The sequence below is a fragment of the Hippopotamus amphibius genome, chromosome 3 (assembly GCF_030028045.1).
Source record: "Hippopotamus amphibius kiboko isolate mHipAmp2 chromosome 3, mHipAmp2.hap2, whole genome shotgun sequence".
NCBI classification, from domain to species: Eukaryota; Metazoa; Chordata; class Mammalia; order Artiodactyla; family Hippopotamidae; genus Hippopotamus; species Hippopotamus amphibius.
In genome coordinates, this window is record NC_080188.1 from 6,186,326 (window position 1) to 6,258,414 (window position 72,089).

General features: G+C 37.9%; 1 protein-coding gene across 3 annotated transcripts; it reads right to left on the minus strand.

The window, feature by feature from the left end:
- Window positions 1–3,314: 3,314 nt before the first annotated feature.
- Window positions 3,315–58,214, minus strand: DHX15 (DEAH-box helicase 15). Of its 3 annotated transcripts, none has more exons than XM_057725997.1 (15): window positions 57,976–58,214; window positions 56,904–57,081; window positions 51,823–52,258; window positions 46,801–46,994; window positions 30,776–30,935; window positions 28,119–28,337; window positions 23,896–24,063; window positions 17,505–17,591; window positions 16,369–16,518; window positions 15,885–15,993; window positions 15,188–15,379; window positions 12,182–12,304; window positions 7,455–7,645; window positions 5,334–5,503; window positions 3,315–3,881 (listed from the first exon to the last, which is right to left on the minus strand). In XM_057725997.1, exons 2-15 carry the CDS (start codon window positions 56,933–56,935, stop codon window positions 3,764–3,766), a joined length of 2,349 nt encoding a protein of 782 aa, XP_057581980.1. In that variant the 5' UTR covers window positions 56,936–57,081; window positions 57,976–58,214; the 3' UTR covers window positions 3,315–3,763. The 3 variants fall into 3 exon arrangements, with proteins under 3 accessions (XP_057581980.1, XP_057581981.1, XP_057581979.1); XM_057725998.1 differs by lacking the exon at window positions 57,976–58,214 and adding an exon at window positions 57,268–57,492; XM_057725996.1 differs by lacking the exon at window positions 56,904–57,081 and having other exon boundaries at window positions 57,976–58,213.
- Window positions 58,215–72,089: the final 13,875 nt, after the last annotated feature.

The following is a 72,089-nucleotide window of genomic DNA, read 5'->3' on the forward strand; positions in this document are numbered from 1 at the left end:
ACTCACACAATGCCTTCCGGAGGTGGTACTTAATAAAATGAACAATGATCAGTATTACTAAGCAATTTATACAGAAACTCTATGAAGGAATACCACTAACAGGAAAACTTCTATCAGGGAGAAATGTTACACACAAGTTATAAGTGTAGTTTTCCCACGGTTATCATGAGTAACTCCCCGGTTTGGGTTAAACTCAGCGTATGACTGATAATAGAAGCTGCTTTTGCTAGGCTAACTTCAAACACCCTAGAAATGAGCACTCAAGTCCAAACTGGAGAATTCACAGTAAGCCAGACAGGAAAGTTCCCAAAATCTAGCCAGTGTGTATCAATAGAAGTACTTGAAAGTCACTACAGCAGTAAGTTCTCCATAAACGTTTTGAGATGGTGAGGGCATCATTTGCCTTGGTGGTGGCAAGATAACTGCTTGACCACTTGTGTGATGGCTACCCACAGGGCCATTTTATCCATAGGTATGGTACTAGGGCACCTCCAAAAATGCTTGGAACCAGACCGTAATCCCCTCCTCTACTTCCACTAATATATAAACAGTAAAATTCAAATCAATGTTTAAAAAAATAGTAATAAACCTGTTAACTTGATTTTTACATTCAATATTAATAAAAACGGCACTTGAAAACAATGTGTAGGTTAGTTTCATACTACAAGAATTCTGGAACTATTAGAAAATATGTACAATTAAGATATTCCTATCTCAATCATTTAAGAAGCAATTTGTTAAATGTCTAATTTTAAAATGTTCTTTAATGGGCTATAAATGCATTTAAACACGTGAGGTGAGGTCTCCAAATATTAACATTGTGAGGGTCTTTTCTCAGCCCTGAGCCACATCCAAAACTACATGTAACAATTAGACGCCTGGAATTTATCGTAGGGTTAATGCAAGCCCAAAGCATGCTTTGGCTGCACCACAGGGCCATGTAATCTGAAGCTGCATTAACACGGCACATCTGGTCCCCTGGGAAACACAAGATGCACTTGCACTCTGCCTGGTTTAGATCATGGTACGGACTACAATCCAGACACCCAGAAACCACATCAGAGAAGGCTGAGGGCAAAACAGGCTATTCAGCCTAAAGAGGAATAAAGATGTCAGAGAACTCAAATAACTAAATGGCATCATGCAGAATGAGAGCCAGGCTTACTTACCTTTACTATAGAAGAATTAAAAACAATTAGTTACAGCGAAAGAGGATTCAGCCCAGCATTTCTAACAGAGCTATTAAGATGTCTTCTAAAGTAATGGTTTTCTCTAAAGTATCTAGCAGAGGGGATGGCCATTAAAATTATCCAGAAGAGAATCCCAACTCTTTGCAGGTGTCTTACAAACTTAAAATTCTAGGACTAAGTCATATTCCATATTAAAAAGTTCAACATAAAACCCTTTTATTTTTGCAAATCTAGCTAAATGGATTGGTTATTACAGGGTATGTATTTTATCCTGTCTTATATCCCCAGGTTGTGTTCATTTCCTTAGCCTTTACAGGCAAAGGTTCTACTTGTTGGTGGTCTTCCTTACTTATGCTACACTGTCTGCACTCTGTATCTAGGGGTTCTGTATCCATGGTTGGTTGAATTCAGGGATGTAGGACCTGCGTTTACAGAGGGCCAACTGTACCATGCCATTTTATATAAGGGACTTAAGCATGCACGGATTCTGGTATCCACAAGCGGTCCTAAAACCAATTCCCCAAAGATCCTGAGAATGACCGAAGTCACACACACAAAAAGCAGTTCCACTTATTTTAAATTGAGAGATAAGGAGACCTCTCCAGAAAATCTTCAAAAAAGATTTTCTGCATATTATGGAGGGAAGTGTAATATTTTGGTAGGCATAATAGGCAACAAAAACTCAGTATGCTCTACTGTTTCCATGTAGCCACTCCCAATGCACACACATCATAAGATACAAAGAATACTAGCCATTCCTCAAAACTGCCAAATGAATACCCAATGTTGTTCTACATATCGCTCTATAACTTGTTTCTCTATAAGAAAACCTAATGGTCGAACTCCAGATTTTAAAAAGTACAAGGTTAAAAATACATACCATACACTGAGACCCATTTAAAACTGGACAGATGGTCAGATTATAAACGTATGCAACTGATTTACCAACTGTATATTGTGGTATAATTTTAACAGACAACGTATTACTTTGGCAAGAGATACCATTTTAGTGAAAACAGCCTGACCAAGTGCCTCAACTTTCTTAACCTAAAAAAAAAGCTAGCATATAATACTGCCAACAATTAACACAGGATAATTTTTAACCAACTTAAATGAAATTGAACCAATTTAAATGCTGAAAAATATTATTTCAGCACATAAATTACTCCATGGGAACGAAATTAGGCACTTTATAGAAGCAGGTTAAACTAGACATCATTTAATAATAACAGCTACCTACACTAAGAAGTATCCCTGTAACCTGAAATACTCTTAACTTGCCCAATTAACTCCCTTAAACTACACACTAGATATATATGCCTCAAAGTATATTTAAATCCCAACTACGCGCATCTATAAATTTACTTTAACATTTAAATATTTTTAAAGAGGGGGAAGGGTAGAAGAGGAAAGTCCAGATATTAATGAGTATAGTATTTACTCCTTAAGTAAAAGGAACTGATTTACTGAGAACCCTCTGATGGGTCACACCCTAAAGATGGGTCACACCTAAAGACCCTTTGATGGGTCATTTGTGGTTAAAAAAAGGGTTTTAACTTGTCTACTGCCTGTCACAGGGAATGGAAAGTCAAATTCACATTTTAACAAACTATACTAATTACTCTATACATTGCATAAAACACCTAACACTGAGAATTTAGTAAAACTGATCAAAATCTACAATATAATTTCATTTCCTATTGTCTATTTAATATAAACATTTGTTTCAGTGACTAGAGTGCCTAGGATGTCTAAGTAAAACAAAAAAGATCTGCTAAAACTGTGGTAACAAAATGAAAATCAGTCTTATGGGAATGAACTTTAAGATGAAAACTATCCTTTCATTATTCTGTCTTTGGAGATCCAATTCTGAGTAAAAACTACATACTTTAACCCATTAGATCACACCCTGACTAATCTAACAAAGTGCTAAGCTATGTTCTTTAAAACACTGCTTTAATGACTACTTTATAGAGCAGCTCTTGTTGAAAGATGCTGAATATGTAATCATAGTACACTTAAAATTTAAGGAGAGGAAAAAAAAAAAAAACCTCCTACACTGGGGAAGAGAAGAAGCCATACTTGAAGAGACTAAACAAAAATATCAAAGTGCTGTGGCCGAAATTAGTATAAATAGACTTTATTGAAGTCAGTGCCTCTGTACTGAGACAGAAGATTGTGTCTACATAAGCACAAGTTGTAACATTTCACAACTTCTAAAAGGAATGTCAACAATTACAACGATCATGCATACCATGGTCGATAATCACATTTTAGAAGCATTTTCAACCATTTCTAAAGAAATGCTTATAACATTGTTATATATAGAACTACTTTCAATAAACTGCAAAACATTGATCGACTTTTCCAGTATGAGCTACAGTGTCAACACAAAAGGGAGGCATAAATGTTTAATTTATGAAATCAGAATGGAATATTTACTGTAAAGAAAAATTAAAAAGCTTTCAAATAAAGGCCATTATTGAACCAACGTGAAGAGCACAACTTGAACTTCTGAGTTCATTCATCTTTTAAAGCTGTCCTCTGAGTAACTGCAGTTCTAAGCACTGAATTCAGTACTGTGAATATTCCTTGGATTGCAGTTTGGCAATGATGCGGTCCAACTGTCTCTTTGCTTCACACTGTGGAAAATTGCTCATGTCGTAATATTGAGGGGCAATTTTCACCAACCTGTCCAGAAGGGGGGAAAAATCAACCAAATTAACAATTAAAGTACTGGAGCTGCTAATAGAATAGGCATTACTCATTAATATACTGATAAACAAAGGCAAACCTACAAATCCAAATCAATGTTAAAATAACAAATGCCTAATCCTTATAAACACCACTTAGACGTGTGCTGCTAAAAAGCCATAAACTTTCTGATGGTGGACTTTCCATAAGCTTAAAAAAAAAGATAAATTCTTATAAAAAATCCTTTCTTTACATTAATACAAAGATATTAACATAAGGTCATTCATTTCTTCACTCTAGAACACTATTTTGACCAACCTCTCTAAGGTTATTATAGTACTGCAGGTTCTATAAGAACATCCTGGTATTCAAATGATTGAATTTTCTCACCTTTGAAGGTTTAATAACCATAAACCTAACTCTACACCCCAAAGAATACATTTGACTGAATCTTTTTTAACGTTTAGCCATACAATTTTTTCTCAACAAAAGATTTAAGATAAAATGGTAATGTCCTACACAATTTAAGTGTCAAAAGTCATAAATCAGTGTAGGAAAGAAACCTCAATATATAGCAAGTGACATCAACTAAAATAAGTGCTTTCAGTCTCAGCACTCTTGGCTGATGTTTCCTATCTTAAGTTATAGAATAGATTCGGGCAAAAAAAAAAAAAAAAAGGACACATGGGGGAGTGAGGTAGTGAGGTGGGTGGGTAATTTTGCTTAAAATAAGTTCCGATTACATTTTTTGACTTTCGCTATTTTTTTTACAGCTCTTTATTGGAATATAATTACTTTACACTGCTGTGCCAGTTTTTGAGGTTCACCAAAGTGAATCAGCTGTATTTATACATATATTCCCATCCTCCCACGCCCCCGTCCTTGCCCTCTAAGTCATCACCCATCATCGAGTTTACCTCCCTATGTTATGCAGCAATTTCCCACTAGCTCTCTATTTTACAGTTGGTCGTGCATCTATGTCAATGCTACTCTCACTTCGTCCCAGCTTCCCCTTTGCACCACCGCCCCCCCCCCCCCCCCCCCCGTGTCCTCAAGTCCGTTCTCTACATCTGCATCTTTATTCTTGCCCTGTCACTGGGTTCATCAGGACCATTTTTTTAGATTCCATATATATGAGTTAGCATACGGTATTTGTTTTTCTCTTTCTGGCTTACTTCGCTCTGTATGACAGACTCTAAAATCAAATATGCAACGACACAAAAAGAGGTGTAGTTTTTAATGCTTGCTTAGCTCCTAAAGCACCAAGATATAAATAATAGTTGAGAGCTAATTATAATGGGACAGATAAAATAAATATAAAAGTATATATACTCTAGCTGATGAGAACACCAAGTTCCCCAGAGTGAAACAAAGAACAAGACTCCTTTCAGATTCCATTCTGAGCAAAACAGTAACAAAAACTTTTAGAATGAAAGGCACTGAGCTTACCATTCAGGCTTGATATCTGTACATGTCCGGATATAATTCTTTGTTGTAAGAACAAACTCATTATAAAGCACCCATTCAGGCTTGTGGTCAAGGACAGTAGAGGGATGCAACTGAACCACCTGGTTATCTTTCACAGTTAAGTAATGCCCTGTTCGTTCTAAATGTGCCACCTGAAACCAAAACCAAGTCAATTAATACAATGCTTCTGATGTGCTAGTTACAAAACAAAAGTGGTATAAAGCTACCTATATAATTAGGGACAAGCAAACCTCACCTTTTGCTTTTTATTTGATGGCTATACTTATTTACCACTGCCCAATAAAAGCAGGAATCAGCAAACTACAGCAGGCCAAATCCAACTCATTGCCTATGTTTGTAAGGCCTGTCAGTCAAGAATAGTTTATATATCTTTAAATGACTGGGAGGAAAAAACAGAAACATCTGGTGACACTGACGTGAAATCACAAAAAGTTCACATTTCAGTGTGGATAAATAAAGTTTTATTGGAACACGGGCATGCCCATTTGTCCAAGGCTGCTTTTGTGCTACAAGGGCAGGCAAAGTTGAATAGTTTCAATAGGGGCCTAAAGGCCCACAAAGCCTAATATACACTACTTGGCCTTCCTGCCTTAGACTAGCCCAGAGTAGGTTCTTTAATGACAGCTGACAACTATGTAGCAGATGAACAATTACTATCAGATTTATATTTAAGACGGAAAAGAGAGCAAAAAGTAACCTACAAGGAAAAGATCTTTAATAAGCAAAGGAACTGGGGGGTGGGGGGGGGCACATGTATTTCTTGCTTATATTTCTCTTATCTATAATCAAACACATCAATTGGTGGCACTCATCTAATGTTTACTTAACAAATACCAAAGCAGATGAAGATGTCCCCTTTCCAATTCTAGAACTCCAGTAACATAAAGAATACGTGTGAACAGAAATGAAAAATACTTAACAGAAAATAAACTCAACTTCATTCAATAAATATTTACTAAGCATCTACTAGGTGCCAGGTACTATACTGTGTGCCCTTATTTCTAATAAATTTTAATCTTGAGAGAATTAGAAATCCATAATGCTTGAGTAATAGAGTAAGGTATGAAAATCCTAACTCTAATAAGATCTTATAATAATAAAATGCCACAATAAACTGTTATTTTGATTTCAAATACAGACAACGCACCAATCTGCTTTCCTTCTGACTCAGTGCATTTAGGTTCATTCTATTTACTGAGCTTATCTGGCCTTAAGGCAGGTCACATCTTGCTTAACAGACACAGCCAAAGGAGAGAATGAGAAAACAAGTGAGATATATAAGAGATAATGAAAATCAATCCCATCCCAAGTCAGGGACTGATCTGTTTTCATTTTTTTTCACCAGGAAAACGATGCATTTTTAAAAACAAAATCTGTTTTAAGTCCCTTAAAATAAATATTCACTAAATTTACTTGACAAGGTTTACTTCAGCCTCCAATATAAAACACTTAAAGGTAAATGAAATGTTTTTTCATCTTTATTATTTAAATCAAGACACGTCTGGCTTTCCCAGCACCCAAATGTCTTATTATAAATACCAAAGATCACTCTACAGGACTGTGCATAAAATGCAGTTGTTTATTTGAATTCTGGGGCGATAAGCTTCGACACAGAGAGGAAAGTGAACTGTACTTCTGGATCTATCCAGAAAACTGCTTCCTTTCAGTACTCTATTGTAACTATACATCTCCAACTAAGATCTAGACTCAAAAAAACTTTTTAATACATTTATCAAGTCAAGGGTTAAAATTTACATTGAAGAAATAGCTAGTAAAACTCACCTAAAAATGGTCAATATATCCATTTGGCATAAAAAAAAGACTCCATTAATAAAAAACTAATTCTAAAATTGATTTCTATACAACTGGATCACTAACTATGCCATTTGGTGAATTAATTTAGACACGTAAAAACTTCTCAATGTATCAGTTCATTCGAGAATCTGGACATAAAATTTAAGATCAATATTTATAGGCATTCTTTAACTGAATTTTGTGTTTAAGTGGATTTCAAGGGGTGCTATAGAAAACAGACATTATTACATAAACATTTAAATACATACTTCTGTATTATCCACATACCTGCATAAAATACCCAGTAACCAAAGCTTTTCTTATATTAATGTAATAGTCCCTGCTTGTAAAGTCAGTACTCCGACGAGGCAAATTAAATCTGTCCATAATTCTCGATAGCTGCTGGCGCACATTGTCTGCTGACATCAGGGACCTGTAGTTAATGAAGTTGTCATAACACCACTGAACCGATTCATGATCTACAAAGTCGGAGGGAGGGAAAATAAGAGGGGACATGAATCATCCAAATAGGCATATTACCTAATTAAAAAAGAAAATCAGTATAAACAGTAAGCTAAATAATCCAAAAGGGGACTAACCAACATCATTTTCATAAATTAATCACAATGTGATCAACTTTCCTAAAAATCTGGAGTAAAGTTCAAAATTAGAAACAGCACTAAGGTTTTTGGCTACTGAATGACAAAACAATGATTTTGGATAAACCATTTTAATTGTACTGAGTTACTGTACCAATGAACATCCACCTGGTTGTTTTCAATAGACAGTCTCACAGACAGGAGTTGAGAGAATCTGGAAAAATGCCATGTCTTTCTCATTTTCAAAGAAAAAACAAGCTTAGATTAAAACCATCAAACACAATTTAAAAGTTATAAAAATGAAACTTCAAGTGACTCCTGTGTACTTATTATTCCAGAGCTAGAGCACCCCAAACCTAGTGTTTAAAAGTTTTATTGTGACCCATGTGCCTCTCAGTGGTTTAAAACACAAGCAACATAGTTTTCAAGGGTGTCCGGAATATTCATTCTTACGTTTAATAAACAAGGCGCATATTAAAGCACTTCGAGTAATTTCACTACATGTATTTTATTTATTATCAAAGTGATATTTCTCCACTGATGAATCCCTGACAAGCTGGCCAACTAACCTAGAGATGCCCATATAAGAACTCAAATTGTAATATCATGTAAAATATTATATTTTGTCTCAGAGACAGTCATAATGGACAACTGCATTATTTACTTCGGAGGCCCTTTGATAAATAAACCTAAGAGGGTTATTGTGAAATGGGGGGGAGGGGGGCTTTAAAAACTTAGATCTGTCTTGATCCCTTTCCAGCTACTGTGATATTCCTTTCTCTTTGGTTCTAGGATTCTATTAATTATAATGTACACTATTTTCTTAATAGCTTTTCAGAGGAACAGCAGATATATTAATGTTTATCCATTACAAAATGCAGCCACGTTTCAGAAAAAGAGTAGGCGGATAGGTGGGGTAGTAATGACCTTTAAATTGAAGAACTGACATGTTAAAATGTCCATTAATTAACCCATCTGGAATGAGAAATAAAAGGTATCCATCTGAACATACTGACATTTAAAGCAAAGCACTGAGTATCTTCTGAGATAAACAGAAAGAAAGTTTGTGCTTAATGAAAGGTAACGTTGAAACAGAGACAATAAAAAGGGAGACTTCTGAAAGGGGTTTTTCATTTGTGGACTGATGATCTGGAGCGTAGTTTTTCTGACGTGCTAAACTTTTCATAGAATTCATACACCAAAGTAACAGAACAGGAACTTTAAGTTGTCAGGATAAACAAATAATATCTGATGGTTTTTATCACATTTCTAAATTTTTGAGGAATACAATAGTTTGATAAGTGGGAGAAACAAAATCTAAACATGGGAACATTTTACTAAAATAATTCTAGCTATATATTCCTCACCAATACAGTAAAACTACTCTTAAGATCTAAAGCCAAATCATTAGAGTGAAATCACACAGATATACACACACAAAGAAATTAAGGCACTGCAAAATAACTTAAATTTAGTTCTGTTTCCCAAGTGTTAAATAAATAGTATTAAGACTAACTTATCTTTACTACATAATCAATCTGTCTCTAATGAAATAGACCCTCTTGACTATCTTAAATATCTGCTAATACTTGTTAATTTTCAAATACACATTCCAAATATAACATAGCATCACTTAAGAATCATTAGTTAAAAATAGGCCAAATTCAATAAACAGATATATGAAAAGTCCAAATATTATATGAAGATCAAAATTTGATGTTATTTTTAAAATGGCTCTCCTCATTTGAAAAGCTGGCAGTGATTAAAGGCTAAACGTCCAGTCATTGTTTCCTTTGACCTTATTAGGGTATAAGCGTATAGACAAAAAGGTCTAAAACTAAGGAATGGCTTACCATCCCTGTGGGCAGTGAGAAGCATTTAGTAGGAAAGACGTATCTAATGAGTAGATGTTCTCATTCTATTTCATTACACTCCCCCTGCTTAGAAGGGGTAGGAAAAAGCTTTTTCTAGGTGTCTACTGTTCAATATTTTCATAGACAGCTCCCAACTACCAAATATGTGTATAAAGCACAAGCATTATTTAGTAATTTTATCATTTATATTTTAAAACCGCTCTAATATACAATACTATAGTTACATTTATATTTAAAAATAAACACAGTTCCACTATCAATCTTAAATTTCATTTTCAGAGCAAATTATGAAATCCAAATACACTGTTGTGCTAGTTTTCATCAAAAGCTTAAATGACAAAATAACACAACCCCCTAATTTCAAAAGAATTAAATGTCCTGTGTGAGATGTTAAAAAACCATGCTGCTCCTATAGAAATCTTTTCATTTCCAATTAAAACAGTACCTTAATAACATCAAAGGATTCTGAGAACCAAGATGGATGTGAACCTGCACCTTCTCAAGGCAGTTATCACAATCTGTTAATAGGTTATGTGTCTAGTGGTCACAGAGTTATCAACTCGTATGTGATACAGTTCGTAACACAAAAGGAATACAGTATATTTCTTGAATTGACCTATCCCATGGGGAATTAAGTCTTTAGGAAGAGGACTCTACCTTTTCCTTACCTGATATTCATCAATTCTATCAACTCAGAGTTCACGTGCAAGACACAGATGTACAGTTTGGCTGCTAAGATTAAGATCTTTGTCCCTCATACTGGTTCTCTAGCACTTTTGGACCCTGAATGAATAAATTCACCCTTATCCCCAAAGGGATGTGCCAAAGTCAACGGACTATTTTAAGAGCGTAAATAGGATTTTTTACGATAATAAAAATGAGGTACAAATAAAGCAAGGAGTGCAAAATTTGAACGTCTGTATTATAAATTAGGAAACTAAATCCTTATTAGCAGAAACCACAAACTTTCAGAGTGATAGAGGACAGCACATTCCTGGAAAGGGGTGATGTAGGGTTATCAGTCTTTGATTACGTATCACGCAGCAAGTTAACCTACTGATATGCAGACATCAAATATTTCAGAAACTACTGCAATTCTTTCGTTTTCTTCCCTTCACATTTTCCTCTCATTTAATTTTTTTTAAATGGTACATTACAATCAAAGAATCTGGCAATAACTTTATCATTATCACTATGTTTGTTTTCATATAACTGGAAAATGTTTTTCATGTTGCTAAATATTCTCTGAAAACATAACAGAAAGCTAGGACAATATTTCATCATGTGGCTATAGCATAAATCACTGAACCAACTTTCTATCAGTGGGCATTCAGGTAGTTTCCAATTTTCTTTATTATCATAAATAACTATGGGATAAAAAACTTGAAACATTTATCTCGGTCCACAGAATACTGATGAACTCAGCGACAAGAATAAGGACGCAGATGCAGAGAATGGACTGGAAAACTCGAGGTTTGGGAGGGGGCGGGGGGTGAAGGGGAAGATGAGACGAAGCGAGAGAGCAGCATATATATACTACCAACTGTAAAATACATAGCCAGTGGGAAGTTGTTGTATATCAAAGGGAGTTCAACTCGAGGATGGAAGAAGCCTTAGAGGACTGGGATGGGGAAGATGGGGGGGGACTCGAGGGAGAGTGGGGGGGGGAGTCTAGGGTGGGGGGGGGAGTCTAGGGTGGGGGGGGGAGTCTAGGGAGGGAGGGAATACGGGGATATGTGTATAAAAACAGATGACTGAACTTGGTGTACTCCCCAAAAAATAATAAATAAATAAATAAAATTAAAGGAAAAAAAAAAAAGAATACTAAAAGAAAATTCCACAGATGATCTCTGGGTCAAAGGGTATGAATTTGTTAAGGTTCCTGGTAACATAAAATCTACTGCTTTTCATAAAGATAACATAAATTTATATTCTCACCTCTGGTATAAGACTGCTCCACTAAACCCACTCCTACACAACTGAAGACTAATTCTTTTTTAACCTTTGCCAATTTCATAGGTGAGGAAAATGGCACCTCAATAACAATGCATTTACTGAAATACAAGTAGAGCTGAATCCCCTCTTATGGGCCATTTAGAGCCTGAGAATGCTCCTTCACATTTGTAGCCTATTTTTCTACTTTGTTAGTTTACTCTCATGTGAGAGCTATTTCTCAGTAAAAATATTAAACAGTAATAATTCTACAATACAAAACTATTCACAAAAATGCAAAATTTAAAAAAAAAGGAAAAAAAATCATATCCAAATCTGTATGTTCATGGTAAATTTTATACAAGTATTTCATTTTTATTGCTCTATATTTTCCAGCTTTCCAGTGTTTTTCCTCTGATTATAGTAAACAACTCTGGAAAAGATGGGCAATTTCTATTTTAAATGCTAGTCAGGAGTTTCTTCTAAACTACCTCTTGGTTTCTAATGTAAAGTTGTCACGGATAATAAATGAAAGTGAGATGAAGAGACACCTTATATGCTACAAGTGACATTTAGACAAAAGAGTGCCTTCAATCTAATTTACACTTACTTTGTTTAAAAGCGTGGTAGACATTCAGCAGTGTCAGATGATCTCCATCTATGTGGGCAAATCTCATCTTGGCCTCATCTGCAGCTTTCTTGGCCTCCGTGGGGCGAACAAAACACTGTGGGACTAAACAAGGTTGGTATGGGCCCAACACAAACGCCCATATCGATGAGTCACGCATTCACAGATAGAGGAACAAGGCCTAGCTAGGTCAGTTCACAGAGCATAGGGCAGGGCAGGATGGCCTCCAACTGCATCTTGGACTGTTTACTACCTTGATTTGGTACATCAACACCTAACCACATCTGTAAGACAAGAGGGTTTCAAAGCTACAGAGTACCTGATTATTTTTAACTAGATCTAAAAGTAGGCATCAAAACAGCTATTCTGAAGGCCATCAAGATACTAGAAAGCTCAACTTATTTCAAAAACCAGTGCCAATAGCTCTACCAATAACCAGAATTATGCTGTCAATAGCCTTTTAGCTAAATATAATTTTTCAAAAGGCCATTCACTGAATCCACTGAATGGCTATGGAAGTGATGAAGCTATACTTGCCCACTGTAGGGCTAAAAACAACTTTTTAGCCAGTCTATTGGCACATTTCTACTGTAATTCTTCCCTAGTGCTGTGGCTATTACCAACTGGTGGGTATCACTATTAGCACTGGTGAGCAGAAGCATATGTAAACATAAAAAAAAATCATGAAATCTTGGGTTTTGATGATAGCAGTAGTGGTGGAAGGTTAAACCGCCTCTGAATTAAGAAAATTCAAAAAGGCTGGGAATATTTAGCCTAGTTTTCCAGCATTTTAAGAAAAAGATTAGCAAATAAAGTCCCAAGTTCTTTTTTTAAACTGTTATTTGAATTGAAGACTTCAATATAAAAGCAGAATCCAATATTTTAAAAGTTGACAATTTGTCTGAAACAGTCATTATTTCAAGGGTCATCAAAGTATATAACTACAGTATTTGTTTAGAGCCTCAATATTAATTCACATAAAACTTTACGTTGTTACAAAGCATGCACTACATTTTTTGAAATACAGCTTTCCTTAATTCACTTTAGCAATTCCATAGTCATAAAGGCAGTATGAAAATTAAAATACTTAACAGCTTGGGACTTTGTCAACACAGTTTTAAAGCTCTTAAAACCTTTTCAATAAAAAAAATTATAAATTATCAGTTCAGATAGAAGATAATGGGAATAATCGACAACGAGATCAAATACAGTATCAAATTACTCTTTGCCATACAGTTTCCCCTTTAAAATGATTCCAAAGAAGCCAAATAGAGACAATGACACATGATCACAGTGAACACTAAGTCTTGCTTAATGTAAGTGAAGCAAGGTAGGAGACAGAAGTACAGAAACCTCTCATAGCTGTGAAAGTTCATGTGAACTAGCTACCAGAGTTAAATATTGGGTATAAGAAGCACTCCATAAAGGCCCCTAATTTGGACTATTTATATCAGGACCCGAAAACTTCAGAAACTCTTTAAATGGAAAACAAAAGCATTACAAGCTCAGCACACTGTTTCAGTTCCATAACTTCTTCCTCACCCTTCAACATTTCCCCCCACAAATGTCATGCTTATAACTGCTGCACATAAATGTTCACTCTCTTGATGTGCTAAAGATGACCAGTAAACCCTATGTTTTGTAGAACTATTTCAAATAAGAGATGTAGTTGGAAGATCTCAACTGCATCATAATGACCAATTTTTTTAAAGGGCTAATTTTCTAAACTAAAACAATAGTAACTGTACAGTATGCCTGATAAGAGAACCTAGAAATATAAAAACTGGGCAGATAACAAATACACACGGTTTGTTAACTCCTGCCCCACACTTTCTCTAAAAACTAAAATATGTTGGGTTAACTACAACTGGGAGAATCTAGCAAAAACAACATACAAGAAAAGGCAGACAACAACCTACCACCACCTCCGCAAGAGACTACAATTTTATTAAAATGATTCGATACTGCCCTGCCCATCTGCTCTGAGTCTGATCAATCATAACTCTGCAAAAAAACATTTTAGCTAGTTCTTAAATTAAAAATTCACACCATTAAAATATACCATACATCTAAACTAAGCCAAAATTTTTATATTTAGAAATTTAAAAAATTTCTTCCTTTAATTTCATGTAAGATTTTGAATTATCTGAGGCATTTAATAAGACCAATAAACCACTCTATGACTGGAAGTCACTTTCCCCCTGAAAGTAGTATTGTAGAGTACTTTCACAGTCAGTAAAAATTTAATACGCTTTCTATTTTCAGCTGTAAGAATCAGTGTACATTTGTATGTTAATGGTATTTCTCTTTCTTGGGAAAATCTAATTTCCAAGTTATTATTTATTTGTGAATTAAGTATTACATGTTAAAAACAATAGTATTTGTTCAGCTTAATGTTCCAATTTTCAAAATAAGCAATTTTATCTATTAGACATATTTCTTTTATCAAGTGTTTTCCTGCCATTGTAAAAGAATTGCCATCAGATTAGATTTTAAACCTAAAATTATATATTACTACTTCTATTTATTTGATACTAAGTTTGACGATTGCCACTGCAGTATGATTTATACATGTAGAAAGAGCTCACTCTTTAAATGACAGTTTGGTTTGTCTCAGGCTCACTTAATAGTGCCAGCTACTAGAACGAAGTTCTTCCTGTACTTCCAGCAATAAACTGCAAAACTGATGGACCTACCAAAGAACTCAGTTATAATGTCTTCAGACTTATTCTTTTCTTATTGAGATTTTTATTTGCACTCAAGAGAGCCAATGTTTTTACTATATGGTGTGCACAATGACAATTTACTTTTGTAAATACTGTCATTATGAAGCTACTTTACAAGATATTTAGGAAACAAAAATGAGTCCCTTAAAACCATCTATAAAATCCACTATCATACTAAGTATTAAAAAAAACAAAACCAAAAGTGAAGTCCACCCAAACTGTGAAGAGCTGGGCTTTTTTAAAGTTCCTTTCCCTCTATTACCTGACAACATAGCAGTAATAGATAGGACCTCATTAGAACAGTTGTAGTCACAACTTGCAATAACCATTTTAGCGAGCTGTGGATCTAGAGGAAACTCAGCCATCATGGATCCCAATTCAGTCAGATCTCCATCATCATTTAAAGCAGCCAGATAATTCAAAAGTTCTAGGGCTCTCATCAGAGTTTCGGGAGCTGGGGGGAAAAGGCAATCTATTAGACAAGCTGCCTTAATAAGCAAAAATGTGACAAAGCACAATTATAAAGACAATCTCATTTTTCATTCTACAGTGGACCACATGCAAAACTCAAACTGTCATGAAATTCAATCACAGAGATCTAGCAAACTACAAATCACATAAAACCGCAAAACTTCCCTGTATGGTAGTAAAATTGTCATCTTCCTAAGTACATTAAATCACTGTTAACAATGTGTCTATCAGACTATTTTTCTTTAAAAAACAATTAGGAAAAATTTTCACATTTTCATGCCCTGTCAATAAACTCCCAGAATAATTTAGTTATTCTGAAGGAAAAAAAAAGAATTTGCTTTTTTGTCACTCTTTTAGTGTCAATGCTAATACACGAAATTTATCTTGATGCGTTGTAAGAGAAAGGAAACATGTACTTAATATATATGCTGAATAGAGTGCAGCAGAAGTTGATGTTGCTTAAAAAGTTGATGAAACTTGCTGCATACCTGGTGGGTCCATAAAATCAAAGTGCACCAAGTCATCGATGCCAAGTTTCTTCAGCTGCAGCACAACTGACCCTAAGTTAGAGCGCAAGATCTCAGGATAGGTGTTATCCTAGAAAAACACAAAACACTCCTTAATCTTCCTGCTCCAGAAGACAGAATGTTATCTGTTCTCTGTGCCCTCAGCTATTTACTTTGGCATTTCTTCCAAATCACTGACTCAGAGAGGAGAAAAGCACTTGTGGACTAAAAAGACTAAAAAGGAACTACTTTCTATCAACTACCTTTATAGGGTTGGAAGTGTTACTGCTACAACTTAGAACTGTAACAAAGAGTGGTATTGGTAGGCTACACCATAAATCTCAGGGAAAAACTAAAGAGCTTATAGTGCCAAAAGAAAAGATAAAGTAAATGAAGTAACTTTCTTCTGGTAATAAATTCAACTGAACCTTCCAAGCACACAGGAAGGACAGAGCAAAACCCTTACCTGCATCTCTGTTTTGTAAGCTTTCTCTGTATAAAGTCTGAAGCATTTCCCAGGTCTGGTGCGTCCAGCTCGACCGGCCCTTTGCTGAGCTGAAGCTTTACTAATGGCTGTCACTAAAAGGGACTCAACTCTGATTCGAGGATTGTACACCTATTGCAATGGAAATAACATTAAGAATGATTCTTCCTTCAGTTTAAACACAAAACTGTGATCTAACAAACAAAAGTATCCAAAGCCCACAGTTAAGCCCAAAATAAACAAAGCAGTATTGATGACCACCATAAATCATGCTGGGACAGAAACGGTATTCACCATCCCTTTTCCTGTCTTTCAGCTATTCTGACAGACTCAAGCTAACATGAAAAGTCTCTTATCTAACACACAGACACAGCTTATATCATCCTTACTTTTCCCATTTTAAAACAATTTCAGTTTTACCTTATTCTTATATAGTAGACAGTGCTGAAGTTTTTTGCCTGAAAAGAATCTGTGAATTTCAACACTTACTGTTCAGCGTGGACATTAAGAAAAATATTTTGACCTTAGTCTAGAAGTCGGCTATATGCTGCCAGTTTAAAGCATAGTTTTCCATTAAAAACATGAATACTATGTACAATGAATTCTCCCAATTGTACTTACAAAATGTAATCAAATGCAATCAAAGATCTCTAAATAACAAAACAGTGTTATTTATTTACTGAGTAGTCACTTCATTTGGTAGAAGTGCCTGGTATTCAGTATTGTTAAACTAGAGATTTTTTTTTTTCCAAGTACTGTGTCTGACCCATAGAAACTCTAACGTAGTTGGGTGAGTGACTGATATGCAGGGTTGACAATCAGTCCTGTATCTATTACTACCACCACACTCCTTACATGAACATGCACTCACATACACAACACTCACCATCTCTACACAGAAACCAACGCAACCACAAACAAGCCTAGGATTAAACACTAAACATGGGCTTACTATGGGAGACCCAGATAGAACACAAAGGGCTCATATCACAAGTCTGAAAATGAAACACAAGCTGGAAAATGATTCTAAAAAGTAAATTTCAGCCATTAAATGAGTAAGCAATAAGTACTGTTAAACTAATACTAATTTATAAAGTACTAAGTACTAAAATACGTACCTTTTGTTTCGCGAATCCAGGATCAATCACAAACACCACACCATCTATTGTCAAAGATGTCTCCGCAATGTTAGTCGACACGACTACCTGTTAAGAAATAAAACAGCATGTAACTGATACTACAAGCCAACTACAATTCAAGTAAGTCGGATTAGCCACTAACTTCCACTAATCAGTTACAATCCAGTAAATAAACTAGAAATAAGGTTTGATCTTCAATGACACATGCTATATAAAGACAAATTCATATTTAACGATTCAAAGTTTCATTTAGCCCATCATAGCACCTACCTTTTTCAACAAAAAAAAATCTTCAGGTTATTACTCAATCATATTATGTTTTGATTATTCACATAGCAGAACAGCATCAAAAGAAAATTATTAATAAAGTAATATAAGCTTACCTGACAGAATGTCTCCCTGAGAGAACACTCCTTGGTTACTATCTAAACTCCACATAGCATGTACATCTTTCAATATTTTCAGGCAACATTTACAAAGGAAAACTTTATATCACCAAAATTCAACTCTATTTTAAACAAAATGGCACATGGAGTGAAAATCTCCAGTTAGAATCTAAGAATTGGCAGATCATCAGAACTGAATGTGGATGTTTTGGAAAGTGTACAACCTCAAAGAGGGTGTCACTGCTTACAAGGAAACTGTTAACCATTTGAACTTTTTATTGACAGGGAATAATGTTTAAAGCATTTACGTACGAATATGATAGTTTGTATTTTCACGTGGGTGTTTTACTGTATTTTAAATATGTTTTAGGAAATTAGGGGCTTTGAGAATGACGTTACATAATTTTTCTTTTTAAACAATGGAAAAATGGGATCTTCATTAGTATTTTCCCCAAAACACCCACTTTGGGAACAGATTACTGCCAGGAGACACTTGTATATGCAAGCAGCTGACACAGAAGATGAATCACAGTCTGCTCTTAAAGCTTTTACAGTTTGTAAAGAAAGATTAGAGGCGGAGAGGAAGTGTAGTGACATCAAAAAGGCACTGTAAGATTTTTAAAAAGTGTTTATTTCCAAAGCGAAGACAAGGAAAACTTACTGAGAAAACGGCATCGAGGGGAGTTGTTGAAGGTAAGGTGGGATCCACCCACAAGAGAGAAGGGAAGAGCGCTAGCAATGGAAGGTTCGGCTTAAACAAGAGCATGTGGAGAAGAATGCCCACAGGCACATGTAAGAAAGGACTTGGGCTGCCAGGAAATCTTGGAGGTTTAAAAGATTACTAGAGCACCACTAACAGGATAATATTTTAGAATTATTTACATGTCTAAGACCAAAAAGCTCCCTTTTTGCGTTGGTCAGTTGAAAAGACTGCTAACTAGCAAACGGACAATAAGCCATAACTGATTTGATGCTAATGAGATATTTTCCAGAACACTTCAAAGACATGCACATTCAATAATTAGAGCTGAAGCAAGCATAAACAAGGTTAACAGGTAAACTTGAATAAATATAACCAGACTTTAATATTCTTCTGCAAAGTCAGTGTGTTGTAGTGCAAGGAGCAATGAATTTAAGGGTAGGTGTCAAAGCTAGAAATCAAACCTAAATAGCTAAGTAAGAGCAGAGAGGTTTCAACACCCCTAAACTTCAATTTCCTTTTATAACTCTTGTATACTAGTCTAGCTGAGACAGAGTTTTAAGATATAAAATTAGATAATGAATGTGGAAGCCCTTGTAAATTGGCTAAAAAGCTTTAAGATAATACATTTTTTTGAGGAGGATCTACCTACCCCATAAGAGGTGGGTTTTTGGACAAAAAAAGGGAAAACTCATGTAACAAACTGTACAACTTTGAGGGAGGTATTTCTACTGACTACCACTAGAACTGGAGAAATAATACTAGCTAACACTAAATAAAACACACACACACACACACACACACACACATCACAAAAGAACAGAGAACTAAATGAGATGAGGTAAGCCATCTAGCTGCCTTGGAACCTTAGCCGAGGGAAGGCAAGCCCCAAGTATGTTCTAGATGTGTTAAGTGGCCCATGATCTAGCAAATAGTCATAACACAGAGGGATCCTGAAGTTGTCAAGGGACTCACATATTACCAACAGGAATATATATATTATAAACTTTCCAGACTGTAGCTTGGCAGTAAGTGTTCAAAGAGCCTTAAAGAGTGTTCAAACCTCACTGACAAAAGGAATTATTTCAGGTAAATAACCCCATATATAGACTAAACCCTAAATAAGACGCTTTACGATCCCAATTCTCATCTGTTTAGATTAACTGTGTTAAGAATAAACTCTCATCTAGATTTATCCCCTTCCCACTCAATGATCTGCCTTCTAATGGAATCCACGTTGATTTACTTCAATAATTTCATTTCAAAGTACTTGAGTTGCTCTACTTGAATTCTACCTGGACACAGTAATGCATTTAGGGTAAACAAGTTTAGACTTTTTGTCCCTAGGGGACCCCATGGGGTCTCCAATTCAGTGAGGACGTTAGCGTGCTTGTCTGTAAACCTCCCAGCAGCACTACACAAAGTTATCTTCAGATAGTGGATCATTAAGCCTCTTTAAAACTATAGCGCCATCTCCACAAGGGCCATTTCTCTTTTTTATTGAACTAAGTATGCTCTGAGCCATGTTAATTAGTAAACTCTAAGATAAGCTACAGAAAAACCAGCCATTTGTATGGACAAAATTAATGAAAATTAAATAAAAACAAAAATAGTTGCTGTATTTTAATAATACCAAATCTATAAAACAGCAGTTATAAGTCTTAGTCAAAAAATGCATACAAGTGATTTATTGATGAGTGAACTTTAATGCATGTACAAAATTAATGTAGCTTTAGTTTAAAGTCAAATATTTGAACAAATGTCAAGCATGATCAAAACAGGTAAAAGTATCCAGCCTTACATAAATTTATGAATTGCATTCACATCCTTTCTTGATTATTAAAAACTTGAAAGTTTACCATTGGTGCTATGTTACAAGTCCACATAAAAAGAACTCTAACTATTTGTAAAAGGAATGCTAGTTAAGTATCCAATGCCTATAAAAGTTTACCTTTAATATTGCCTACATTTTAAAACTTTAGTACTCAAAAGCTATTTTGTTAGTCTTACCACAATCATATTACGAACTCTATTTTGCATAAACTAATACAATGAGGAGTAAGATAACAAATAAGATACTACCTTACAAAATGTGCTGAAATATAGTATTTTGTTTTACACAACTGGGAGCAGACCATAAAGCCCTAAATGTTCCTACATAATTTTATTTATTTATTTTTGTGCTTTTGTCAGTTCTTCTTTTTTTAAATCGGAGTATGGCTGATTCACAATGCTGTTACTTTCTGCTGTACAGTTATACACATACATATATCCATTCTTTTTAAGATTATTTTCCCATATAGATCATTACACAGTATTGAGTTCCTTGGGCTATATACAGCAAGGGTCCTTGTTAGTTATCTATTTTATAGACAGTCGTGTGTATATGTCAATCCCAATTTCCCAGTTTATCCCTCCCTGTAATTTTAAATCAACTGTGAATATCGATCGGTGACAGCACTCTTGAATGAAAGTCCCATTCTAGTAACTGGCACAGTAACGTTTAATTAATGAATTCATGACAAAAGAACCAAGCCTTGGCCTCTAGTCCCTTATTTGTTAAATCTGTTTGTAGATAAAAATCTATTTATAGTTATATTTATATCTATTTATATTTATAAATAGGATATTACCAAAGTTGTAGCATTTAATGAAGAGAGAATAGGAAAACAACTGAATACCAGTTCTTTCTGTTCTAGTATCCACTCACATTCTCTCATATAACCTGTGTGCACCTTAATTCTCACCCTTTCTCCTTCCCCACAATCCCATCAATCCTTTCTCCTACTCTACCTGGACTTGCAAGGCCCTGGGTCTGATAGTCACTTGCTCACCTTGCCTGCTACTCAGTGCTTGGCCTCAGTGCATTTCAATGGTTTCAGGTTTTCAGCTGGCACACTCCTACCTTCCCTGACTAGCTTCAAAATATATGACTAGATCGTCCTCTACGAACTTCTATAAAATTGTTCATTTTCCCTTAAACATGCTGGGCTTCAAAGTGTCTTTCCTCAAAAAGAATGATGCACCAATTGCCAAGGGAAGTCCTCCCTCCCCTCGGGGTCATCCTATGACATCTCAACCTCTAAGACGAAGCCGACTCATGCCAGGAGATAATATGATGTCCCAGCAAGAGAGCCTATAGCTTTAGCTGAATGAAACATCATTGGTGGATGATGAAGTAGCAATGTGTCCCCTAGTTTTGATTCTGAATTAAAAGTCTGAGGTGGGATCTCAAGGGGGGCCCAAGCCTTGGGAACTCCAATGGCATCCTCAACATCTGTGACCATCACACATATATCCAACTGCTGCTGATCACTCTTTTCAGAAAGACAAAATTCTCCTAAATATCCTAGGATTTACAAGAACATGAAAAGCAATAGTTTTAAAAAACCAAACAATTGGTTCTCTTCCATGAGCTGTAGATTCTACAAAATGTACCATGTACTGGACTGGCACCAGACTGAACCCAGATTTCCAATATACTAGTATTAACAGAGCAAAGAAGAGCTCAGATATGAAGTAAGTTTTAATAAATGTGAGCCCCATAATTCTCAAAATAACTCAAAATGGAATGAAGAGAACTACACGAACAAACATGGCAAATCTTGCTGTATGCCAATTTTATTCAAAGATAAATAAAAACACCATTTTAAAATGAAAACAAATGCAGATATACAAAGTGCACATGATTTCAAGAAAAATTAAATCATCTGCCTGGAGGATGCACTGACTCCTCTTCACTATAGAAACGTTCAGGAAACAGCTACTTTTATATACACCCATTGACAAAGAATGAAATTTAAAAACTCCACAGAGAATGAGTGTTTTTCAGTCAACAAATCAACTTCAAAATTATACACTAAAGTTATCACTTAAAACTTTCCCCCAAAGTCCTGAATGCACATAAAGTAACAGAAAATACTTTAACATGTTCTAGAGACAGCACTATCACAAAAATAATTGCGATGCTGAAAATAATGAAGCTATGATCAGACTATTTTTTTAAAAGTCATATTCACTACTCTTGTTAATCTATGAAAAACTGAAAACCTGATTTTTTTCCTATTGATCTCCTGTTAATTTATATACCACTAGGCTGGTGTTGCATATCGTTTCAGTAAGTTCTTCCAATTTGAAAAATGTATCTGGTTCATTTAACTTTCACACAGCCATGTAAAGAGATAATTAACCATGATATATTTAAATATCTTCATAACTTGTAATTTTCCAACAATCATCAAAAATGGGGAAAAGATTAAAAAAAACCCAGCAAAAAAAGTTGTGAATCTGTCAGGCAGAATACAGAAATAAGAAAGCAATAAATTCCAAATCTGACTGACAAGTAAGTCACAAGTGAGTGATATTTCCTAAGACTTCTTTCTGCATGGATAAATGTATAACGGTTGCCACGAGGGCCTAGTTTGTTCTAGATATGTAAGTACCCTGCATACACTAAGTTTAATCCCTGACAATCATCTCCTCAAGGTGATGAAGGTAATCAATTATAACCACTTTAAAACCAGATTAAGAATCGTACCAAAATTTGCATGCATCTTATTATATAACCGAATAAATAGCTGGGCTTTATAGAAGTCAAGTTGACTCTAGTAGTTTTCAAACAATGCAATCTTATTTTCAAAGGATCTATCAGAATCCCTCTCTCTTAAAAAATAAAAGCATAGCTGCCAGTATCAAACTCAGATCTCCTTCCTACACCCCACCCCCACACAAACCACCCAGAAACAAGGCTGCAATACCCCTGACTCCCTTCTTGTGCCAGGCAGACAGCCACACCAGAGGGATCCACAGTTCCTGCCCTCAAGAAACCTACATATTTACACAGTCTATGACTAGCGCTGCTGTTATCAGATCTGTGCAGTCAACATTTCATACCACAGGCACGACAACTGATTAGATCTTGACAAAAATTCTAGGCAGAAGCCAAGGTACGGAAGAAAAAATACTTAGTTTTTGCCAAGAGATTTAATGGGGAGAAAGATATCTGGCCACCTTCCTCACCCTAACCAACCTTCCATTTGCTAAGGAGGGACTTCCTGTGGAGAGAGGGAAGCAGTACCTGCTCTTACTCTAAGGTCTGAAGATATGCAAAACTCTTCTCAAATAAATTTCTTTCTATTTATTTTGGAAATACAGGTAACTTTGTAGCATAACACTCAGATCACAACCACCCATAACACTCCTTTATGATTCAATACAGTTTGCTATCTCACAGGCAAATCTTTTGGTATCAATGCAATGTTTATACACAACATTTCAATGCTACCTTTCTTCCAATTGCTCCGTTCTGTTTTTTTGGAGGCGGAGGCTCAAAAATGCGTTGCTGCTGCTGCGGTGGGAGTGTAGAGTACAATGGAATGATTTTAATGTCACCAACTTCAGGGCCCAAATCATCAACCTCACGCTTTATTCTCTTACAGGCTTCATCAATTTCCTACAAAATAAAAGTGTGAGTTTGAAAACAAAATGAATACACACTGAAACACCTCAAGTATTTATCATAATCCTAGTTCCATGCAGCTTATTTTCATTTTAGTAATCAAAATTAATTTAGCAAATTTTACTGGGATTTCCAAAATAATCCAACAAACTTTGATTTCTGTAGTCAAATAAACACACAATTGCCTTACTGGCATTCCACACCCTTTTTTCTTAGAGTCAATGTCCTAATTAATTCTCAACAAATTGTACTAAAATTGAAATTTCTCACCCAGGAATATTTAACAGCACTCATAACCTTTTCAATTTTCACAATCTAAAAGAAATTGATGTGCTAGATATTTTAAATAAGCCAATTAGGCTTTAATGTCACATATCACTAATGCAATTATATGGAAGATTTGCTTCATCGTGCCTAATGAGAACACACACCTCTACAGTATCCACATAGATATTTCAGAACTAGGTTAACCCAAATATCTTAAAGCCACTTTAAAAATTTCCCTACTACAGAAAACAATTCGAATGCATTTGCATTCAAATCCAGGTTTAAAGAGAGGATACACAATGAATAGTGAAAGTGTGAGTGACAGAGAGGTAGGTGGAGGCTCTAGGGATGGCAAAGGGACTTAAAAATGGGAAGGGAACCAATTTTAAATTTTACAGAAGCTTTAATTCAGTTAAACTCAGAAATATGCTAAATGATTTGTCATTCTGTTCAATGAACTCAATCAGAAGTTACCCTTATTGACAAATTATCTTTTATTCAAAAGAGAATGATTTTAAAAAATTTATCAGGTTAATTTATTGTTTATTATAATCAAGTGATAATAATTTTCCCTGAAGTGATTTTAAATCAAACTGCAACTTTGTCTCCGTGTGAAAGAAAACAAAGATTCTGAATACTTAAGAACAAAAAGGTTTTTTTCCATCAACTTCAAACATACCAGTTTTCTTGAATAACAGATAAGGTCTTGAAAACTGTGACACAGAAAATGACTACTAAGGATTTGATGTAATAGTTTCCTTTGAGATCTAAAGTTTCCAAAAGAAAATGAAAGCCTGCTATTCATTGAAAAAAATACAACAAATGAAACAAATATTTTTACCAAAAACTTGCTTTCAAATGCTGTATCTAGATTAGAATGCCCCCTGCTGGTATACAAATACAAAATTAGATCTCTCCCCGCCCCAAAATGAATATAAACCCCAAACTAGATTTTATATATTATATACCCTATAAGAAAATTGATGCCAATATTTAGAATATTTTCAATTTTGTTAACTGAATTGTATATTTAACTCGAAAATAAATGGTCAGAAGCCATCAAACTCCAGATTTTATGTAGAAAATCAGAAAATTAAGTGCCCTAAATCATGCATTTGCAAACTCCAGAAATTTTAACAAGATTATTCCAATTTTACTTGGAATTATCTGCTAAGCATGTATGGAGCTAAAACAAAATCACTATTGCATGGGATATAAAGACAACTCTAAAGAGCGGAGGAAAAAAACCTCACACCATTTCTTTTTAATACGAAGTTCTAAGCACTATGCTTTTAAACTGGGTAACAAAATTTCCCCTAAATTTAACCAAACTTCCAGAGTCAACACCTTCAGTTCAGAAGACCACACAGCTCACTGACATTCATCAGCACAATGCAATCTTCTGCTTAGTCATGAAATGAGAACTGAAACAAAAGTTCAAGAGTTTCTGAATTGAGGAAAGACTTTCACCTCCAAAAGTAACAATATAAATGTTAGAGAATTAATTTAGACCCTATTAATTTAAAGAATCTCAACTCCTGCATGTAGAAAAGACCCAGCGAAATAAAAGATAAAAGAATGTATTGCTTAAAGAATGATGGGTTTCAACATCTTCAAGTATCTACTTACTAACAACTGATATTTCAATTACAATCATTTTTATCTAATTCAGTAACACAGCTCCTGAGTTCTAGAAACACTTGATTTAATGGATTAACAAAAAGTAATAAACATTCTAGAATTCACATGTTTTCCAACCTTTCGATTAAAACTGGTCTCTAGCCTCCCAAATGAGCTCAAGGGACCACAGAAACACTACTGTTTAAGTGGTCACAACGGTAACAGTCACTATTTAAAATTTCGAGAGTGCTAAATTTCACGGATGCTATTCAAGTTTATGCAGACAGGAGCACTGAACTCCCAGAATCTACCACTGACTAACCAAGTGAAAACAACAGGTTCATAGACATGAGGAACAGTATTATTGCAACCTTCTCCTCAAAGGTTTTCAAATTCTTTAAGACTGGTTAGTCTTCTACAGGAAACTTAAAAATGCAACAGGACACACGTAAACCTAGTTCAGTTACACTAACACTTTATTGAAAGATACACGCTCTAGCACACATTTGAAAACCTTGGGGCTTATTCCCTTCCTTTCCCCAGCTGTGAAACAGTTGCCAAAATAACCTCAGGAATTTAACTCATAGAAAAGCATTTCAGGTCCTCACCATAAGGCCATCTGATATTTCTAATAGAATTCTACTATGCTTGGCTATCTGAACATAATGACTATTTTGAATAGCCGTTAAAAAAAATATACTGTGCACTTTGGAGGAAGTGAGAAACTAAAGAAACCAAACACAAAGGAACAAAGTGAATACAACAGCCTCAACATTGCGTTACAGGATAAATACTGTTTATATGCTAACAAAAAAGCATTTGGTACTCTTGCTTACAAAATATATACAAAAATCCTTCCATTCAAAATGCATACAAAGGAAGACTAATACCTACAGAGGTTTATCTGTAAAACTGAATTTGCAACACACCTTATTTCCCAAAAGAACATGTATGATTCTCTACTACGAATGCTCTGGCACCCCCGGGGGACATCTGGCAACGTGCACAGACTGGGGGAGTGTGATGCGCCTAACGGGTAAAGGCCAGCTCTGCATCCATATACCACCTCTGCTGCATGTTCTTTGTTTTCATGTACAACCCTTGAAAAACGTAAAAACAATTCTTCACTAGTACACCACACAACAACTAAAACAGGAAGAGGGTCGAACACATGCAGCTAAATTTAAATTAATTAAAATTCTATAAAATTAAAATCTAGTCCCTCCTCTCACTAGTCACATTTCAAATACTTAAAAGCTCATATGTTGTTGTGGCTACTGTATTGAACAACACAGACACAGAACATGCCCAGATTTGGAGAAAGCTGTAATGGAACAGGACTGCTTTAGAACCTTGCTAGGAACAGAATCTCAGGCCCTACCTGACCTACCGAATCAGAATCTGCAAGTTTTCTAAGTGATCAGCATGTATATTAGTTTGAGAAGCACGTTCTAGAAAATTCACAAAGCGTATCAGAGCAAATGACAAGCTTTAAGAAAACCTCTAGAAAAAGGCTTTCTAAAACTATTTTTTACAGACGGCTTTTATTGAGCTTATCTAGTCATCAAGAATTTCAAAACACACCTGTAAACATCCTGTTGGAAATGAGTCTAGAAAATGCTGCATCTGAGAGTAAAATTCCTGTCTTAAAAAAGACATAAATTCTAACTAAGGAATTTCAGTAATTCCTTCCAATCCTTACTAAACACATGGAAGAAGACAAAAACAAAACACAAACATTTGTTTTGATGGTGGATGGGCACCTGAGTTACCTGAGTTCACTTACAAACTAAATGACTATAATAACCAGAATCATTATCTGTGATTCACATTCATGCCCCAGCAAAACTGCAAACTAACACAACATCACTTACCATCCAGGTCTCTCCTAAACTGAGACTACGATTGCTTAAATCTTAAAATTCTAAAAGCACTTAATATTCTTAGGATAATTAACTAGAACACAAGGACTAATGGTATAAAAGGGTATTCCTAGAGTACATAGATAAGGAGTTATATACTTCATATACAAATGCAACCAGGTTGAAGAAAAACTTTAAATACTGGGATAGGAAATACATGGTTAACACATGAAAGTTCTTAAGTTTAAAGCTGCTGCCTAACAGAAACAATAAAAACAATGAAGCAAATAACGACAATACCTCTTGACCAGTTAAGAAAAGTAGAAGATCTCCCTCCTCCTCTTCACACATATGAATTTGGATCACAGTTCGAATTGCTGCTTCAAGATAATCTCTCTCCGGTTCGGGAGTATAAAAGATCTCAACAGGATGTGTACGCCCAGGGATAGTTAAGAGAGGACAGTTATCAAAGTAAATCTGGAATTTTCCTGCATCTAGAGTAGCACTCATAACTATAACCTGAAAAGAAAACAGTAAATTATGTGGAGCTCTCTTCAAAGATTCTTACGTGGTTTTAAAGTAAAAAACAGACAAGTAATGTTTACTGCTCCATATATATCAATTATACCTAAATAAACTGTGATTTTAAAAATCAAAGAAAAGCTGAGCTATAGTAAATTATTTACATTTTTAAAAAATAGGGATACACCTGACTTCCAATAAATAAACTTCAATATATCTTCATTAAGCAATATTTTAAAAACCAAAGTTTATAAAATTACACAGTATGTAAAAGGGATTGTTAAAAAACAACATTAATATGTAGTATGATTGCTGCTATGTTATTAAAACCTGACAGCCTTGTACATAGGGGAAAACAGGAAGAAAGCACAAAAAACCCAAACCAAAGCAAACCAAACAAAATCAGTGGCACAGATGTTCATCCATTCTTCCAAATCATCTTTATTAAGCATAAGTTCTTCAGAAAATTTTCCAAAACAAACAGAGGTTTTCTATACTGCTGTAAAAGCCAAAGCAACAAAAGGTTGCTCGGGGTGCAGGGCTGCAAGACTGTGTAGTCTCCCTCCCTTTAAATTATGATGTTATATAACCCATTAAAAACATACTTAAATAGAAGGCTCCCCCATTAAGCAATCCCCTACAGAGTTCTTAATTTCTACTTTGAGTTCCTCCCTAAAAATTTCAATAGCTCATAGGGTTTCATCAATAATGACAGTACCCACAGTTATTCAAATATATTCTTTAAAACCATAAATTTAATTTTTATAAGCCAAATTAATACTCAATATCAATTTTTCTTAGATCCAGAATCTTTCTGCCCAGTGTACAAACCCTCTGTAATACATACACTAGCACACAATACTAAGTTCCAAAGAATGGTACATACACACACAATGCAAAAGCGGAACTTCATAAACTTTGGGAAACAAAAATGTCAGTATGTTCAGTCAGTTTTAAGCCCTTATCAACACAGTACACTGGCCATGGTTTACGTGGTATAATGGACAGAAAAAAAACCCAGACAAGACCCTAAGTTAAGAAAAGGCATTTCTGAGGAAATGCTTTGTTCTGGGTATAGTTATTCCACTCTTCAGTTATAATGAGTGTGTTTGTTTTGGGACAAGGACAAAGATTTGATCCTTAATGCAGGCATCCCCTGTACTTAAAGTCAGGGTGAGCAGAAGGCTTAAAAACACCATGCCATTAGATCATTTAAAACAAAACAAAACAGAAAACTGGGTGGGTTAGAAACTGAAAAGATTTGGCTTAAAAGTACGAGGGTGAGTTAAAAATTATCCGCATTCCAGTTATATTAAAACTTCTGTTGGCTGCACTGTCTTATCAGTGCTTTCCGTTCAAGGCTACTGTCTCCTCAGTCACTGCTGTGCAGGTGTGAACCTGTTATATCACTTCATTTGTAACTGTGGTGAGAGGAAAAATGGATGCCCCATTTGTGATTTGCATAAAAGAAGAGCAGCATGCAGTGATTCATTTTTTGTGGTCTGAGGGTGTGCATGTCCGCACACTTCTGCTCACATTGTTGACTCGGCAAAAACGTCGTTTTCAGGTGTTAAAGCATCCTCCCTATAGTCCTGATCTTGCTCTATCAGACTTCCCACCTGTTTGGTCCCCTGAAAGCAGCCCTGTAAGGAGGAAGATTCACTTCTGATGGAGAAGGAAGACAGCGGGTGCATTCGTGGCTCGCAGCTCAGCCCAAAGCATTTTTTAATGAGGGTTGTTGACAGATGGACAAAGTGTATTGAAAAGCAAGGAGATTATGTCAAAAAAAGATGTACTTGTCTTTTCTAGAAGTTAATTAAGGACTTCCTAGGGGGTGCAGTGGTTAAGAATCCACCTGCCAATGCAGGGGACACGGGTTCGATCCGCAACCCAGGAAGATTCCACATGCCAAGGAGCAACTAAGCCCGTGCACCACAACTATTAAGCCTGCGCTCTAGAGCCCATGAGCCACAATTATTGAGCCTGTGTGCCGCAACTACTGAAGCCCATGCACCTAGAGCCCCTGCTCCGCAACAAGAGAAGCCACCACAATGAGGAGCCCACAAACCACAATGAAGCGCAGCCCTGCTTGCTGCAACTAGAGAAAGCCCGTGTGCAGCAACAAAGATCCAACACAACCAAAAAGTAAATAAATAAATAAATTTAAAAAAATAAATAAATAAAAGTTATTTCAAATAAATTTTACAGCCAGAGTGCGGATAATTTTTGACTCACCTTCATACCTTACTAAAAAGTGGAAGTATACTTAAAGTCTAAAACAAAGACACAGCAAGGTAAATTAGAAAGGCTAAACCACTGCAGGTACTCTCAACAGTTGCCTCTTTTACAGGTGATTATTTTTGTAGTTGATCAGTCATCACCATGTGCTTCCTGTTTTTTTTTTTTAAAAGAACTAAACAAATAAATTAATTCACCTTTAAATCTGATCTCTGTCTAACAACCTCCTTCAGAACACCCATGAGAATATCCGTAGCCAATGTCCTCTCATGAGCCTCATCAAGGATGATCACACCATAACGCTCCAAGAGGGGATCATTCATAGCTTCCCGAAGTAACATCCCGTCAGTCATGTACCTATATGGACAAAGAACATGCTGGTTAAGGTTCATTTAGGGTATTTTAAAACTAAACTTCATGACAAAAAATATGAAATGCAAAGACATCAGATAAGGCAAAATTAAACCCTTGTTCAAAACAAATGTGCTACTGTTTCATAATCGACTGCAAAATTAAGCTTCCAGAAAAACTTTTTAGCGATAGATCAAGTTATACATTATCAAATCGTGTCAACTAATACCGAAATACATTGAGAAAGCAAGATAAATCTGATGATGATGTATTATAACAAACACATGCTTTCACACAAATGCCAAAGCAAAATCAGTCACTTAAATTTCTTAAAAAAATAAAATTTAAAACAAATATTCAACCTGCAAACAAAACTAAGAAACCATTTTAAGTTGCTTTATCACATAACAGCACTAAGATATTGTAGTTCTTTAAAACCTTAATAACTCCCCACTTAAGCTAACAGACTCCTGGTTCAAAAGGGCTAAGAAAGTACAAGTCTTTCTTTCCCCAGCCCCATCCAATTCAATAAAATGATGGTAAAGAATCATAAAAAGGAATATATTCATGGAATAAGGAGCAGCAATAGCACTACGAAAACGCTGATAAATACACAGAAAAGAGAACTGGCAAATGGCATGAGCTGTATCAACGAGCCAAAGAGAGGAAAACTAGGCTTAGGGATGGCTCAAGAGAAGACAGCTCACGTAGAATCCAGCACTGAGATCAAGGGTGGTTTGCAGAATGGTTGCATGGGTCAGCAATCTCCTACCCAGTCCACTCTGGCTGCTACTGTCACTAACATGAAACACTACCCTATGTTTGGCTCCTGGACAGAATAGCGTCTGCCTGCAAACGCTTAAGTCACAGGCCATTCAGTTAAATACAAATCCATGGTTTTATTTTCAGAATTAAAAGCAGTATAAAAATCTGAAGTCATCATCTATGACTTCACTATTCTGGCTCTGTTTTTCACAAATTAGTCTAATCTAATCTTTCACGAACCAACTTGATATTTTTAGCTAAGGCCATCTGTTGGAGCATTCTAACAAAATTTTTGACAGTGTACAACCCACGTGAAGGCTTCTTTTTATTTTACCTGAACTTAATTGTAAATTAAGACTTTTCGCAAAGAAATCCATCTTTATATATGTTATGCTTCATTCTTCTTTGGTCCTATTTTAAAAAGGAAACTACCGCATTCCTGGAATCGACACAGCATTACCTGCAATGTTATTTTATATTAAGACCATGAAAAACAGAGCCAATTAAACTATGACTCAACGCCTTAACCACAGTGCACCACAGTGCATGAATCAGCTACACTATAGTCTCTAGATGCTTTGAAATACCTTTGATCTCTTTGAGGACATTTGGTAATTTCTCCTGCCTTCAGATGTTATTACTGACATGAGCTAGGCAGTCCTTTTGCACGTTATCTCAGTAGCAAAACATTAATACAGTTTCGTCTACTTGTGGATAATTCCCTTAGATTCAACAAAGCTCTTGTCTGTTGCTTTGTAAGGCAAAAAAACCGAACTGGTCACTCTTTGCACAAATAACTGCTTAAAAATTAACACTATCAAATTTAAACCCTGCTGCTCAGTTTCCAAGCCTACTCATTTCAACATGGAATCCTAGTGTAGTATTTTTCAAGGTACTTTAATTAACAAATGAACTCAATATACTGTATGTAGTTTCAGCAATACATTATTATTTACTTTAAGTGACAACATGGACAGCTAGATCAAATTCAAGCACTGACAATCACCTAACTTTCACCTGTTTTATAAGACCCTCATAGACTGTAAAATGCATTCTAATTTCACACATTAAAATCGTGATTAAAAAACCACTAAAGCAGGCTCCCTAGGTGGCACAGTGGTTAAGACTCTGCCTGCCAATGCAGGGGACACAGGTTCGATCCCTGCTCCAGGAAGATCCCACATGCCACGGAGCGACTAAGCCTGTGTGCCATAACTGTTGAGCCTGTGTGCCACAACTACTGAACCCCACGCACCTAGAGCCCGTGCTCTGAAACATGAGAAGCCACCGCAATGAGAAGCCCGCGCATCACAATGAAGAGCAGCCCCCGCTCGACACAACTAGAGAAAGCCCATGTGCAGCAACAAAGACCCAAGGCACTAAATAAGCCACTAAAGTAACAAACTTTCACTTGAAAACTCCTTAAAGAAACAAAAAAAAAAAAAAAAACCCTTTTATTTTGATCTTTTCTCATATTTCATAAACTTCAGACCACCAAAACACTACAGAGGCATCCAAAAGGAGAGCTAACCCGAATACTTATTCTTTTGTATTTTTCTGAGGGGAAAGGTTACAAATGGCAGTTTATAAATATTATAAATTAAATTAATGGAACTATTATTTGCCCTCTTTTATTACCAACTATGCGTATTACCTGTACCAAGTTAAATGGTCAACTAAACCCGAACCGACTTCCAGATTCTAGAGACAGACTCCTAATAGTTCCTCAATATTAATTTAGATCATCACCCAGTGATCCAATGCTATGAGATGCTACAGTTAATTATCTCCTGCATCACCAGCTAATACGGGAAACTTGCTGTTTGTACAAAAGAGAGAGCTTCAGGAAAAAAATGACATTTTAAAAGCTGGAGATCTCTAAAAGATACAATCATATTTGCTGCTTTCCTAGTGAAGAAAACTGGTATTCGCAGTTAACTTTTCCAGGGTCTCAAAACCAGTCAAACAGCTTACTAAAACTAGGTATCAGTGCACTGATTCCCAACCTCAGGCCCCTCCTACACTCACACACACTCCTCAAAGTCCCAGATAAATAAATAAAAGTAACAACCTATCTGATGATTTGCTATACTGCTAGATATATGAAACCGTTTGCTAAAAAACAAAGTAATCCTGATACAGAGCACCAAAAAGGCAGAATCAGGTACTGGTGGTCCTATTAAAACCCTAACCATTTTCTTTTACATAGGTCAAGTTTTATTACCTTTCATAGTAGCAATGACATATTTACCCAGACTAAGGGGTGAGCCATAAAAACAGAGGGTCACAATAATAAACTGTAATTACATAGTTTTGAAGTTTCCATAATGGACTAGTAAACAAACATTGCATGGGACAGCCAAACTCTACATTTTACTGGATACCCTATTATCCACGATGTTTTTCTAACTGTATTAGCACAAAGAGTAGCTTAAAAAGCCAATCAGCATCACCCGGGAATTGGTTAGAAATACAGAACTGGCCTCACCCCAGACCTACTTAACCAAAGATTTTGAAGGTGAGGCATAGCAATCTGTATTCTAACAAGCTTTCACATGATCTTGACACTTGCTAACTTGTGGAAAGCACTAGGGTAAATTACTCAAGTTAAACAAGAGGGAGGGAATTTCCCTGGCAGTCCAGTGGTCAGGACTCCAAGCTTCCACTGCAGGGGGCCCAGGTTTGATCCAGATCCCTAGTAGGGAACTAAGACCCCACAAGCCACGTGTGTGGCCAAAAATAAATAAATAAATAAAAGTCTTTGGTGGTGCTAAAATAAACCTTAAAAAAAAAAAAGAGGCAGATTAAGCAAAGTAGATGGCTAGAGTAGGAAAAACATCCTTGGAGGAAGTCAGAAATAGTTCTATTTCCAACGAGGACTATCTATATATTAAAATAAAACAAAGCAAAAAACCCAGAGTGCTAAGTAGCATCAATTTAGCTTAAGTGTTTTTTGCAACCAATGGGCCACAGGCAGATGGCACTGGCACAACTAAAGCAATCGCAAACCCTGATCCCAATCAAAGTCACCAATTCTGTAATAAACAAAGGACTGTAAAGCACTATGTACTGCAAACGTATTATCTGTTTATAGTTTTGTTTACATATATTTAAGATTTTTGAAACATCTTAAATAGTCTGATCCAAAGAAAAGTCATAAAAGGGAAAAAAGATCCACAGAAAGGTGACAAATGCTTTACAAAATGAACACCAGAAATTTAAAATTCTTTAAAATAAACTATATATTATTCATAACTTTAATGAATATTGACAAATAATGCTCAATAATGTTATGAGTGATGAAAAACTGACTACGTGGGTAAACAAGCCTCAGTAACTAAGTGTTATCTCGCACAGGCGTGTGTATGTATGCGTGCACATGCATGTGTGCAGAAAGAATCCCTACCTCAAATCTTACAGCCCCGCCCCCCGAATTCCAGATTGATCAAAGAGGTTTAAAACAAAAACATACTAGAATACAGAACACATGGATTATTTAAAACAGCCTTGGCCAGGGTGTGATGTAAAATCAAACGTTAAAAAGTGGTTAAATACTTGTAAAAAACTCAAGTTTCTGCAAGACATGAAGTGTCATTAATAAGGCAAAGAAACAAATGGCAAACAGGCAACAAGTGCAACTCATATCCAGAATTCCAACTGGTAAAAGCACATACAACTCAGTAAGAAGGCGGCCAACCAATCACAGAACAACCACAGGACAAAGAATATAAAGTTATCAAATTTCCTCAACCCTATAATACCATATATTTTTCAAATTTACCTTCTGTGACTGGCATGCATTTTATTTTTTCCACTCATGATTTTTAAAATTTTTAATTCACAATGTATTAATTTCTGCTGTAGAGCAAGGTGATTCAGTTACATGTATACATACTTTTTGAATATATATTTTTTCCATTATGGTTTATCACAGGATACTGAATATAGTTCTCTGTGCTATACAGTAGGACCTTGTTTAAGGCATACATTTTAAAATAGCACCTTACAAATGACTGTCAACCAGGTAGCAATACTTCTGGAAAGATGAAAAAAGTATCTCAGAATCTAAAAAGAAATACAAATGGCTCATAAATACATGTAAAGATGCTCAATTTCACACAAAAGAAATGCAAATTAAACCATAATGAGATTCCATTTTCACTTACTATACTGACAAAGATAAAAAAAAGTTCCACAACAGTGTTGGCAAGGGCATGGAAACTGACGTTCACGCTCATGTGCTCACCCTGTACTGGGCTGACTAGATAAAATCTCTGTGGAGGCAATCTGGCCACAGCTAATAAAATTCAAACACACCCTTTGATCCAACCAGTTTCACAGATATACTCACAGAAAAAAAAAATGTGTGTGCAAGACTGTAAGAGAGTACCAAGGGCAGCAACTGATTTTAATAACAAAAACTGTAAATTTGAGTGTCCATCAAAAGAATCAAATTATGCAGCCATTAAAAGAATGAGGCAACTGTATATTTACTTTCCAGAGCAATCACCAAGAAAAATAAAAATGAAATCAGCAGCCATACGTCTTGAACCAGCTCTACTATAAATCTGTTCTGAAAATCCTAGTTACACAGTGCTATTCCAATACTCTTAGGGCTCTGGTTACCTTTCAGCGTACAGGCTTTATTCCGGCACAACTAAATATGCAGATAAATCAAAACTGTTTCTAGAGGATCCAAAATTTGTCTCAGCGTGACCCAAAGAAATTCTTGGTATCTGCTTCAAAGAGTATTTACTAAAAATGACAGGCATTGTTAATTCTGAGTAATTAAATTTACTGCTTTACAAATACTTACACACAGATAATTATATGAAGAGAGAAGAATTAGGATGGAGAGGAATTAACAACATGTACAGTGGTTAAGAACACCCTTGTTGCAAGACAAACCTTGGTCAAGTCCCTGCTTTCTTACTGGTGTTCTACCCTGAACAAGTTCAACTTCTCTAACACTCCATTTGAAAAATGAGAATATGGTGGCTACTGTTTAAATTAAATAAAACAATGTATATTAAACACCTAAGTGCACCAACTGCCTGGCACTTGGTAAGTATTCAATACAGCAGAACCCTACACTACACTCTTAACTAACCTGCACCTAATGGATCAATCCTTGGGAAACCCAACCTTACTCTACAAACATACTGTAGTATATAACTACACTTTTGTCCCTACCAATTGGCTCAACATAATCATATGTGACATGATGATAAACTTTTAGAGCAGAAAAGACAGTTGAATTGTGTATCCTAAGTTGTATGCTTCAGAAAAGCTTGAAAAAGATAAATCACACACACACAAAACTATAAAATGTGTGAGATAACTACAGAAGAGTGAAAGGGGTCTGGAATTCCAGAATTCCAAAAGGTTGAACTCACTTAAATTCCAGAAAAGCAACACCTGTGTATTTTGCAAGTGTTTAAGTTGTTTAAACCCCACCTGAAGAGCTAGACATTTTACTAAGTGATGGAACTCCAAAGGATCCATATTAAAGGAAATGGGTTGGTCCTACATTAACAGATTGATAAATGAATGTACAGGTTTTAAGTTAAAATAAAATGTTTAAGGTTTGCATACATTTTCTATTTACCACTAAGTTTTTAGATTAACCCACTACAATCCAGTCAAGTGACGTATGTGTCTCTATTAAAGAAAAGCTATTCACATTAAAACATCTACACAAACAGGTTTGTGTGTGGTAATTTCTTCAAAGTATAATGGATAAAGACTTCTGAAAGAGACTAAGACCAAAAGAAGTACTTAATGCTTTTTCCTACCACATAACCTATTTCTGTTTAAAGCCCCTATCAGAATACTTTTTTGAATAACAACAGTAAGGAACAGAAAAATGACAAAGCTAAAACAGCTTGCATTTATCAGGAATAATATTAAAGACAAAACTACATATAGTACAGTGATTTTATAAAATTGTCTTTTCATCACGGTGACTCTAAACACCCTACCTATCACCTATCCTCCACAATGCCAACACTATGAAATGGCTGATTACCAAAAAAAGCAAACAATTTTTAAACATGCTTACAGTGAATGTTATTATACTTACTAAACAGCTACTGATAAAGCCATAAATTCCTTCATCCATTAAACAATTTTTTTCCAGTATCAGTTAGTACTTCTGTACGCCACGTGTACAAAAAAAAGTTGATCATTCCATTCACCATTTCAACAAAAAGAATAAAATACCTAGGAATAAACCTAACTAAGGAGGTAAAAGACCTGTACTCAGAAAACTTTAAGACACTGATGAAAGAAATCAAAGATGACACAAACAGATGGAAAGATATACCACATTTTGGGATTGGAAGAATCAACACTGTGAAAGTGTCCACAAAGCAATCTACAGACTCAATGCAATCCCTATCAAATTACCAATGACATTTCTTTTTACAGAACTAGAACAAAAAATTCTAAAATTCACATGGAGACACAAAAGACCCCGAATAGCCAAAGAAATCTTGAGGAAAAAAAACAGAGCTGGAGGAATCAGACTCCCTGCCTTCAGACTATACTACAAAGCTACAGTAATCAAGACAATATGGTACTGGCACAAAAACAGAAATACAGATCAATGGAACAGGATAGAAAGCCCAGAGATAAACAATGGTCAACTAATCTATGACAAAGGAGGCAAGGAAATACAATGGAGAAAAGGCAGCCTCTTCAATAAGTGGTGCTGGGAAAACTGGACAGCTACATGGAAAAGAATGAAAGTAGAACACTCCCTAACACCATACACAAAAATAAACTCAAAATGGATTAAAGACCTACATGTAAAGCCAGACACTATAAAACTCCTAGAGGAAAACATAGGGAGAACACTCTTCGATGTAAATAACAGCAAGATCTTTTCTGATCCACCCCCTAGAGTAATGGAAGTAAAAACAAAAATAAAGACGTGGGACCTCATGAAACTTCAAAGCTTCTGCACAGCAAAGGAAACTATAAGCAAGACAAAAAGACAACCCTCAGGATGGGAGAAAATACTTGCAAACGAATCAACAAAGGATTAATCTCCAAAATATATAAATAGTTCATCCAGCACAATATCAAAAAAACAACCCAATCAAAAAATGGGCAGAAGACCTAAATAGGCATTTCTCCAAAGACGACATATGGATGGCCAAGAGGCACATGAAAAGCTGCTCAATGTCACAAATTATTAGAGAAATACAAATCAAAACGACAATGAGGTATCACCTCACACGGGTTAGAAGGGGCATCATCAGAAAACCTACAAACAATAAATGCTGGAGAGAGTGTGGAGAAAAGGGAACCCTCCTGCACTCTTGGTGGGAATGTAAATTGATACAGCCACTATGGAGAACAGTATGGCGGTTCCTCGCAAAACTAAAAATAGAACTACCATATGACCCAGCAATCCCACTGCTGGGCATATACCCAGAGAACACCATAATCCAAAAAGACACTGCAATGTTCATTGCAGCACTATTTACAATAGCCAGGACATGGAAGCAACCTAAATGTCCATCGAAGGAAGAAGGGATAAAAAAGATGTGATACATATATACAATGGAACATTACTCAGCTGTAAAAAACAATGAAACTGGCACATTTGTAGAGACATGGATGGACCTAGAGACTGTCATACAGAGTGAAGCGAGTCAGAAAGAGAAAAACAAATATCGTATATTAACACATATATGCGGAATCTAGAAAAATGGTACACATCAACCAGAAAGAGAGACACAGATGTAGAGAACAAACATATGGACACCAAGGGGGGAAAGTGGGGTGGGTTGGGGTAGGATGAATTGGGAGATTGGGATTGCCATATATACATTACTAAAAAGAAAAAAATATGAAACTGTACACTTTAAATATATGCAGTTCATTGTATGTCAATTATATCTCAATAGAAGTTCTTTAAAAAAGTTGATCATACATTTTAAGTATACAGAAAGTTTAAAAAATGAAGTTTTTTACCTCTTTCAAGTGATCTGGCTATTTCTGGACTCATCACTAACTTAAGAAAGTCTTCTGTGCATGTCCAAGATAGCTAGCACTATGTCTCAGTTCTATGAATTTATTTAGGCAACTTCACGAACCTGATCCACAAGAACACAGCCATTTGAAAAAGCAAAACATTTTGTTTTTCCATATTAAGATCTCCTAAAGGACAGGTCACATACAATCCCCTAACACAATATAAGTTTACATTACTGTGTAGAAAAATAATGGTGGCAGCATCCAATCTGATTCCACAGACATCACACTAGTAAATGATGGTGGTCAAGAATGAAATTAATGACTGACTTTTTCCTTTCAATATCTAATATTTGTCTAATGGGCTATTAAGTTGTTAGAACATAAATATTTATCAAGTTGTTAGGACTAAACTACTAAATAAACAAGAATTCTGAGTTACTTCTTTAGGCCTAGGGAGCCATGAAAACACTCATGACATTCAGCATGCTGTGGACCAAAGCAGCATGGGAACTCCTACTCTACTCAAAATCTAGCTTATCTACCTAGTTAACTTGCCTAAGTCTCCCCACCCTTCTCAGCTCAGATGAAATACCACATTTTCTGTGAAATTACCTACACAATTCACGTGACATTCAAACTACCTTGTTACCTGCTTCACAGCTTACCTCCCCAACCAAGTCAGAAAAGCACCAGTGACACTAGCACAGTTCCTTTTTATACATAATGCTCCTTTCATCGGTAAAGGGATAAAGATTTATATAGGCTCAAGTTCAATTTGACATATTCTTAGCAAAAGCATTACCCAGTATGAGCAACACTAATCCTACTATAACCACAACACGATATTTAGCATGATATTGGTTACAATAAGAACAAACCACTACTAGATTGTAAAACAGTCACATGGAAAGGTACTATATAGTATTTGACAACTTGGAATCTACAATGTTTTAATACAATTCTAACACTAAAAAAAAATGGGACAAAAACATCAAACAGAAAACATCAAATCCCATTTATCAAGTATATAGCCTCATAGTTATTAACGGAAATGCTGAAGATCAGCAGCCAAAGCATACAGCTTTACTGTTAGCAAACAGCCAAAATACATTTGGTATGTGTTTCAGAGTTAGAGATCTAATCAAGTAAAAGAAACGCCTACGAAATTAACAGAAAAATAAGGAAACTAAATCACTTTTTCAAAATATACCACTTAGTCCTCAAATTTTCATAACTTTTGAAGGAAATGCTCTCCCACCTTCAAAACAGAATTTATAGAAAGCTAGGATGAATGTGTAGGTGCTACTTAGTGTTTTTAAAGCTGCTGGCACTGTAAATAAGATACTTCTATAACCAATCCCTCGCAAGTGCTTAAGTATAAACACAAAGATCAAATTTAATACTACACGAAGATCTTTAGTAAATCTAGTTACCGTTCTGTGAATTAACAAAAGCCAACAGAATTTTAATTCTAAGGTGACAACAGTGATGTTTTTAGTTTCTATGACAGGAACTGCTTAAGCGGTAAATAACCACATTTACTCTTTATTCCCACCCCTTTCTAAAGTTCCAGGGGACTTCCCTGTTGGCACAGTGATTGAGAATCTGCCATTTGTCAATGTAGGGCACATGGGTTCTATCCCTGGTCCAGGAAGATCCCACATGCCGCAGAGCAACTAAGCCTGTGTGCCACAACTACTGAAGCCCGTGCACCGCAACAACAGAAGCTGCTGCAATGAGAAGCCCGTACACCGTAACAGAGTAGCCCCCATTCACTGCAACTAGACAAAGCCCATGCGCAGCAACAAACACCCAATGCAACCAAAAATAATAACAAAATAAAATTTTAAAAAATAAAATAAAGATCCAGTAAAACTACCTTTCCCTAACTTCAGTACACTTGAATTAGAACAAAGCCTACCATGTAACAGATGTTCAATAAATTAGTTTATAATTAATGTTTGTATAATTAATAACCTCTAATGACCAGATCTGTTCCCACATCTTACCTCCAGCCCTAAAAGAATATTTGAATTCATTCATTCATTTCACATTGACAAGTAATGTCAACGTTTAATTCAAGCTAAAACCCCCAAATTGTAATTCAATTGTTGTATTAAAAGCAACTTTATTAAATAGGTTTTATAAGTCTGTTTTAAATTAACCGGCTTAACTGGCTAATAAGAACCAATAATTTCTCAAACTGGAAATCTACCACCACTATCAGCAGCCGCAAGAGTAGAAATACTGACTGCCGGGCAACAGGAATTACTCCAAGGGCTACACACAAATTACATACTTGATCTGAGAACAACCCTAAGATGTAGTTGTTACTATCAGCTCCATCTTCTGAAAAAGCAAAAAGCTCAGGGAGGTTAATTAACACAGCCAAAATCACAGCGAATAAGTGGCAGAGCTAGGACACAACTCAAGCACTGTGATACTAGCGTCTGTGCTCTACAATCTATTCCCTTTTGATTCTCTTCTCAAGTCAACTTTTTAAAACAAGACTGCCTTGTTGGAAATCCACTCTGGAATCTAACTAGTCCTTATGCAGCTGGTGCTTCAAATTATTGTTTCCAGGGGTCCCAAAGAATCTGCTATGGTAATGCCTGGTAAATCCTCCCCAAGTGTCAACCTTAGAGATTCTATTGTACTGGGCTCTTATATTTGTTAAATATTTTTGGTTTCTCTTTCATCTTCTTGCCTAGATTGTCTTTTGGAGACTAAAAAATTCCACAAGTTTCTGATCCATGTTCTGTGGAAATGCACTTCTTTGGCTGGTTTGTTCAAAACTTCTCTCCCTCAAATTTTACAAAGGATTTACCACACCTTAAAACCCAAGACTATTTCTTCCGACACTCAATTAGATTTCAACTATGTCCTGTCTTTTAACTTTTCTTGATTTTCTAGCGGCTTGTCCTGAAGTTATAGAAAACATAAACGTCGCAGGATGGTGCACAGTCATCCACAGCTAACAACATGTGTCCTCCAAGAAAGAGCTGCAACACTTTCTACTTCATAAACACTATCCCGGATTGAGTTCTTAGCCGTGTGACAGATCCCAAAATTGAAATGAATCTGATACCCAAAAGCAAAAGATTCAGAAAAGGTAAATTATATACACCAAATCAACCTATCACTGTACCTTCTCCAACAAGACAAGTTTAAAAAAATCAGAGAAGGGCTTCCCTGGTGGCGCAGTGGTTAAGAATCCGCCTGCCAATGCAGGGGACATGGGTTTGATCCCTGCTCCAGGAAGATCCCACATGCTACAGAGCAACTAAGCCTGTGAGCCACAACTATCAAGCCCATGTGCCATAACTACTGAAGCCCACGCGCCTAGAGCCTGTGCTCCAGAAAAGAAGCCATGGCAATGAGTAGCCCCTACTCACCTCAACTAAAGAAAACCTGCGCGCAGCAACAAAGGCCCAACACAGCCAATAAATAAATAAATAAATAAATAAATAAATAATTTATATATTTTAAAAAATCAGGGAAAATGTCTTTTCATGAAAATTCTACCCTTCGTATGATTATGTTGACGATTCACCCATAGTCTACACTGTAGTGACATATTTTCTCTCTCCTCTGCTGCCCCTTCCATGTCCTCGCAAAGGATTTATGAACAAGACAAGTGTACAGATACAGACACACTCTCTTCCCACAGGGATCACGTTCCAATCAGGCAAGAGAAAGAAACCAGTTTTTGCTCATCCATTTAGTCTAGAAACCAGCACTGAAACATCTCAGAAGTGACCTGCCATGGACAGGGAGCACATAAAGCAAATAAACACAAAATCTACTGCTTTTACTACTATACCTACCATTGCCCAACACATAGACATACTCAATTATTAACTGAACACATGACTAAGCATTACTTGTATAAATTACTGGATTCCCTCAATATCACAATCTCTCAGTAACCTTGCAGTCTGAGGAAAAAAATAAGGAACCATATCACCTAAAATAGTGAAATTAGCTACCAAATTAACTTAAATTTATGATGCTTCCCGGAAGGTTCAAGACTATTAAATTGCTTTATTCCCTTAAAAGTTATCAGTTCCTGCACAAAGAATCAAGAATGGATTTGTTAAATTTGTTACAAGTCCAACTACAAAGTGCTTCTTAAAATCCTCTGCAAAAGTGTATCAACTTCTTTCTAACATTATAATGAAAGATATTTTTCACTGACATCACAAATTTGGCAACTTAATCTTTCTGACTGTTCTGCTCTTCTTTTAGCTACCTCATGAGCGCCCCTCGCCAATAATTTCCATTCCAAGATGACTAAAGGAACATAAATAAATTGCAAAAGGAATACTTCAGAGGGGAAAAAAATGGGAGCAGGCCAACGCAGAACAAACAAAATTAACCATTTAGCAGTGGCGATTTTGAAAAGTAACTTGTCTACTGGGACTGGATAGCTATTTATGGCTAGCCTAACATACTGTGCACTAATTTACACTAGATCCAATCTTCTACATTAGTACAGTATTAGACCGAGAACCTAGGTGTCCCAAACCCTGAAGAAACTATCTTTCGATCATTAATCTGTATAAAGATGATTTAAAGATGTACTAATTAGGCTAAAGTACTCTCAAACATTTAATTAGTAAACAAGTATTTGTTTAGTACGCACAATAAATCGGGAAGGATGTGGTTAAATTCTCAGCTCCTTAGACAGAATCTTTATAATAAGTTAGTCCTCTTTACCATCCTGTGTAGCCAGGCTTTTCCGGTTACACAGTAGATACATAAACATCTTATATCTATATATGAAAACAGTTTATAGAGTTGTCTGATGTATTCAGTCTTCCTACCCAATTAACTACGTAACTGACGATCCTCATTAAGTTAAAGCTTTAGCTGTTTTGAACATCTGGATTCTCAAAAAATGAGCTGACAGATAACTATACAAAATATATCTAGGGATTCATAAGACACTGCACTTAATGAAGCACTCCCGTTAGTTAAAACTACCACTAACCCCATACTATTAGGATTTGATATCACGTAAAAACAATACTAGGTTAGCTTCTGGCTCTTCAGAAGATTCTAGAAGAAATTCCAATAAGTTTACCCTGTCAAGAATTAAAAATTTTTTTAAATTTAATTATAGCCTCTAGAAACCATTCCATAAGAAAATATTACAATGCCAAAGATACTTTCATTTTGAGCTATCAAATCTATTTGTTACTTGTCACTCCCTATTAACTGAACCAAAATCTTTCACAAGCGTACACCTTTCGAAAGCCTACCACTTCCTACTATAAACATATACCACAGCCTGCTCCAACACTGCATGTAACTTTCTCATCTCCCTGCTCAACTGCAGCTTCCTTAAAAAAAAAAAGTATACCAAATCAAATGTCAGAATATTATTCTTCCTAAAGGTGAGTAAAACTTGCCCTTTATTATCCTTAATTCCTTGACATTATCTAATCTTAAAATAATAAAAATAAAACATAAGATCTTGCTTATGTAATGCTTTTGTCAATTATACAGTAATTACAACCAGCCAATAATGTGATTACCATTAAACTAAACAGATTTATTCAGTGAAGATTTAAGGCTTAAGCCAAAAACATGCCTCATAAAGTCATAAAGACAAACTGACTGAAGTTCAGTTGGTATTAAAAATGAAACAACCTGAAGTTCTAATAAAATGATCTATCAAAGAAACTAGAAGAGAATAACAACGCTTTGATTATGCAAAACATTTTAAGTTGTGACATCACAGTTAAATTTCAAGAAATCTTATCTTTGAGAGAGATACACTGAAATATTTACAGATGAAAGTATATGTATGATACCTAGCATTTGCTTCAAATTATATGGGACATAGAAAAAGGTTGAGATGTAGACGAAACAAGATTGGCCAAGTTTGAAGATGTAAGACAAATAAATATGAGTTTGTATTATTCTACTTTTACATACATTTGAAGTTTTCTGTAAAATATATAGTGTTTCCCCCATAACACTGTATGTACTCTGCCACCAAAGACTCATGTCATTGTCCATGTATCACTTTATTCCCAACTGTCTTTTAAAAACAACCTCAGGGGGGCTTCCTAGGTGGCACAGTGGTTAAGACTCCGCCTGCCAATGCAGGGGACATGGGTTCGATCCCTGCTCCAGGAAGATCCCACATGCTGCGGGGCAACTAAGCCCGTGCGCCACAACTATTGAGCCCATGTGCTGCAACTACTGAAGCCCACACACCCAGAGCCCGTGCTCCAGAACAAGAGAAGCCACGGCAATGAGGAGCCCTTGCACCACAACGACAAGTAGCCCCCACTCACTGCAATTAAAGAAAGTCCGCGCACAGCAAAAAAGACCCAACACAGCCAATAAAATAAATAAATAAATAAATAAATTTATAAAAAAAAATAAAAACCACCTCAGGGAGAAGACTGTATCATGACAAATTGTTTAAAGCATAATTGAAATGTCACACATACACAGAATAAACAGAAACAACAAAAGGGGAAGATTTTCAAAAGAATTACCATCAGGCAACAAACATCACTACTTATGCAGATTCCAAGTGTTAAGATGAAGATAAAAAATTAGAGAAGTTAAGAAAATGTCATTAGAAAGAAGCTCAATATGGTTGTCAATCATGTGCACCATGGTATAATGCAGAGGAACAAGGTCTTTGAGGAAACTCCAAGAGAGTATTATAAAACAAAAGATTCCTCCTTTTAGCACATAACATATGCATGGTAACAGCTGTATAATTAACATTAAAAGCTCTCTCCCCCAAATAAATCATATCCCTTCCCACATAACATTCTTTCTAAAAGTAACTGTCCTTTATCAAGATACATCACTTTAATTTCCTAGCATATTTAAATAACATTTCACCTAAAATATAGCACCAAGTAATGAAAATCTGACCTTTGAACTTAATGTCTATTGAATAGCTATATATATATATCACTACCAAGAAAAAGAATCCATATTAAAAAGTCATCTAGTAAGCATAAGAAGGTCTAATCTGGATTATACTAAATTTAGATGACTTGAGACTCCACTAGCGAAGTCCCCTATCTGGTGGCAGAAAACTAAAAACAGAGGGAAAAAAGTGTCCATTTTTAAAGATAATACTTACTTAAGAATGGTTTTTGCACTACTGCAGTCTTCAAATCGAATGGAGTAACCAACTTCCTGGCCCAGCATCACATCCATTTCATCAGCAACTCTCTGAGCCACACTCATTGCAGCCACTCTCCTGGGCTGGGTACAGGCAACTCCTCTTTTGGGTCCCGGTAATGATCGCATGTACTCCACACACCACTGTGGAATCTATCAAATAATTTCACATTTAAATTAATTCCACTCTGCCTGCACAACAGGTATATTTAACACGAAGTGTTTTATCTCATTCTAATAATTTAAAACCAAATTCAATTTAGGCACACCACAAATTATTACTTATGGCTCAAACTTATAATAGCATGAGCTCTTCAAGCCCAGGAAGGGTCATGTATAACACTGATACGACGTAACTGCACTCCTCGGTGCGCTAGGTCCACTGCAGCCTTGCTGAATATGGTCTACGGTGTCAATGTTCCACCACCAAGCATTTCTCTATGCACTGGAAAAATTCCAATTTATGAAAATTCTACTTTATAGCAAATGTTATCTCCCAAAAATATTCTAAGAAACTGTAACTTAAACTCCCATACAATTTAAGTAATGCATGTAAAAGTAGAAATTGTATCTCCTTGTAGTTAAAAAATTGTATCTTTTAATTCAACTCAAATTTGGTAAGCCAGCAGAATCTAACTCTTCCCTCAGAAGTATGCATAATGGCAACACCTTAGGTACACCTTAAAAGTTAACTTTAGTTAACTGTCAATCTCAAATTCAATAGGACCTAGAGAAGCAGCAATAGCACCTCCCTGAAGGAGGGCAATGAAGGGGAAAGAAGGGAGAAAAAAAAAAAAAAAGGACCAACGAGCATAAGTAGCTGGTTGTTGCCATGATGACAGTGCATTTCTTGGCTGTTCCTTTATCAATAGAAACTAAGAGATCCTCTAATTTAATGGTCTTCTCTACTCACTTACCTGGTAGAGAACCATGGCAAAAATCTTAAATTGGAATCCACTGTTACAAGGACATGATGGATCTCCATCAAAGCCTCCAAAAGCCTATCATATTTTAATGCTACAGGAAATGTAGAGTTTTTCTGGCATAGGATTTGTACAGTGATATTTGAAGAATACTGGTTGTACTATTACTGCATTTTAGTTAGGATACTTCTGCAGTTTTGGAATAACTGCTGTCATTGATAAATATCTGAAAGGGGGAAGGAGTGATTATGCTGCTTCTCTAGCAATGTGATTATGCATATCTTCAAACTTAAAACGAACAAAAATACCAGACTAACACAGAAGGATCTCTCTGGGTCTACAAACAAACAGAACAAAGTTCAGGCGGCTTTCCAGTTTTCTAAGTATCTTCATTTCAGCAAACCTCTTACAAAGGCAAAATGTACTTTATACAACCAAACAAAACAAAATTAAAAAATACATATGCCGGTCAATTAAAGCTACTTAAAATTAATTCAGCATTCTCAAGGAAAGAATGTTCACAGATTTTTCAATTCACTCCAGTGAAATGGATAGCTTAATCCCACTTTAAAAGCAAGATATGAACCATTTTGGGTAATTCAGTAGTTTTTGAACTTTTGATCTCAGGACCTCTTTATACTTTTAAAATAACCTAGGATGTTAAACAACTAATAGATTTCTTGTATTAGGAAATTAAAACTGAAAAACTGTTAAAATATGTATTAATTCCTTAACAGTAAAAACCCATTATATGTTAACATAAACAACAGTTTCTATGAAAAACGTTACTACATTTAAAAAAAAATTTAGCAAGAGAGCACACTTACATCTTTGCTTATCTCTAATGTCTGGCTTAATAGAAGACAGCTGGAGTCTCTTAACTGCTTCTATTCTGAATGTGCTGCAATAAATGTTTTGTTTGAAGTGTGTGAAGAAAATCCCAGGACCTTTGAATGGGTTTCAGGGACTTTCAAGGGTTCCCAGACAAGATTTGGAGAATGGCTCCATCAATATATCTATTCATATTTCTAAGAATAGCATTAAGAAGGGAAGCACGTCTTGAAATATGCAGGCTACTGGCTTCCTCAAGCCAGAAACCAGTTCTAAACTATTCCTTCCTTTCGGCTTCTTCCCGTCCTCCATTTGTGGCCAACTTCCTAAAAACTGATCTTTAGCCCTCAACCTTCTTATTTTATACATTTATCCCAAGCAGTTTTATTTATTCTTCTGACTTCGAAGACTACATATGATACATCAAATGTCAATCCTAATTCCAGCCCTACCCCTGACCTTATGGTCATTTCCACTTGAAGAATTCAGCAAGTTCAGAACTATTTCTCACCTTCCTTCAAATACTTAATAATCCCTCCCATGTCCACTATTCAATAATACTAACATCCTATCTATCTCCAATCTGTCCTTTTTTTTTTTTTCCTTTGGCTACACAGCACATGGGATCATTCTCCAACCAGGGGTCGAACCCATGCCCCTGCAGTGGAAGCACGGAGTCTTAACCACTGGACTGCCAGGGAAGCCCCCAACCTGTCCTTTAGTCTCCATTCTACAACGCTATACAAAATCAAAATTTTGTTATGACCTTATACAAAGTCTGTCTTTAACATTCTCACTAGACAGGACATTTCTGTAAAATTCCTTGTCATTTCCCACCAACTAAAAAGTTCTGATGGCTCCCCAATCTACAGCAAGATAAGGCCCAATCTACTGTTCCAGTGCCCCCCGCCCCACTTCCCTCTCCAAACACACCATACATACTGTGGCCAGGGCATATAATGCTTTCTCTTCTCTCTAAACATGTACCCTTGCTCGTGCTGTCTCTTCGGCTGAACCAGCTTTAGTTTCTTGCATATGGATATAATATGTGCATACCAAGTTGCAACGTGAAATGTCTTTACTGTTAGTCTCAGTTAAAATAATTACTTTAGATTTTGTTTGGAGAATTTCATTTTCTGATAGGCACAGAAAGATACCCCAAAAGTGGCTGACTACTCTTAATGGTTCTGAGTTACAGCTTAATAAAGAGTATGCCAAAAAGCACCTGCGTGAACTATACTATTTAAACTGCTGTTTCCTTTTGAATCCCCCAAATGCTCTGCAATCTAAGTATCTACATACCTTAAGTATTAAAAGCAAACAAAAAGATACTAACCCAAATAATCACAAACCTCTTGTTTTGAGTTCACTTGACCTTCTTCTCCACTAAATGCTATTAAATAAACTCACCTCTGAAATAAGGTTAACCACATAAGACCACAGAAGAGTAGTATAAAAGAAATTAACTTTGGCCATGAACAAAAGGACAGAATTCCAAATACTGTACCCACCGATATCTACTGCATAGCCTAGGGCAGACCTCTCATATATCTAAGCCTCACTCTGCTCATCTGTAAATGGTGATTAACAACTTCCTTGCATGGATGTTGAAAAAATTAAATAAGATAATACAGAGTACACAGCGCCTGGCTTTACCCAACTGCTGATTAAATGAGTGCTATTAAATACTACACAAACTAGATAAAACCGGTTGAAATAATTATTAAAAATACGATATTAGTAACTTCAGCGTTATATCTTTTCATGTATTTAATTCTTTAAGTTTCCATAAGGTGATAAAAATAAACCAACAGTTTGTTGCTAGCGTCAACATTACACCTCCACTTAAAATGAAAAATCACACTAAGGCTTGGTCTTTTATACAACAGAAACTTTCAATTTGGGTTGCTACTGGCTTCAAAACGTCTCCATGAAATATTCAAACTGATAATTTGTGGCACTGTGTAACCTAAAAAGAGATAACCTGTGTGTGCAGGAAGCTCAAATCTAAACATGTATCATAGGTACATAAACATGGAAAAACTGGCCAGCAGGAAACAACATAATTATTTCTGCATGAAAAGATGAGTAATTATTAAATTTATTTCAACACTTTCCTGAATTTTCCAAATTTTCTACAATAGACAGGGACTGCTACTTTTGTAAAATCTAAGAAATTTTCTGGTGGGTCAGGCTTAGGCATCTGAAAATATGGTTCCCTCACTCACAGCAAGAAAATGCAAATTAAAAATTACACAGAAATAGCATTTTTCACTTATCAGATCTGCAAAAGTTCAAGTTCAAAGGTACACTCTAGTGGTTTCCCACATATGCTCTTATACATGTTCACAGAAGGGTGAACTGATATATTCCCTATAGAAGGCTATTTGAGGGGTGGGATGAATTGGGATTGCCATATATACATTACTAATAAGAAAAAAATATCAAATTGTACACTTTAAATATATGCAATTTATTGCATGTCAATTATATCTCAAAAAAAGTTCTTAAAAAAGAAAAAAGGCTATTTGAGTGTATGTTCCACAATCACAATCGATCGTCTGACCCAGTAATTTCTGCTTCTGGGAATTTATCCTAAAGATATACTTGCCAATGCAAAACAACCATTAGAAGGAGCCTAGATGTCTATAACATGGGCCGAGTAAATAACGACTCAGCCACGTTTAAGAAACATCCTAAATATAATTCTAATACAACACTAATATGTGTGTTTAGTTCGGGGTGGGGGGATACGCTATGGGATGAGGTCACAAGTAAAAAGACTATTCAGCTCTTTTTTTTTTAAAGAATAGATAATATTCACATAGTTCAAAACAATTAGAAAAACAAAAACAAAGAAATGAGAATGACAAAAACAAAAACGACTTCAATGGTTCATATCTCTCCACCCAAGCACTGGGAAATAAACCTTATATGCCCAAATATGTACCACCCCAGATTCAAAGTAGGTGGGAGGCCATCACTGCCATACTTTACATAACAAAACTGGAAAAAAACGGAACTGTTATTTTCCCAAAGAAACTCAGGAAAATAGGTACTTCCTACAGGATTCCCACCCCATAAGTCACTAAAAAGTGCTAAACATCAAAGCAGCTATGCTTCAAAGCATTCTGACAGCCAATGAGAATGACCACCAGGACCAAATACACAACATTTAGTAAATGTAACCATTAATAAAGTACGTACTGTGGTATTCAATAACTCACCTGTGTTGTTTTACCAGACCCAGTCTCACCAACAAGTACAAAGGACTGATGTCTAACCAGGATATCTGTAAACCTATCCTTGTATTCCCAAACAGGGAGCTGAAGCCGTTTCTTTAGAATATCATAGTATCTCGGTGTATGGGGTAAGTTGGTAAATGGATTAATGCACTGTGGAAGTGATGTGTGTCCTGCATGTCCGGTGTGTGTTGAATGAGCAGAATGTGTCGAATGTGTTGAATGTGCGGAGTGGGTTGAGTGAGCTGAATGGGAAGCTTTTAAAGGTGGTAATCCAGCACTGATAAGCATAGCATTCGTTGAAGCTCGCAATTCCTTCTCCTTTTCTTTCTCCCTCTCCCGCTCTCTATCTCCTCTATCTCGTTCTCTGTCTCGATCTTTAGACCGATCTTCTCGATCACGGTCACGATCTCGATCCTTCCTAAGGAAAAAAAAAAAAAAAAAATTTACAACAGATTCTGAACTTTATGCAAAATGTTCATAGCAAGGTTACAGTCACAAGAAAGTAAATGTCTAACAACTAAATAAACTGATATAAAACTCAAAGTATCAGGAACAATGAAAAAGAACTTATAATCAAGGATTCTCTATGCCTCATCCATAAACATCTTTCCCTTCTTTGATGATGCTTCAAATTCTGTTAAGGAACAGTCTCTTTCCACCTTTAGCCAAAATCAGCTGAGATAACACAAGAACTCATTCTGGAAGTAAAATCCTTTCCTTCTTAGAAGTTAAAGACGGAAGGCAGAGTGGATAAAAGGCAGGCACAAATTAGGCAAAAAGAGAATGGCATCACAGTCTTTCCCAGATTCTCCTTCAGGTTACACGAAAAGGTATTTTTGCACTTAAAGTATGTTCAAAATTTAGCAAGAACTAAATCTTTCATTGCTTCTGGCCTCAAAGACAATTCCACCTCACACTGCAGTGACACAAATATGAGGTAAAGAATTAGCAAGTTTGTTTTCTTAAGTTACACTTTCCAAATTATGTTCAAAAAGTATAAACTGCCCCATAAGAAAAACTAAAACTTTGTATTCTTGTTTTCATTGTTTGCTCTTGCATGTGTCCTTAAGAGCAACAGGAAAAATAAAGTCAGAAGCCCTCTGTAAAACCTAGAGGTCATCCATAACATGAAGAGCAGCCCATTAAAAACAAGCTTAATTGAACACTATTAAGTTGTTTAAAATGTTTAAATTACGTAGATGACCACCGTATTAACCTTAGGTCATTTAGTTAACTGTAGTATCTAATTCTGGTTACTAGAGATGATCCCTAATACAGTAAGAATTTTAAAATTATCTGTGCTTATTCATTCTACTAATCTAGTTTACTTCAGGCCAAATCCTATAGCAGACAAGCGTGCCACAAGGTGTTTGAACTCAGACTTGAAACAGGCAACATGGAACCATGACACAAGCTGCTAAACATGTCATTGCTCCTCATCCATAACACACAAAAGACATACAAATTTCTCATGCCCCAGTTGTCAGTAGCAGGCTAGGGAAGACCATTCATTCTCTGCAATGGCACATCAACTGGGCAATAGTTACTCCCCTTCGTAGAATACAGCTAAAATGCTGAACCCAGAATGAGTTAGGATGGTTCCCCAATGACAAAAATGGTTAGCTGACCAATTATATTTGATCTTGTCCCTTCTAAAATAAATAATTCTATTCCACAGGAACTTGCCTGAAGAGAAAAGCCACATTATATGTACACAAATATCCACACACACATATATATATAATCTTTTCATATACATATATATAAAAAGTGATTCTCCTTTCTCCCATCCCAATATTCGCCTTCTACAGAACTACAGGACATACAAGTTAGGACTGAAGCTTCTCATCCCATCTGGCCTAAAGAGAAAGAAATCAAAGGAACCTAAAGCATAACCTACTTAGTATACAAAATGAAGTCCTACAATTCAGAACTTAAGCTTCCTGGCCTATCTTTGAAATATACCATCAACCGTGCTTTTGGTTCTCTCATTCTGCCCTAGTCTAAGATGCTTGTAATTAAATAAGAATTTGCACAGCCCCAAAATATTAATGAGAAACAGTTTACAATAGGGTACATAAATACATGCCCAGTAAAGTGAGAAACACTGTAGTCAGGAATGGGTTCAAAGACATGACATTTTATAGTTCACACATAAAAATCCTTAGAGAACATCTGGTCTAAATAATACATGTTTTTCAAGGGCCTACTTTACTGGAAACTTCACTACCAAAACCAACAGAGGAAGCATAAAATACATTGTGAAGACACAAAGATTAACTGCTGACCACGAACTGGGGTTTAACTCTGATATGAGTAAAAGGAGCACCTAGACCACAGCTGCATAACCACTGGAAAGGTTAAAGCCTCAATTTACTATAACCTGCAAAGCAAAAAGCATTAATAAAGTAGTCTCTTAGTTTAAAATAAGGAAACAAATTCAATCACCTCGAAATGTTGCCTGTGATTCAAACTATCTGCCTTCAACAGGAGAGAGAAGATAAAAATTAAGGGGTGGGGGGGGCGCACCCTCAAACCCACTGCTTCATAAATATATGCAGATATTGTGTATATGCCATGTTTTCTTTTTTAAACAGGCACTTTTATTATAGAGGAGTTTGTTATTTAGAAGATTTACTAATTGAGATATAATGCTTAAACTAATTATCAAAGCAGTGCTTTATAATCACTTAGCCACAATACTGGCAGGGAGAGACACAACAGGACACTGCTGTTGAGCACATGGTTCAGCATTTTATCTCAGTTTAATCCTGGCTCAGCACTTAAGCTAACTATATGACCACAGTTCTTTCTTTCCTCACCTATAAAAATATCTTGTGGGGTATTGAAAAGATTAAATGAGTTAATATATGTAATGCACTTTAAGTAGCGCATGGAGCATAATAAATGCCCAACAAACACTGGTTATTACTTTTTTTAGTTTAAAATACTAGGTTAAAATTCTACATGGAGTAACAGAAATTAAAGAAATGCTAATGAAGATGTAAACTGGTTATCAAAGTCAGAGTATTTTAAATAAGCATTGCTTTCAACCTTGGCAATTTCACTTGCAGGGACTTCTCCTAAGGCTTTAAGTATACATAAGGATGTTCATCACACTTTTCACTTATAAAACTACGAAATTACCAAAACATCATTGAGCAGGAAATTAGTTAAATAAGTTATGATCCCCCTTTACAAGTGGAATACTATGCAGCCGATGAAAAGAATTACATCCATTCCACAATTTATAACATATTTCTGGGTGAATAAAAAAAAATCAAATCGCAAATAATACATACTAAAAGATCCTATTGGTATCAAACATTACAGTTCATACTTGTGAATAAATATGCAGAGATCTAAAAAAAATTTCATAAAGGGATTAAATAAAGACGGGGATGAAGATTTCTGATAATTTTCCCCCTTTTTTCTTTATATCTTTGTGAATGGACATTTCATGTGTTCCCTGGGGCAAGCTACTTAACCTCACCTACATCACAGAGCTGCAGTGAAAAATCTGTTTACATAAAGTACCTAAAATAATTCTGGGAACACTGTACATATGTTATCACTGTATCTATTTCACATTTTTAACAGAAAAAATTCTTATCTGGCAGTAATAACAGAAACTAACATCAAAATGGAAAATATCCCTATTTTCAAAACGTTTCTCCATACTTCAACAGTACGTTGTCTTTTGTTAATAATTTTACACAGAAAATGTTATGGGATAATGGAAAAAGGAATAAGGTCAGTATGTAACAGAGATCTTCAACTTCTCTACCTAACTCCTAAAGTAAAACATAGCAAGAGTAACTAAAGCTATACATAGTTTGGGAGCACGAATCTGAGTAAAATCTCTCACTGAGTGACCTGCCCTTCTCCGCAGAAGGGAAAATGCGACATCCATGTCAGGCAGTGGAATTCACAAGACTGACAGGCCTACCCTCTCAGGTAAAACCACCTGCTAACTAGCAGGGCTTAAAAAAAGAAAGAAAAATCTGCAAGACTGCACAACCGTCAACAAATGTAACTTTTAAAATTAACTATGGAAAACAAACAAACAAGCCGAAGCACTAATAAATACTGTAAGCCCACTGCCAAAGAAAGTTCTATGAGAAATGACATTCAGGTGACACAGAAACGAGCATACAAATGTCCCTCCAAAGTATCTCAGAACCTGAGCTTTATTTCAAGGATGAACTCTCCTTCATCTACAGGTAGATGCCATATATAATATCCAAGAGAATCTAAAGGTCACCATCAAAGACTTAAAAAGGTCCACGTTTTTACTAAGGATGTCGGATTTGCAAAGAAAGGGGAACAAACCCATGCACATCTCATGGGACCACTAACCCCAGGAAAAGCATTTAAATGGTGTACATACACACAAATATAGTAAGCGAATTTATTCCCTCCCAGTATATTTTTTTCCCAACTGAACTCTGTGAGAGACATTAGTTGCATCTTAGCCAGATGACAAGCAATTTATTTTTGCTTCACAGGAACAAAGAACCAAGTGTTCCCTACTTTACCAACCCATTATAAATGTCATTAAAATAGGCTGTAATGACTCTTAACTACAATCGTAGTTTGTGTGCTGTACCGGAAAAAGCAAGAGGCTAAGATTGAAAATAAAAAGATCAAGGTTCTAGATCCAGCTGTAAACTGTAAGGTTGCAAAAGCCACCTTTACATCTCTGGGTCTCCATTTCTCATCCCTTGAGTGGAGCAGATTATATTCTCTTTAAAGTCACTTCCAGCTCTAAGGAGCCTGTGACGTGTAGCTCAAATAAGCGAAAGTTTTGCTGGTGGGGGGAGGCGGGGAGAAGAGATAAGCAGCCGAAAAAGGGAAAGCTGACGTCTAACACTGTAAACCAAAAAATTTACGAGATTAAAATGTTACATACTTACGCTTTCCATATGCAATACATGGAATGATACCAAAAAGTGCACCCTATCCTGGCTTATACTCACTCTCCAGACCGCCATCAACCCAAAGGAAGAACTCTGAACGAATAAAAACAAGTTATACAGACTTGACCCAATGATTCTACACACCTCCACACACAACAATAAAAAGCAAAAATCATGCAAAGTATTGAAGATATTCAGACTTTCATGTCTCTGCCTTAGTTATCCAAATAAATCTCTGTTGTACTTCAGGAATGAAAGTACACACTGGTCGAGACAAGATTTTGACGCAATCACTGAAGTCAACTGCTAAACTCCTCGGCACCTTTAAGAAAAGGTAAGTAGAAATGAATCTGGAACACCACGAGTCTGCGTATTTCAACTCCCAAGCAACCTCCCCACGGGCGGTATTCTGCCCGTAAGATACTAAACACTTTTGCAAAGGGTCTTCTTGTTGCAAAAGCTACTTATGAAGAGGGGCGGGGGAGGCAGACAGAAAAGAAGAACTTACTGGAAAAAAAAGAATGTCTTCTAACTCCCATCCCAGGGATGCCCAGTAACTACCGTTTCGGCCAAAGCAGGAAAGAAAGGAGATGGCGGGAGCGAGGGCGCAGAGCGGAAGTCGGCCTGGCGTCTACTTTCAAGTGTTTGAATGGGCCGACGCCCGCGCTCTCCCGCCGAAGCGTGACCCCCGCGGCCCCGAAGCCCCAGCCCTCCTGCCCACCGGGCGCGCCCCACGCTCTCCTCTCCTCCGGCCGGCCCTGGACGCTCCCCTCCCCCGAGGGCCCCCGTCCGCACGCCTCACCCCCGCCACCCCCGGCCCAGCCTGTGCCGGCGTCCACGCGGCGCGCTCGCTCCCCGGGCCCCACCGCCCCCCCGGCCTGGCACCCCGCCGCCCCCAGGCCGCCCGAGAGACACCTGCGGCCCTCCCGCCGCGCCCTCGCCCCCGCGCCCCGGCCTCCAGGCCTCGCCGGGCGCCCAGGCCACGAGGCCCGCGGCTCCCTCGCGCCGGCTCGCCTCCGCGCCCCTCCTGCTCGCTCCCGCCCGCGGAGGAGGCGCCCCGGCGGCCACGCCAGGCCTCTCCGCTCGCCCGGCCGCGCCCCGCCGCCAAGGACCCGCGCCCGCGAGGAAACAAAGAGCCGGGCCCGCCCCGGCGCCCGCTGCCGCCGGGACCCCCACACAGCCCGAGCCCCCGCCTCGCGCCCCCGGCCTGGCTCACCCCTCGGTGCCCGCACGCTTCTTGCCGGAGGGGTAATCCTCCCCCAGGTCCAGCCGGTGCCGCTTAGACATCTTCGGGCTCTTCGGACGGGCGGGGACCAAGGCAGGAGAGAGGAGGACCTGGCGGCTCTATCGGCCCAGGCGAGGGCAGCTCCTAAACTCTAGGGGACCCCCACCCCTCCCGCTACAACAGCCTCCGCCGTGCGGCCGGGGCCAGGAGCTAAAATGGCGGCGGCGACGAGGGCTGGGCCTGCGCACGCGCTTCCGCGGGAAGCTGTGCGTGCCTGCGTCCCGGTGCGCGCGCCTGCGTCCCGGTGCGCGCGCACGCACCGGAGGCGGGAACGCCGGCCCCGCCCGCCGCCTCGTTGACCCGCCCCTCTTCCGCCCCGCCCGCCTCCTCCCTCCTGGGCGGGCGCTGGGCGGGCGGGGCGCCTCTGAGGTAGGGACCTGAGAGAGGAGGAAGTGTAGTCCTGGTTAGGAGATCCTCTCCTCTGTATTGCCCTGGCATTAGGGGAATCTGAGACCCAGAGAGGGTGGAAAACTAATCGAGATCGTACAGCTGGTAAGGGACAGAGCCAGGACTGGATGCAACCCGACTGTAACTCCAGATCTAGAACTTGAAGCCACTGACCAGACTTTCTCAATTTCAGTGAGGAAACTGAGGTGAGAGAATGTCAAGACTCACCATATTCCAACTTTGCCTTTCCTTTTATATACATATATATATATGTATTAGAGTATAGTTGATTTAACGTTTTGCCTTTTTTTTTGCCCAGCACAGACAGATTACGCTCGACCTATGGATGCTTTTACTGGATTAGGGAAGATTGGCAGTAAAGGCATAATTTTTTTCCTCTATGACTATTATGTGCTTCTACGGTATTAACCGTACCTCTGTTCTCATTCTTGCAGTAACCCTGTAAAGTATGTGTTCCTTTATAGACATGGACACTAAGACTGAGAGAGGTTATGTCACACAGCCATTAGGGCTGTCCCTAAAGCCAGAGCAAATTGTTGGGGTAGAATGACTCTATGCCTTTGGTGAATCTGTACCCCCAGAACCTACCTGCTTGCTCAGTTGCATTCATTCCCAGAAGAAGCGCACAAGAAACAGAGCTGTGAACCAACCCTAGCCAGGCGATCTGTGTAGTTTCTGCAGTGGTCGTTTGGATGCCCCGAAAGACCATATTCAGGTTCTTATCAAATCTTCAGAATTGCAGTCTCTAAGGTTAAATACAACTCTAAAATTGCAGCTTATAAAGAGGATTTTTTTTGGGGGGGGGTACCAAGTCCACATTCCAAAGTCAGCACAAAGAAAAGTGAGTATCTTCACCTATGAAATATTCAGTACAACTTTCTGCTCTAAAAGTACATTAACGGTATATTGACTTTTGTTGGAGACCATGCTGCATAATCACTGAATTGTAAACCTGGAAGGGTTTCCAGCTGATTTTCTCTTTCTGCTTCATTTTTCAAATGAGGAAATCTAAGCCCTATGATGACCAAGTTCACCAGTGTCAAAGTCAGAATTAAAATCTCTCACATTTCCAGGCTCAGGTCTCTAGGTTCCCAGTTTGAGGGCTACTATAAAGTGCTCTAAAATGCTGGAGACATAATGCAGGAAAAGGTTAGAATTCTACCTGCAGAAATGCTCCACCCTAAGAGGCATCAGCCTTCATAAACGTGCAAGGAAACTTGGTAAAGGAAGAACTGAAATCAAAGTGATAAGACTTCTTCCTTGGGTCTAGTGTGTATTTAAAAAAAAAACTGTAACCTAATCAATTGTGTTGTGACCTGAATGACTGAAGAGAGGCCAAATTTCCCTAAGGATAGTGGCCTTTCTGGAATCTAGAACAAGGGGAGCAAGGGGCCAGACTGCCAGGATGTTTACACTCTCTGTGAGGAGGGATAGCGTTCTGGGTCTGAATGATTCACCCTGGATTTTCAGGCAGAACGGTCCCTAGAAAAGAGAATAGCTATCCACCAGCTCCCCTACAGCTTCCTGGAAATGTTGCCAGAGGATATTTCTTTTACTCTTACTCTACCAGACAACTCTCCAGTCTATTATTTGGTCTATGACATGAATTTACTCACCTAAAGGGAATGTCTTATGCAGCCACCAGCTCCAGGTGTCAAGCTGGAGGTGTATCCCGGCCTACATTAATAAATAATATCAGCACATATAAAGCACTTACTGGTCCCACACACTGTTTCTCATGTATCTTAACCTATCAGATCCTCACAGCAACTTTGAGCTGGGTGCTATGAGTTAGACTTGTCTACAGATGAGGGAACTGATGCACCAAGAGGCTGAGTATTGTGGCCAAGATGACGGTTTTGGATTCATCCCAGGGCAGTCTGTGTGCTGAAGGGCTATGTGGTACTGCTGCTGATAAATAGGTATTCTTATTCCACAGTATTCTCCTAGGGTTTGGTTATTGAGGGTAAGTTTTCCCAGTCAGACAAACTCAACGTGAACTGATAAACTGAAGTTTCTACATTGTCAAAGAGGAGGACATGTTTACAGAGCTCTCAATGGATGGACTGGGATTTAAAAGACCTGAACCCGGTCAGCTCTGGAGCCACATGATTAACCACTACACTGTATCACTATTAGCTATCCTTTAATTACTTCACTTATTCACTCAACAAGTATTTATTAAACTCCCATGTCAGGCATTGAAGTAAATGCTGGGAAAAGGGAAGGACAAAATAGCCATAGTTTCTGCCTTCATGACACTTATCAGAGGGAGAGAGGCAGGCATTAAACAGCTAAACACACAGGTAACTGTATCTAGTTAGCATTTTTTAGGCTATGTAAAGGGTACAGGCACTGTGAGAGCATATAACAAGTAACCCTTATCTAGAGTGAAGGTTAGGGAAGACCTCTCTGAGAAAGGAACATTTAAACAAAGACCAAAAAAGGCAGTACAAATTGGTCAAGCAAAGAGGTAAGAAAGCATTTCCAGGCAGAGGAAGCAGCCTGTGCAAAGGCCTTGAAACTTTAAAAAGTCAAGTGCAATCTACAGACAGAGAGCACATGCGTGCAGTGAGACGAGGAAGACATGACCCTGCAACAATGGGCTGTGTCACACAGAGCCTGAAACAGCTCTGCTGTCCTGCTAAGGATGTTAAGACTATCCTTCCCAAGAGCAATAGGAAGACATCCAAAAGACTTAATTGGGAAAATGATATGATCGCTCGTGAGGATTTACCAGAATCAACCTGCCAATCTCTCTTTTTGAATTCTCTTTAGTTGTAGAATGCTTAGAAATTCAAAAGAATCTTCAGTAGTGCTTTAACTCACCCTGTCCTCTCTCTACCATTTAATAAAAACAAAGTGTAGTGGGCACTATGACTTGCCATGGAAATTCTGCTTCAAAATGGAAGACATCCGGCTTCCTAGGTGGCACAGTAGTTGAGAATCCACCTGCCAAAGCAGGGGACACGGGTTCGATCCCTGCTCCAGGAAGATCCCACATGCCGCGTAGCAACTAAGCCCGTGCGCCACAACTATTGAGCCTGCGCTTTAGAGCCCGTGAGCCACAACTATTGAGCCCACATGCTGCAACTACTGAAGGCCATGTGCCTAGAGCTCAAGCTCCGCAACAAGAGAAGCCATGGCAAGGAAGAGCCCACGCACTGCAACGAAGAGTAGCCCGCACTCACTGCAACTAAAAAGAAAGCCCGCGCACAGCAAAAAAAGACCCAACACAGACAATAAAATAATAAATAAATAAATAAATTTAAGAATGGAAGACATCTTGGGACTTCCCTGGTGGTGCAGTGGTTAAGAGTTAGCCTGCCAATGCAGGGGACACAGGTTTGATTCCTGGTCCGGAAATATCCCACATGCCACGGAGCAACTAAGCCCAGTTGCCAAAACTACTGAGCCTGTGCTCTAGAGGCCACTCACCACAACGACTGAGTCCGTGTGCTACAACTACTGAAGCCCGTGCGCCTACAGCCTGTGCCCTGCAACAAGAGCAGCCATCATAATAAGAAGCCCACGCACCATAACGAAGGGTAGCCCCCGATCTCTGCAACTAGAAAAAGCCCATGCACAGCAATGAAGACCCAAAACAGCCAAAAATAAATAAAATTAAAGAAAAAAAGAATGAAAGACATCCTTCAGTTTCTAGGAGTGTTACCTGCAGACAACCCTCAACTGTCTGTTCCCTTCAGGAATTTCCTTGGTTAAAAAGAGCTGCCCAAGGGCAGCCTGAAGACATTGTGGAGGTATAAACGCCTGATTCCTCTACCCAACTTGGAAGAACCATGAGCTTCAGAGCATTTATGATGGCATCTCTTGTACCACTATGCATTTTTGCCACTAACCACCTGGCATTAGCTCAGACCCCATGATTTAAGGGCACAGTCTCTAGTAAGACTGCCCTTACTCCAAATGCCATCCACAAGCTCAGGGTCCCACAGGCCACCTGCACTTCTGACCAAATGGCTATACATTTGGGGTTTCCCACAACCTCCTCAGGGTTCAGTAATTTGCTGGAATAATGATTCACAGAACTCAAGAAAGTGCTATACTTATGATACCATTTTATTATAAAGGATACAAATCAGAACCAGGCAAATGAAGAGATATGGAAGGTGAAGCCTGGGAGGGTCCTAAACACAGAGCTTCTGTGCCCTCTCTCTGTGAAATTAGGACACATCACCCTCCTGACACATCAATGTGTTGTTCGCAAACCAGGAAGCGCCACTGAGCTTTAGTGTCCTGACTTTTTATTGGATTTTCATTACACAGCCATAATTGATTGAATCACTGGCCCCATGATGGAACTCAATCTCCAGCCCCCTCCCCCTCCCTAGAAGTCCAGAACTTAGGCTGATGTCACATGGCACAAACCCTCAACTCTTTTATCACATGATTGGTCTTTCTGGCATGACCAACCCTCATCCTGAATCATCTCATTAACATAAACTCAGGTGTGGCCCAAGGACCCACCATAAATAACAAATTCACTCCTATCTCATGGGAAATTCCAGTGGTTTAGAAGTTGAGTCCCAGGAATCAGGGACAAAAGCCAGTCAAATTCTTTATTACACAACAGCATCACAGCCCAATTTTTCCCTCTGTCTGATCCTACTTTTATGCCTTTCCTTCCACTAGTGTACTCCTTAATAAACCTCCAGAACACTGGTCTTTGCTTCAGAGTCTCCTTTTCACGGAACGTGACCTAAAAGCTCGGGTACCAGGAATGGTCCAAGAAAGCACACACTATGATTGAATTTTGGAGTTGGCCATCAAGTTCATTGGCTTGCCATGAATCAGTGGTGGCAGGTGGAACACGGCTACCACAAGAAAGCAGGGCAATTGTTAAAGCTTTCAACTACCGTAAAGATCAGGCACTGTTGCAAAGTAAAGGGGAAATAGTATCTATAAGACCATGGGGGTTGGATTGGCTACTGCTAAGTGGACTTGATTCTTTGAAGAGAGGTAATGAAAGGCTGAGTATGATTAATATGCAATTCAAAGCTCAGGGAGAAAGCCAGAAGATCTTCTGGAAGCATGTAAAGAAGTTCTCATCTCCTGCAGTGGGAAGACAGAGAAAACTGAGGAGGGATCCCACGACTTAACTGTAACAGTAACAGAGGCCAAGTGGAAACTTCCAAAGAAGATTAAACTCTCCATTTAGGCAGGCATGATATTTCCCCTAGTTGGGAAAGAGTGGGACCCTGACACATGGAATAAGGACATTTAGGTCAATATACATGAACAATCTTGAATCTTAAATTCTCTACAACCTGCAGAGCCTGCCAACATGCTCCACTACTTCTATTAAAAGCTAGTGCTCCTTTCTTGTGAGATAATGAGAAGCCTTCTGTATAGGATAACATGCACCTCCCACAGGATATAACCCCACATTCCCTGCTGACCACAGGCAATGATTAGAATTAAGTCACAATATATGATATTCCACAGACATTCTAAGGCTGGTAATATTGGAAAGCAACCCCAAAGAAGCTATAGAACCTAACCAACAAGTACCAACAGGAGCCAGGGAAGCATGCATGGGATTGAATTCTGAAGGTTCTGAATAAAATGAGAAGAGAGAGGTGGAACATAAAGTCAGATGAGGGAGAATTTATCAAGCTGGGTGTACTCTCCCAGGATACGTGTTCACGCCATCACCTGGGGTTCTTGAGTGAACCCCAGGTGATGGCGTGAACACACTCAAGATGTCATCTAGAAGCATGGAAAAAGCAATGGCCCAAACTACACCAAGAAAGATAGAAATGCCAGAACTGCTGCGGTTGACAGTGTAAGGGCGGATTAAACAGCTCAGATAAATTTCAACTAGAGTGAAAATACTTACATAAAGCTGGAAAACTCAGCAGATGAATATACTCCACAGAAAAGTTCAGAGGATGCAACACGTATTAAATCGAAAAGGACTTTTCTGGTGCGAGGCACCAACATCACTCATAAATTCAGTGGTGGCTCTCTTTGCAGCCCAGGGCCGAAGGTAGAAGATGACTTTTCAGAACTGGGCTTCCCGAGAGAGGTAGAGACGATAGAACCCCGTAATGCAGAGGCCTTACAGTGGTGTTTAAACATCCACAGCCAAGTGGATGCTGCAAGGCAGGAGTGCAGTCAAGGGGGCCTGACCCACAGGATTACAGAGATGGTAAATAGAACAAGGCATCTAGGGCAAAATAGATGGGCAGCCATCAAAGGAAGTCCTCCATCCGAACAACCAACATAAACCAAGGGTGGAAGATGAAGGAGTTAAAGAAAGTTGCCCCGGTGTAAACTTGCCCAGTTTCTGGACCTGAACTATGTCAAAAACCAACTTCTTCACACTCAGTAAAACAAAGCAGAAAGGTGAGTCTGTTGAAAGGCTTTTGACTTGCAACCCAGGACACTCAGGGCTACCGGAGCGATGAGTTCTGAGTTGCTCACAGACTAAAGAATTTTTGGGGGGTAAATGCAGAAGTTGTTTGCCTTTTTCGGCTGATTGATTGCCTGGTGGTCTTCCTTATTTTGATCAGGGTAGCTGAGTCAGGGGAGCAAGGAAATCCAAAGATGGCATGAATAGACTTGGCACTTGGGGATTGGCCAGCATCCTCTGCTAATTTCTGAGAAGAGCTGTAAATTCCTGCAACTGATGTTAGCTAAAGTTAAATTCCATTTTTTTTAATGTACCTGAATTAACCAACTCTATTTTGTCCCTAATGTAAGTGACTCCATCTTAGTTTTGGGTTTACAACCAATTTTCGGACCTGGAATACATTAATTAAGGGAGAAACATGTTCCTAGGAGAAAGGACTCTACAACACCATAACAGAAGTACACAGTAATAATTCCCCGAGTCCTTTCCTCAAGGGGTTCATAGCCATTTGCTTATGTAGCCATACACAGGGAAAAAGAGAGTACCCAAACATTTCAAGGACAATTGGATGTAGGATCTGAACTGACATTGATACTGAGAGACCCACAAGTGTCTTTATGGACTCTGTGAGAGTGGGGGGCAGATGGGAGCCTGGAATGAAGGTCTGGCCTGGGTCCAGCTCATAGTACTTTTCCTGGATTCTCCAACACACCCACCTGTCATGTCCCCGGTCCACAAATGCATCAGTACACTTAGGAATGGACATCCTTGGTAGTTTGCACAGCTCACCACATTGGATTTTTGGCCTGTAAGGAGTCGGAGCTACCATGGTGGGGAATGCCAAGTAGAAGCTTATGAAACCACACCCCTACCCCCATCTCAGCCAAGATACTAAATAAAAAACAACCTGGGGAGGAATTTCCACTTGCACCACCAGCATGGAAACATCTTAGATGTTATCACTCCTGTTCTTAGAAGAAAAAGCTGAATGAACTGAAAGCCAGTGGTTTTTGTTGAAACCACGAGAAAGCTGAGGTTGCAGGGTTAACTGCCACGCTGAAGTCTAGAGAGACAGGCAAGTTCAAAGAGTCATAGCAAAAATGTGATTATGTGGAGCAGAAGCCGCCGGAGCCATAACTGGTTGGAGCACTCACCTCGATGGCCATTTTGACAAATTGCTAATGGCAGACTGGGGACTATCTAGAGAGTGAGAGACTCTTGTGGCCTCAGTCTTAGGTGGGCTCCCACACTCCAGTGGGTTTTACCTCCAGGAATCCGACCAAGTTTTCACAATCAAGAGCCAAGAAAGATACTCTTGTGGCTTCAGAGGAGATGGGGAAGAGCTTAGTTTCCAGGAGAGAAGACTTTACCAGAGCCCTCCCACCTTTGGGGGAAGGGCGTTTCTCCCACTCCAACCCCTTCTAGCCTCCTCATTTTATCTCAGGGGGTATAAAAAAAAAAAAAGAAGCTCAGAAAGGTTTGTGAAGGTCACAGTTGAGGAATACAGGCCCATTAGAAAATAATTCAATGATAAGATTAGAGAACACGTCCCCTTCCCACTCCTTACCACCACCCCAGCAGGGCTCCAATATAACAGTATAACAGGATCAGCACTGAAAGAACTGTGAGATGAGGACTCAAGCTGAGGATGATTCCTAGAGAAACCCATAGTCAACCCAGGGGACTAAACAAGGACACCAGAGGAATTTGAAACCTCTAGCACCTATAGCACAAACATTAAACACAGCCCAACTTCTGCCAGACTAACGCAAAACCTCACACTAAAGACCTACTGTTCACTTCAGTCACTATTATCCAATACATCATGCTGGCTTTCAAGAAAAAATTACAAGGCATGCTTAAAAAATGAGAGAAAACATGGTCTGAAGAGACAGAGCAAGTACTGGAACCAGAATCAGATATGACACAGATCCTGGAATCGTCAGACAAGGAATTTAAAATAACTCTGATTAGTATGCTAAGGACTCTAATGGAAAAAGTAGAGAATGCGCAAGAGCATATGGGTAATATAAATAGAGAGGTGGAAACTCTAAAAGAGTGAAAAAGAAATGCTCAAAGTCAAAAACATTGTAACAGAAAGAATGCCTTGCAAAAAATATTAGCAGAAGTTCTCCAGGGAAAAGGAAATGGTATAGGTCAGAAACTCAAATCTACATAAAGACTGGAAGAGTATTAGAGAAGGAACAAATGAAGGTAAAAAAAAATCTTTTATTTTATTTATATTTTATTATAGCAAATGGATAGTTGTATGAATGACAGTAATGTTATTAAGGATGGGAGGGAGGAATTGGGGATATTCTGAGTTACCTGCAATAACTTAGTGTGCATGAAGCAGAATAATATGATTTGAAGATGGACTTACGTAAGTTAAAATGCATATTGAAAAGTCTAAGGCAACCACTAAATTTTTTTGGAAGTATAATTGATATGCTAAGAGAGGAGATAAGATGAAATCATATAAAATGTTTAATTAAAACCTGGAGAAGGTTGAAAAAGAGGGGGTGAAAATTGAAAGAACAATTGCAATGAATAGAAAACAGTTACAAAATCAACTCAGGGAAACAACAAAAAACAACCACCCACTTAAAAAAATGGGTAAAGGACTTGAACAGACATTTCTCAAAACAAGATATACAGATGCCCAATAGACACATAAAAAGATGCTCAACATCAGTAATCATTAGGGAAATGCAAATCAAAATCACGATAAGAAATCACAAAAACAAACAAACAGAATATACGTGTTGGCAAGAAATTGGAATCCTTGTGCACTGCAGTTAGGAATGCAAAATGGTGCAGTTGCTATGGAAAACAGTATGAAAATCACTCCAAAAATTAAACACAGAATTACCATATGATTCAGCAGTTCTTCTTCTGGGTATATATCCCAAAGAGTTGAAAGCAGGGACTTGAACTGACATTTGTACATCCATGTTCATAACAGCGTTATTTCACAATAGCCAAAAGGTGGAAATAACCCAAATGTTCATTGATGGATGAACGGATAAAGAAAATTTGGTATATACATACAATGGAATTTTATTTAACCTTAATAAGGCATGAAAGTCTATAATATAGATGAACCTTGAAGCCATTATGCTGAGTGAAATGAGATGCTGAGAGTTCTGAAAATTAATGGTGGTGAAGGTTGCACAACAATGTGAATGTACTAAATGCCACTGAACTGTATACCCAAAAATGACTGAAACAGTACATTTTGTGTTATCTTGGTATCCGAGGGGGGTTGGTTCCAGGACCCCTGTGAATACCAAAATCCACAGATGCTCAAATCCCTTATATAAAATGACAAAATATTTGCACATAACCTAGGCACATCCTCCTGTATGTTAAATCATCTCTTGATTACTTATAATATGAATACAATGTAAACGCTATGTATATAGTTGTAAATACAATGTAAATGCTATGCAGATTGTTGCCAGAGTATGGCAAATTCAAGTTTTGCTTTTTGAAACTTTCTGGAATATTTTTCAAATATTTTCCATCCACCATCAGTTGAATTTGTAGATGTAGAACCCACGGATACGGGGGGCCAACTCATGTATTTTACCACCCATATTTAAAAAAAAAAAAAAACTGAGAGAAAAAAGGTAAATATGGCTGCCTCCCTTAAAGACCTGAGAGATGGCTGGGTGGTGGTTCCCATCATACCTCTGTTTAATTTCCCAGTCTGGCTTCTACAAAATCCAGATGAATCCTGGAGAATGGCAATGGAGTATCACAGATCTAACGGAATAGTATCCCCAATTGCCGCTGCTGTGTCAAGTATGTTATCTTTGCTAATAAAGCAGATTAGTATGGACTCAGGTACGTGATATGTGGCCAATGATCTGGCAAATCGACTCTTTTTCTATCCCCTCTCAAAAAGAGAATCAGAAATAATTCACATTCTTTTGGAACGTGCGGCAGTGTCCATTTATAGCCTCGCCCTTAAGCTGTGTTAACTCTCTGTCCCATGTCATAACATAGTCTGAAGAGACATGGACCAGCTGGACATCCTGCGGAATATCACACTGGTCCAGTAAATTGATGACATCATGCTAGTTGGACCAAATGAACAAGCAATTGCTAGGATATTGGAAGCCTTGGTAATTTACACGCATCCTCAAGGGAGATGAACTCTAAAAGACTCAGGAGCCTGCCACGTAAGTTATTTTTCAGAGTGCAGTGATCTTGAGTATGCTGGGACACCCCTTCCGAAGTAAAAGAGAAATCATTGCATTTTGTGGCTCCCATCATAAGCAAGGCAGCATAATGCCTGCCAGGTAGTCCTCTTCAGGTTCTAGAAGCATTTCCAGAAGTACTGCTCCAACTCATGTACGTGGTAACATAGAAGGATGCCATTTTTCAGTCAGGTCCATAGCAGGAAAGGACCCTGCAACAGGTCCAGGCTGCAGGGCAAGCAGCTACTGGCCTTTTGGACCACACAGCCCAGCAGACCCTATTAGGCGTATCAGTGGTGGGAAAATATGACATGTAGATTTTATGACAAGCCCTTGTAGGAGAATCACAGTGAAAAATCCTTAGAGTTCTGGATCAAAGCCATACCAAATGCAACAGAGAATTATACACCTTTCAAAACACAGCTCCTGGAATACTACTAGGCCCTAATAGAGACAAGTGCCTCACCACGGAACACCAAGTGACCACAACACCAGAACTACCCCCATGAGATATTGCTGTCACACTTTCCAAGCCATAAGACGGGGCAGGCCCAGATGGAAGAGGTACATCTAGAATTGAATGTCAACACCACCTGAGGGCACAAGCAAGATGCAAGAGAAGACAGCATGCAGGTAGCTGACAACACCCACCACTGTTACACAGCACCTAGTGCTGTGCTGCAGCCAGTCTGCACCAGCTCACGAGAGCGCATTGTTGTTTTTGGGAAGGGTTGCCATCTTGTTGACATCATATTGGTGGTTTGAAACGGACCTTCGTGCAAGTATTTACACCATGAAAATTAGCTAATGTTATAAATCAGATATTTTTTTTCTCCTCTTCAGAAGGCCAGTTGTTAAAAATTTTCCAGTATACCACTGCTCAGCTCTCGTCTCTTACTGCATGGGGGAATTTCTGATCGTCAGTTGATGCAGGCAGGAAGAGCCTGAGCTTAATTCCCAAGTGGCTCAACTTAGTTTGTTGGTGCAAGCTAGAAAGGGGTGATGGCTGCATGCTGCCCCACCCAACATGGTCTTGAAAGTTAATGGGGAGGAGAATGCCTCCCACCTGGTCAGCCACTTTATGTGGAAAGAGAAGTGGCCTGAAATTTGAATACACGGGGAATCATAAGCAGTGCTGAATAGCTTGGCCATCTGGTCGCGGTCTGGAAGCAGAAGGCTTGGAAGATTGGGGAACAACAAAGACAAGGGTAAAGCCATGTGGATGAAGATTTGAAAGTGAGCATAGGGTGTGAAGATCTTTATTTCACATGTTAATGACCATCAGAGAGCATCCTAGGGACTTCCCTGGTGGCACAGTGGTTAAGAGAGAATCCATCATAGGAGAGATACTAAATGAATAACATATCCAGTTGATACAAGCCAGCCTCTGTTATCAGCCACTCCAGTGCTTGCATGATGGGCACATGAATGGAGTTCCCATGGTAGCAGGGATGGAAGCTATACATGGATGCAATGGTACAGGTTCCTCTTAAGGCTGATGGAGCTACTGCCACCACTGAATGTGCAATCTTTTCAAAAGAGAAACCAATGACACAGTCCCTCCAAGAGACCAAGCAGCCACCTGACCACAAGTTCACTACTTTGGATACCATCTACCTTTTCCCAAGAATAAACGCATATTCTAGGTGTGGATTTGCCTTTCCTTCTTGCAGGGCCTCAGCCAGTACCTTTATCCAAGCACATATATAATGTTTCATTCTCCAGAATAAGATTCCATATACAACTGTGTCGCACAAAGGGACCCACTTAACGTTAAAGGTAGTTCTGGAACAGGCACAATAGTGTGAAATCCACTGCTCACATCACATACTGCAATACCCAGAAGCCACTAGCCTGATAGAAGAGCTAGCTCAGAGACAATACCTTATGAAGATGGCACGCCATCCTCCACAATGCAGGGCCCATTCTAAATAAGTGACCCTTCTATGGTGCTGTTTCCCTAGGAGGTAGAATACATAGGCCTAGGAATCCAGATGTGGAAGCGGGAGTGCTCCCGTTTTCCCTCCCTCCTAATGACCCATTTGGGGAATTTGTGCTTCCCATTCCTGAAACTCTGGGTTCTGCACAGTCAGGAGTCTCGGTTACTAGAATGGAGTACTTCCACCATAGCTGCCAGCTGGGCTCTTTAGGTGCTTATGCTAAGGGGTCAGAGGGCAAGAAGAGGAACCACCATCCTGGCAGGAATAATTGGCCCTAGTCACCAGGAGGAGGTAAGACAGCTGTTAGACAATAGGGGCAAAAAATAATATGTTTTCCACCCAGGTGGTCCATTTGAACTCCTCTTGGTACTCTTGTTCGATTTTGATAGTAAATAGACCAGTGTAGCAGCTCCAACCTGAAAACCGCATAGAGACCAGGGACTCAGACTCTTAAGAGTTAAGGGTCTGGGTCATACTACCTGGTAAGCCACCAGGAGCACCAAAGGTACTAACTGAGGGTGAGGGCAAAATAGACAGCCAGTAGAGGAGGGAGATGCTGAGTATTAATTGCAGCACTGAGACCTACTATAGTGGTAGTGTCTTTAGTTGATCCCAGTTGTGTACTTCCTCCCCAGGGTAGCCAATGTCTAATGACTGAACATTATGGAAATATAAATCCTGGTCCCAGCCATCGTGATCTGGGCCAAGTTGGGAGGGCTACGCTAGCTTTGGAATTCCTATTAGGATTAACCTAGACCTTTTAGGGGACTAATACAGCCAAACTTTTCTCTCCGCCAAAGTCTACTTTCTTCTCTTTCTTTCCACTGGTGTTGATCCCTGAAGCAATCCCTAGTAAACTTCCTATATGCTAATCTCAGTGTCAGAGTCTGCTTCCCAGGAAACCCAATTTAAGATACTAGGTTGGTTTCTTTCTTTTCAACATGAAAAACCTCCAAGCAAATTCTAGATGAACTGTCAGGAAGCTTGAAAGCCTCATATATACATTAATTAATTCATTCATTCAGCAGATATTTATTTAGCACCAACTATATATCAAAAACCATTCTAGAGGCTAAGGCTATAGTGATAAAAAATAAAAAGATTCCTTCCCTTGTA

Coding starts and splice junctions, on each gene's coding strand:
- DHX15 (XM_057725996.1), bottom strand. CDS start 58,046: ATGTCTAAGCGGCACCGGCTGGACCTGGGGGAGGATTACCCCTCCGGC. Junction 5,504..7,454: donor TTACTGGGTATTTTATGCAG/GTATGTGGATAA, acceptor TTTTGGTTTCAG/GTGGCACATTTAGAACGAAC. Junction 3,882..5,333: donor ACAGATATCAAGCCTGAATG/GTAAGCTCAGTG, acceptor CCTTCTGGACAG/GTTGGTGAAAATTGCCCCTC.